The sequence below is a fragment of the Ischnura elegans genome, chromosome 8 (assembly GCF_921293095.1).
Source record: "Ischnura elegans chromosome 8, ioIscEleg1.1, whole genome shotgun sequence".
NCBI classification, from domain to species: Eukaryota; Metazoa; Arthropoda; class Insecta; order Odonata; family Coenagrionidae; genus Ischnura; species Ischnura elegans.
In genome coordinates this window covers 68,405,601-68,466,548 of record NC_060253.1, presented here as the reverse complement: position 1 = coordinate 68,466,548, position 60,948 = coordinate 68,405,601, and the positions used below count along the sequence as shown (strand labels likewise).

Sequence of the window (60,948 nt, the reverse complement as noted above, 5' to 3'; positions counted from 1 at the left end):
TAATAAGGCACCAATTAAATTTCTGAATTTAATGTTTTTGTCACAGATATCCGCCTTCTCAATTTTTAAGTTTACTTCCATTGGTGTATTGTACAATTTACTATTTTCTAAATTATATTTCTTAACCAATGATTCAATATACTTGGTTTGATTTAATTTCAATTCATGCTTGTGGGACTCATATTCAATGGTAATCCCAAGATACTCTTTAACTTTCCCAAGATCTTTCATTTTAAATTTTTCAGATAGTAAGACTTTAACTTTCTGTATGTCTTTCTTATTTGCACCACAAATTAATAAATCATCAACAAAAATTAATAAATAAATAGAATCTTTTCCATTTCTAAGAGAATATAAGCAGGAATCAATATCACTTCTTTTAAAACCTAAATTTGCCAAAAATTCATCAAGGCATTCATACCAAGCTCTTGGACTTTCTCTTAAACCATATAAAGCTTTGAACAATTTACATACTCTTTTTGTACCATCTTCATAGCCTTTTGGTTGTTTAACATAAACTTCAGAAGTGACCTTGCCATTTAAAAAAGCAGTTTCCACATCCATTTGGTCGACTTCTAAACCCATCTGACAACAATATGACAAAAGAATTTTTAATGTCTGCATTTTTGCTACGGGAGAATAAATATCATCAATTTCATCGGTTTGCTGGAAACCTCTCACAACTAATCTGGCCTTATAAGTACCATCAGTTTTTTTTGTATACACCCATTTAACATCTAAGACTTTATTTTTAATATTTTTGACCAATTTCCAAGTGTTATTTTTAATTAAACAATCAATCTCTTTATTCATTGCCTTTTTCCATAATTTACTCTCGTTGGACTCAATCGCCTCCTCAAATGTATTTGGTACATCCGTTCTGCACATATTTACAAATATACCGCTATTGTACACATAATAATCATCAAGTTTCTTAGGAGGATTCCTGTCTCGTTGAGATCTACGAATTTCAGCTTCCCTCTTAGTGTCTGACTCTAATGATTCATTTTCAGAACTATCGTTAATTTCATCTTTCAAATTACTGTTTTCATTGTCCTCATGATCAGATTCATTCTCATTTAATCCAATACATACAACATTTTCTTCTACAATATCTACATGCCGTGCTACTATGACTGTACCATTTATTAGTACCCTGTATCCAACATTACTATAACCAATTAAAATACCCATATCTGCCTTTTTATCCCATTTTGAAGATCTTTTCTGTTCTGGAACTCTAACAAAAACAGTACTTCCGTACAAACGTAAATTGGAAACATCTGGTTTCTTACCGAAAAATATCTCATAGGGAGTTTTTCTTTCAATAGTATTGGCTAATGTACGATTTTTCAAATACGTTGCAGTAAATATAATTTCTGGCCAATACCTTTTGTGCACATTTGCTTCTGCTAACAAACAACGTGCCATATTCATTATGGTCCTGTTAAACCGTTCCGCTGTTCCATTCAGTTCATGTACATATGATGGACAATTGTTAATTACAATACCTCTCTCTCTGGTAAAATTATAAATGTCACCATTCAAATACTCCTTCCCATTATCACATCTCAAAAATTTTACCCTTTTACCTGTAAGATTTTCACATTCATTCACAAATTCAACAAGACAATCAAACACTTCAGTTTTAGATTTCATCGTATAAACTTTAGCAATCTTACTATAATCATCAATGAAAGAAACAAAATATTTTTCACCTTTAAGACCTGTGGTTTGGAAAGGTCCACAAACATCAGTATGAACAATTTCTAAAATATCTTTTGCTCTGTTCCTATTATTCTTAAATGTAACATTACTCATTTTGTTTTCAATACATAATTTACATTTCAAAAAGTCTGATTCAAGTTCACTCGGAATACCGTCCAGCAACTGATTTTTCACCAAAGTATTTAAATATTTAAAATTTACATGTCCCAATAAACGATGCCATTTTTCCTTTAGAGTCATAGAATCAACACTTTTATTTGCAACATTTACCAAAGTTCCTGATTTTACTTTGCTTTTCATAATGTATAAACCATTCACTTCCAAAGCTACTGCTGTAACATTACCTTTAAAATCAATAATTTTGGTCATTTTGCCTTTAGAAACAATTGTATTACCCACAGTTATTTTGCTGTAGCTAATCAGGTTTGATTGCATATCTTTAACATACAATACATTCTTCATATTAACTAAATTCTTCTTGCCAAATGCATCAAAATAACTTAACACATTTCCGATTTTTGTGGCTTTTAGAATTTCATTATTACCCAAATGAACATTTATGGGTTGCTTCAGAACAATACATTTATCAAAATATCTATCATCATTAATGATGTGGTCTGTACAGCCACTATCAAGAAGCCACTTTATTTCATTACGATCTACATTACTTATCTCAGTGTTATGCACCGCACGATGAGCAACCGTTGTAAGCCATGCGCTGTATTCTTCATTCTTCTGTCCTTGGTCTGCGCATGCTCCGTGCCATACTCCGCGCTGCCCGCGATGAAAGCTGCCACGCCCCCTTACGAAGCCTCTTCCTCCGGATCCTTGTCTGCATCGTGATGAACGCCATGTGCCTCTGCTTCTTGTCATTTGTCCACTACTTCTGCAATCTCTTCGTATATGTCCCACTTCACCACATTGGAAGCATGTTCGCTCTTGCCTATTTCTATCCGCCGCGAATACGTTGCTTTTCCTAGCCGAAGTCTCGCATCTTTGATTTTTCAACTCGGCCATTTGAATTTTATTCCTCACATAGTCAGCTGTTTGATCCTCTTCTTTTAACGTGTCAATTAAATCACCAATGTAACTGTACGAGTCAGGCAACGTGTTCAACATATAATTTAATTTTTCCTTCTCTGAAACACTCGCGCCAGCGGTTTTCAACTCATTTACCAATTTTTCAAAGTCACTGAAAAATTTCGCCGAGTCACTGTAATCTCTAAGTCTCAGTCTTTCCAATTTATTTCTACACACAATCTGCAGTGCTGTTGACTCTTTCAGATATAAACTATCGAACTTCTTAATTATATCGTACGCCGTCGTTTTATCACATACAAATTCCAATTGCTTATTTGAAATAGCGCCGTATATATAGTTCATTGCCTTTAAATCATTTTCATCCCAATCCTCTTTGTCCGATGAAACTTTTCCTCTCATTATGACATTGTCACACTTTTTAAGTTTCAAAAATAATGTCACACGTTTCTTCCACATACCGTATTCTTCTCCGTCAAACACCGGTATAACCAAATCACCGTACTTCGCCATTTTACCGTCACTCGTACAATAACCAAGAAACCACCACGTGAACCACGGACTTCTGCTACCATGTTCAGGTTTCTCGGGTTAACAGATTTGAGTAAAACTTAATTGATTAAGTAATTGGGCTTTATTGCCAACAAAGAAAATACATTCCCTTGCTACACACCATGGCCCCCTGGGCCCATGGTAACACACCAGGCTCACATACCAACACATACAGAGCGACTGCGAGAGACTGACCAGTAGTGATGGGTCGATCATGAACGATTCGATCAAAAAGATTGAATCACTAGGTGAATCAAATGACTCATGATTCATTTCGTTAAACAAGTCGATCATCAATCATCAATCACTCCGACTTCCGGTTTCATATCAATCATCTCGGTTTCCGGTTTGATTCAAAATTTGGAACGACCGATGCTTAATCTCTTTTCGTCAGGGCAGAAATAGTTGTGATAAAATTAAATACTATGTTATGAAGAACTGAATACTTGTGTAATCTTTTTCTTAAATGTTTTCCAGCAGTTATCAGTATTAATAACACCAATACACGTAAAAGGAAAATATTAAGATGACTCCTGTAGGAGAACGTTAGGAAGTAGAAGTTAAAGCTGGTTATATTTTATTGTGCCGTTCATAAAATTATCCTGCAGATCAGATTCATGCATAGTGTGTGGTGTATTTTGTGTTATATTTTGATCAACTATAGTTAGAAATTATTTTATTAGTGTTAAGAAACTGTGGCAGTTTCGCCTTCCCAAATATTTTCATGACACTGCTTCCTTCATTTTTGCAATCTAATTTACTCATCTAGGTATTCACAATAGGGTTGTTCAAGCCTATCAGAACGGTCTAAAAAAACGAATGTTTATCACTTCTGATTTAATTTCATTTTGATTGGGATGAATGACAGATGCGTTAAAAAAGTAATGATGGAGTTAATAGCAATCAAAATTCGAACAATTTTAAACGCCGCCAAAAACGGTCGGCCATCTTGAAATAGAGGTGATGACGAAACAAGCCTGTACGGCTGGCCTGTACCATGACCACCTAGATACTCAAGGCCTCCGCACTGAGTTGTGACGTCACAGCTTTGGGGCTGACGGACGGCCGGAGAACGACCACGGAACCCTGATCCCGTACCAGAGGACTGGGAGGGTAGGCGCCGGTGGAAAACATTGCGAAACGCTTCAAGAATAAACACGGAATGAATCTTTTGGCAAATGCACGGTACAATGCCTTCACTTATCTATTGGATTATTTGTTTGAGTTATCCTCCAATATCATATTCGCCTCAAAATAATTATCAATACGCTGAATAATTGTCAATGATCATTATTAATGTATTGGAAGACTATATTTCTGTACCTGACGGCTCTAAACTAGATACTAAAGAAGTGATTTAAGTACTTCAACTGCACTATTAGCGCTACAGTCATTCACCAAAACGAAACTTACGAATGAAGACGATAGCGGAATTCTTGCCAAATTACGAGAAGAATGAAGTTCTAGATATTGTTTATGAAGTTAATATCCATGACCATACCGTTAACGAAAAACATTAGAAAAGGGAAAATAAAGCATTAATCCCGGTATCAAGGCTAGCACTAAGAAACCGTAAGATTTTTTATGGATATGAAAATATCATTTTAAATTTTCCCAACCTCGAAAACGGATGAAAATCTGTTGATTAAGGGTACGGAAGAATCGCGACGGAGAAAATCAATGAGGTCTGTTTAACGAAACCAAAAGAGATAATATATAGACTACTTCCTGCGCTAATGATTTTAAAATGGGTCAAAAAATACCTCGTTTAATCACATTGTTCAGTATCGAAGGAATTATTGAACAGGTTCTACGTAAAGGATACACAGAACACAACTGTCACAGGCTTGTGAAATTTTCAGAATAAGAACCCCTAAACTCATTACATTCAGACGCACTCTGGAAGGGGTTAGGAATATCTATCAGAGTGAAACCAATCATTAATCAGATTTAACATCCCACAGAGCCAGACAACACTAGACCATTTGCTACCCAAATCATTTAAAAATGTGTGAAACATTTACCTCCATTTCTCACCACCAGCAGAGAGGACACCAATAAACCAAATGTCACTTGCTTGTCTGTGAAATATTCAGAGTGAATACCCCTAAACTCAGCCCATTCACAAGCACTCGAGAAGGGTTTGGGAAATTGCCTGATATCTATCAGGGTGAAAACAATCATTGATCAGATTTAACAGCACCTAAGTTGTATCTCAGTGCCTCTTTCTTCTTATGAAGTAATTGCAGTTGGATAGAAAAAAGTCATTAAATGTTTTTATTGTTTTTAGCATTTATTTTAATGTCATCAAGAAGCTTACAAATCTTTGAACAGTAGTTTATGTGATCAGTTTTGTCTGCCAAAGTTAACACTTTATCGAATGAGTTAAGTTCCTGTCGTGCCTCCCAAAGGATTTCATCTTAATGGCAACCCTGGAAAAAAGATTATCTTGTTAGTTTTTGACACTTATGAGCACTGTAAGAATAACAAATTTCTAAGCTTTCTGGCTGAGCAATGGATATCAGAGAAATAAATTGAAAGATTCGTGATGCTGTCATAAAATAAGGTAAATATTCTGAACAAATTACTAACTTATTGGACCGGCAAGTATCCATCCTAGTTACTAGGGGTCACAATAGACAGTCATCATGACTACCAAAAAAGTAAAAGCACCCTCTTTCTCATTTTTGACTATTTATGCAGCTTCTTAAAAATAGGGAGAACAAAGAGCATACATCAATTAAGTCATTGGAAACGACAGTTTTGAGAAAATGGAATTTTGATACCATTCGCCGCTCAATGCAACCCTATGTAGTGATGGGTCGATCATGAACGATTCGATCAAAAAGATTGAATCACTAGGTGAATCAAATGACTCATGATTCATTTCGTTAAACAAGTCGATCATCAATCATCAATCACTCCGACTTCCGGTTTCATATCAATCATCTCGGTTTCCGGTTTGTTTCAAAATTTGGAACGATCGATGCTTGATCTCTTTTCGTCAGGGCAGAAATAGTTGTGAGAAAATTAAATACTATGTTATGAAGAACTGAATACTTGTGTAATCTTTTTCTTAAATGTTTTCCAGCAGTTATCAGTATTAATAACACCAATACACGTAAAAGGAAAATATTAAGATGACTCCTGTAGGAGAACGTTAAGAAGTAGAAGTTAAAGCTGGTTACATTTTATTGTGTCGTTCATAAAATTATCCTGCAGATCAGATTCATGCAAAAGTGTGGTTTATTTTGTGTTATATTTTAAGATATGTAGTTAGAAATTATTTTATTAGTGTTAAGACACTGTGGCAGTTTAGCCTTCCCAAATATTTTCATGACCCTACTTCCTTCATTTTTGCAATCTAATTTACTCATATAGGAATTCACAATCAAAATAGTATATGAAATGATAATATGAATAGCAATCAGCGTTACCAATGCTCTTCGCAGATGAGGCAGTATTTATTCGATTATTCAAAGTGATTTATTACATCCATTGATTGAGTCTTATCGATCATGATTCCTTTTGAGTCTTTTCGATCATGATTCCTTTTGAGTCTTTTCAATCATGACTCCTTTGAGTCTTTTCGATCTTGATTCCTTTGAGTCTTTTCGATCTTGATTCATTTGAGTCTTTTCGATCATAATGATTGAATCAATTGATTGAATCACTTATGTGACTCGAGTCAAAATGATTGAATCACTAAAATGATCGACTTTGCCCATCACTAACCCTATGGCGAGCAATCACCGAAGGACTCACACTAATGAATGAAATAAAACATTAATTGGTGAGGGAAGAAAATTGCTGATAAAATGGAGGTTGGAATGAAAAAAATTCTGATGATATGCTTGGTTGCGCATATTTTACGAGCACAAGTCCCAATATAGGCAAAGATAAGAAAACCCAATAAATGAAATCGGATGTGAGAAAACAGAAATGAAGCCAGATGTGAAAGATGCAAGAGTATGTGGATGTGGGGCATACATCCAAATTCGAGAGACATTAATTGGACAAAGGAAAAATGACGATTTTAAGTAATGTGAAAGGATAAATGCTTTGGGATCCTAAAACCTGAAAATCTGTGAATGAGAGGAATTGGATTTCTAATAGAAATAAGAAAATGGATGGCAAGATGTCATTTGAGGATCACGATAGCGAAGAAAAAAATGTGAAGCCACAAATTTAAAATTTAAAAAATAGTAGCAAATTGATCACGATATGTATTTTGATGACATATTTAATTACTATTGACAATTCTTCAGGGTAGCATTTAGTAATGAATGAACACCAGTCATCATACGCAGGATCGAGATGATAATGGAATGTGGTTAGAACAGATTAAATACCCTTTAATACATAATATAACTTTATCAGTAAATAGCGCAAAGCCAACCACTTGCTAATGAACGGGATTACGAATACGGGACAAGAATAAGGAAATTTTATATAATTTTGATGATAATTTAATATGAATAGTATTTCCGAAGCTTTTTTTTACTTTGAGATACAAGAAATTGACGTACACATAGCTGAAACAGTAGATTCTGATAGAGGGAGAGAGAGAGCGAATAATTCCAAGCCATTGAAATAAAGAAGTGTATGACAAAGTTAGATGATTCACATTTGAGGATCCATATGATGAAGAAAAAAAGAAGCGAAGACTAAATAAAAAGCAAACAAATAACCTATACACCCGCCTTATAGAGTAGCAGCTTACTTCACGGATTGCTTTCGCAGCTATTTTTCTGGAAAATATCGGTTAATAAATTGAAAATACATTAACACCTATCAATGCGATCAAATAAATAACCTTACCTTAATCACAACGGTACTTTTATGATGCTGGAAATATTTCTCGGCGTATAGTAATGATTTTAATCCATGATTTTGAACGACTAAAATTTATTAAAATTCACAACTTTTAAAATCCTTCTCTTGCAAATAGAACAGTTAGCAACAAATGCAATGAGTGCATGGCCAATATGTGACTATCGTTTTGACGATCAATGTAAAAATTAATCTTTGAATTCACGAAGGATAAGTCCAGGAAGCTGCAATAATTAATTGAGACCAACAGATGACCATTTCCTAACTCAAACGTTTCACTGCTTTCTATTCGTACAATCCCTGATGCTACATAGTTGATATTATTACTTTATTCGGTGCACATGCAACAATATAAGATCAAGCCAAGAAAGAATTTAACCCCAAAAAGTTTATGAGAAGAGAATGCATGTATCGATATGGCAGCAATTACCTCACGTTTAACTCCTCTAGTATAAAATATTTAATTCAATTATTAGAAAATATTCACTTTACTATGCTTAATTTTAATAGGGAAAAATAAATACTTACTCTTGAGTGCTTTGAAGGTTGATAATCCTTCCTTGGGATTGCATTCATCCACCTCCTTCTCAGTCCTTCCTTGGGAAACTGGAAAACACTCACTATCTCTCTCCCGTCGTAACTACAACTATATTGATGTACACAACACTTGCCTACTATACTGAAAACTTTTTAAACACAGCAAATCGATAACTTCACCACAATAAAAGCTTGAAAACTCAAATCGCTTGCTCACACTACAACAACAAGGATCGCAACTGACGCTACTCACATGTGCTCTGTCGCCTATGTGCCTATGATTCCGGTTTTTTCGCCAGCCGCAATCCTGTGACGTCAGAGAAAAGAGAAAGTTCAGTGCGAAGGCCTTGAGTATTTAGGTGGTCATGCCTGTACCCTCGATCGCTCGATGCCAAGCTGAGCACTCTGCATGCCGACTGGACATTTGCCAAGGTTATTCCTTATTTTGAAATGGCCTATGTTGTGCATGAAGCTTCCGGATGGATCAAGGCGACATAAAATCCATTCTTCAAGTTAGGCAGGCAACGTATGTAGTGTAATTGTTGACAGGAATTGAAAGTTTTGTATATCTGCATTTGCAAGGAAACTACCTACGTGCAGTGAACTTTCATTTTGCCGCTAGTGCAAGTGAACAAAATTTGTGCCCTTAATGTACCCCTGAGTGAATTGATTGCATATAGACGATGAAGTAAAGAGTGAAGCGACAAGTGAAGTGAGTTGTGAATGTAACATCTTCGACGAAATTATTTATTTCTTCCATGCTGGTTCAATCAACCCTATACATTTCGATCTAAGGTATCTAACTATTGCGAAGGATATGTTTCATATTTGAGCTAGTTGTACTTAGAGGATACATCGAACGTATATTAATTTTCATTCATTTGTTCGCCTCTAAGTTCTGTTTGATTTTATTATCTATTGCCAATTCATTTGGAGCATTCGTCAGTGTTTACATTTCACGAATTTCGTTGCGCTGTTGTTTGCTTTGGTCATATTTTGGTTACGGTAATAGTGAAAGTGAAATTCGAAGTTTTTTGATGTTACAATAACTGGTTTAGCTAGTTTAATAATTTGTTTCAGCCTATTAATTTCATTGTCTTCGTAATGTCAATGTAAAATAACGTAAACTGATTCTAAGTCGTTAGTGATGAGTGGTAAGTGAGGTGTGGAGAATCCTTACGAACTTCAAGGAGTGCAAATTCTTTTGTGTGTGCAGAGTGATTGGAAAACCGATTGTCATGTTTTATTAGTGTTACATAATAGTGTTTTATATTTATTGTGAGCCAAGTTTTTTATTGAATCAGTTGATTTGGAATATACTGATTATACGTATCAAAAAGACAGCTCGTGAAATGTGTGCGTTGTAGTGCTATTTGTGATATGATGAGCAATAAATATGTACAAGTAAGGGTAATTTTGCTTATTATTACTCTTATTAAAGGATAAATTTGGATTTTCTTTAAACACTGATCTGGCGGCAGACGCTGGAGATCTTTTAAAAAAAGTGGAATAACCCTACTGAGCCACTTCAAACACTGCAGTAGGGCATCTACAGGCTTGTGACGTCACACACCAATTCAAGATGGAAGTAGGGCTTTTTGGCGTAACGTAAAATTTGTCACTGTTTAAAGCCTTCTCTAAACATGTACAATGAAGAAAATAGCATAATATTATTGTCATTGCTCCTTCTGAAGCACGATCTTTCGATTTCTTAAATAAAAAAAATATGGTGAACAACCCTATTAAAATAGTATATGAAATGATAATATGGATAGCAATCAGCGTTACCAATGCTCTTCGCAGATGAGGCAGTATTTATTCGATTATTCGAAGTGATTTATTACATCCATTGATTGAGTCTTTTCGATCTTGATTCCTTTTGAGTCTTTTCGATCATGATTCCTTTTGAGTCTTTTCAATCATGACTCCTTTGAGTCTTTTCGATCATAGTGATTGAATCTTGATTTGAGTCTTTTCGATCATAGTGATTGAATCAATTGATTGAATCACTTATGTGACTCGAGTCAAAATGATTGAATCACTAAAATGATCGACTTTGCCCATCACTACTGACCAGACTGGCTCTCCCGCCAACTAACGTGCGTAACCAACGTGCGCTCACCAACGTGCGCATGCGCATCAACAGTATTGCGCAATATAGATGTACCACACATATATCCAACAGAATATTTTCTTACCGAAGAAAGAAGTTATCCTTGAAGTATGATAGTCTTCTCCCGCTTCAAGGCATGGATCTATTAAAAAAAATTAGATGCAAGCATTTGTCTGAAGTTAAATTTCAAGTAATTGATATTCTAATATTCTTCTTCATGGCCATGGCCGAAATTCTGTTACTAATTCCCGCCTACAATTATATTCGTGTTCCCGCCTATACAAGTGAAATTTGATATTTGTACCCTCTCGCGGGAAGAATTGAAGTTACTTACCGGAAGTCGTAGCCGCTGCCGCCGCGGCGCGGCGGAAGTGGAGTCGAAGTAATCTAGCTAAAGTGACCATGTTGAAAGGTCATTAGTGGCGTCGTTTACTGTTGGGGGAAATAGAGTTTTCTCGTTAGGTTTGTTCAATTTAGATATATATATCTGTATAAACATTCAGGAATTGTATCAGGTAATTATTTATGTGGTGTCTTTTTTGTTTAGAGAAGCACGCTGTTCTTTTTTTAGCTGTAGTTGGCGTTTTGCAAATGTCGGCCGTGTAGCCTCATGCTAGCCTCGATATTTTCTAAATAGTTATTGTGTGTTACATATACTTGTCACTAATGATGCTAACAATACTTAGTCATGATAAGTTGATGCTGGAGTGAAATTGCGTATTTAAAACCCATTATTAAGCAAAAGAAATGTTTGGCTTTCATGTGATTCTCCCGCAGTATTACCTCATGGATATAGACATGTCCCAGTTAAGCCGAAATAGAGACAGCCGGAGGCCTATGGAAGGTAAAGTATTCCCCTTTATGTTGCTTACAAAGAGCCTCATCATAAGGGCTGCTCTTTCATTTGATAATTTTTATACTTTCAGAACCTAGTAAATGGGTCGAAGTTCAAGGAGAGGAATATTTGGACTATTCGAATGAGCAGTACAATGAACGGCAGACTTCAAAAGACTGGTAAGCTCATGCTAATTTTCTATCCGGCTGGAAATTATGCTATGTACGAAGGACATTGCTAGCGACCACGTTTTGGTCTAAACTGTATCTCGGACTCGATCAAGTTTTTCATTCTCTCAATGATGTAGGTGGGAAGACTTCCGCTTTTCATTTTTATTGTAGAGGATAGCGCTTATTTTGGAGCAACAACTCATAACATAACTAGAAATGGTGATTGAGATTCACCTTTGTCTTTCATTGGATTGGTAGGCATCTGTTTTCACATTAAAATCTCGAAATAACTCACTGCCAGTACAGATCATGCTTGAATAGGCTTTTCTTCAATTTTGCATAATATTATAATTACGGTTTCCAGTAGTTGCTTTCAGCCACTCCATTGTCATGGGAATATTAGTTGCTGAATCACTTCAATAGACGGGATAATTTCGGCGATTTTACTAAAGACATTAAATAGTGAACCCAAAGTTCATGCTATCGAATTTTAATCTTATGGCAAATTCTTCGTATTAATGTTGAATGAAATCAGTGAAGGTATCTTCAGTGAATATGCATCTAATTTAATGGAAATGCTATTTATGTTTTGATCATGGTGAATTGCATGTGAAAAATGCTATCCAGTGTACCTTGGTGCGCACAGTGTAGGTGAAGTCTTTACACTCTCAATATATTTTACTTGCTGAAAATAAGTGGAAAAACAGGATTGTGAGCACATCATGATACCTGATGCTTTCAACGTGCGTATGTGATTTGTGTAGTTTTTTTTGTGTAAGTACTGACTCATTGTCATTCATTCATCCGTCTAAGGCCTAATGTCATTCGCCTGAAAGCACTTTGGTTTGGCCGTGTGGTAATGTTTTTATCTTGTTTGTCCTTCCTACTCCTTGCAGTGGGATTTGAGGACTGAAATGTTCATGCTTTAAAAGAAAAATGTGCCCTTACCATAGGAATTCATAATTGGCTGTACCTGAAACATTTTTCTTCACAAGAAACTAGTGTCATTTATTGATACAACGGCATTCTTACTCAAAAGAACTAAAGTCTGCTAAATCTTATGAAGTGGGAGGTGACAGCAACCTTGTTTGTAAACTCATATGCATGCTGCACCCATCGCAACCAAGCTAATGAAGTTTTGTCTCTCCTCTTTTAAACCTTTAATTACCAGCCTATTTTGCCCGGTATGCTGAAGAATGCCATGGCTTTTATTGGCAAATTTGTAGTTTTGCGCTTAAAATTTACATAAAGCCTAATATGAATTTTCAGAAACTTTTTTAATTTGGGTTCAAAACTTATGGGTATGTTAAAGCATGACAGATACTATACCATTTTCCCGAATTGAAGGCGGCTGGGTGGAAAATAAAAAGTAGCCAATGGGAAACGCTGCCCCTTCCACCTCTCCGTTCCCCTCTATTCCCTTCCCTTTTCCCCTCCGCTCCCGTCCATCCGGTCGACCGGTGTTGCCAGCCTTGGGAGTAACGGTACTTTCGGGGGCAGCAGAACAAGCGCTCTGCGATCTCCAAAGATTCGGCTTGGCAACACTGCCAGCTGGAGAGCGATGTGCACTCAACGGAGTTCGGAGAGAGACTGCGGGCTCTAGCATACTTTCTCCTGTCGCTCTTCTGTGATTGGCTAGAAGAGTGGGTGGGTTGCGAGCACGCTCAAGGTCAGCGGCCTTCAGTTCAGGAAAATGGTATAAAAATAGTTACTAAAGCTACATTAAAAACTAAAAAAAAAACAAGGCGTGAGTGTGAAAAAACCTGGCTGACAGATCGGCCCATGGCACTGTAGGGTTAAGTCCCTCTACTTGCCCCTTCTTCCTGACTCTATCACTATAGATTTATGGTTAACTAAAATTATTGGCAAAGTTTTTATGAACCAACAACGCACATGTAGATGATTATATGAATTATCAAACAGACCGATGTGGTTTACACTTAACAACTTTCAATTGAAATTCCAGCATTAAAACCAATGTTATCCTGTGTAGAAGAATGAAGTACACTATATCAATAGAAAATTTTTTATCACATAATATTAATGCTAGGCATTGATTCTAAAGTACCTATTGTTCAGACAAACACAAGGTTACTCCTTGTTAACTAAAATCAATGAAACATACAAGCATTTTTGTGTAAATGAAAGGTTTAATCCAGTAGATTTGCCACCTACAAACTGTACGTAAAAAGCTGCTTGTCCTTTGAAGGGGTTTAATGGTGGGAAAAGGGCTTGTCATTGTGCTGAGTTGGGTCCGGAGGACAGGCAATGAGTATACCCGTACAATTCTTCTCATCCTGAGTGCTCTGTGTAGAACAGTAAAATTTTTCCTTAGCTGCACTCGCTTCACTTAGCATATTTCTTGGTAGGGAGATAACCTGGTGCAAACAGATTTACTCCACTGCTGCCGATGCCAGTTCAAGTTCTCAGTGCAATAATCCAATGTACTTAGCCTTAGGTTAAGAAAAGTATAGGGGTCTATCTTAGGTGAGTGTGTCCCTAGAAAAGAGGTTATGAATGGTATGAGAAGAGGGGAATTTGACGTTATTTCAAGACAACTGGTGATCTATGGAGGGTAAAATATTGCTCATAATGGATTTAGTGAAACTGATATAACTGATTTTAGAGAAAGAAGAGATCATTCAACTTAAGGATGGACTCTAGATAGTCATGCTTTGCCTTTTCCATGATGTTGGTCATGGAGTGTTTATTTGAATGGTATTAGTTTTCATTTGGAAAAATAATTAATGCCACAGGCGTGAGGTGTGGTGCATTGGGTTCTAGGCCATTGACTTTTTGGCTTCATGTTTGTAATTTTTTATTTTTGCTGAATCAGTCTAGCATTTAGTATTGAAAATGTGGCAATAGGATTAAGGCATGTGCAATCTTATTTTCTTGGGATTAACTGCCTAGCTTATTGCTTATAGGTAGTGAAAAAATGTCAACGGTTGTACGTATTTGATACACCTTTGCTTGAAATATGCTAGCATTGGAAGACTGTTGCTTAGGAATCTTTCTTAAATATCTGTGCCTATAACAGGAGCAAGAATGGGTTAAGCTTGCTTCCTATTGATTGATTGATTTCAAGAGAGAAGTTCTTTGAATTTTATTTTGTAGTCAAATAGCTTTCATCAAGTAGCCCTGCAATTTTTACGTGTTGCAGATGGACAATTTAGGAATTGAAGACTCATACTCATGCAACTCAAAAAGTTCGTAGTAGTTGATAAATGCTCTGGCCACTATGTGATGATATAACCATGTTGACTTGAGTCAAAGGATTGGTTTTCTTTCTTTGGCTCTGTCTGTGATGAAACATGAGGCATTTGTCTGATGGTGGCCGTGAATTTTTGCAATTTAATTCATGCTTTGAAAACTCAAACTAGAAATTTTATCCTGAAAGGGCAACTTGAGATGCAGGCCACCACATTTAAAGTGAAAGTAAGTTTGGGGTGCGAGTTTGTTGTTCTTAAGACTTTGTTAGATACACTGGAATTTCACTATAATTCCCTTATTGCTCTTAAAGTTGCTGGTTTGGAGACTGAGAAAAGTTAAGGGCACTTTAATTTTTGACGTGTTTGTCTTTTCAATGGATCAAGTATATCAATTTTTTTTCACTGAAGATTTGCAAGGTTTTGTAATCTTCTAATCTACCTGTGAAAATTAATGTGCCATCTGAAAATCCTAAAACTTCAGTGGAACCACTGCATAATGAACCCCCTTCAAGTGAAATTAAAAAGAAACCTCCATTTATAGAAGTCATATCCACGGTTTCAGTCCCTTTCCATGACTGAAAACCTCCAGTAATGAAACTAGAAAAATTACAAAACCTCTGTACAATGAAGAAGTCTGCATGTGTGCCCTTGATTAGAAAATGACCTCTCTACATGGAAAATTTTCCCTTGGCGTATTTATATTTTAGCATAGCATGTGTTTTGTAAGAAAATTACTCGCAAATCCCTAGAAGATAATGTGTTTTGTTGTCACTATAACGCGGCGCGAAAATTCAAATGACTGTTGGAAACGCAGTCATATTTAAATTTGTGGTTTGAAATACTACTGGAATCGGAATCGATTTTTCACATTGGCAAGTACTCATTTTCGATTCCGATTCTTGGCCGAGAATCGAGGAATCGAACCGACCCATCACTACAGTGAACACATCTTGCTGATTAGGAGTTACACAAGAACAATCTTTATCATCATCCAAGTAAAATGAGAGTACAATGTTGATTGAGCACTATGAGGAAGAGGCTGCCAACACTATACATCAGCATTGCCCCATATTCAGAGTTGTTTTTAAGCTCTGCATGACATGTCAATCGTATGTTTGGTTGAAACTGGAAAATATTATGTTGTTTAGATTAACTTTTGGAAAAGAATGATAAAATTTGAACATGGTCACTCATAGACATTTCAATCTCGCTTCTTCAAAAGCTGATGAGACATTATTTTACCATGAAGTACATATTCGACATTTATCACTTTCATTAAGTAAGTAAATTCTTACCTAATATGAAACTTGCATTTTCCACATGTTAACAAGCTCAATTTAGACAAAAAAATAATTAGGTGATACAGTGGAACTTGGTTAGTACGTTCCTCCTTAGTACGTTTTCCTCCTTAGTACGACGATTTCTCTCGGTCCCGGTGCCAACGGAACAAAATACAGGTAAAAGTATTTGGTTAGTACGTTTGAAAAAATTGCGCTTTCCTGGTTAGTACGCTCAATTGCTAGCCGTGACGCAACCCGCAATTCGTTCTCCAGTATTTTCTTAAGGGTCGTAAAGCTCCGAATTCATGATTTAATTTACTATAACTAGCTATTCAAATTCTTGCATCCATTCCACATATCTTTCTTCGACCGTGATTTATCCTAATGCATTTCTCAATTGTTATGACGCGATGAATTATAAAATATGGCCATTTATCAGGAATGTCTGACTATGCAAAACTGCAGCCAATGAGAAGCCCCAATTTTCCCCACCCCGAGCTCCTCACCTTCTGTTGCCTCTTGGAGTGCCCACTGCGCACAAATTTCACGAGTGGGCAATTATTGCTATTACACGAGTTATCATGATGAAGAAATGAGTCTTATCCAATTCCCACTTTATCTAAAGCAGTACTGCATGACGTCAATGCTACGTAGTACGTGCGTTTTTGACTACTGCTGCGGGAGCAGACGATGCTCTGGATCTCCACGCGAAGCTTAGCTTAAAAATACTCGATCTCGGCACGAAAGCAGACGGCATTAAACAAATTTTAAAAGTAAATTTCAACTGTATAATATAAAATCTTCTTGTAATTACGTCGTAATCTAATAATCTTGCGTGTTATTATTCGATATATCGATCGCTATAACAATCGATATGGCTTTATTCCTGAAGCGCGAATGTGTACGGCTGTTGCCGTAATTTAAGGTTAATATAATTTTGTCCAATTTTTATGATGTTTAAAAATAACCCGTTGACATACTCAGGGTTGTTTTTATATTCTCCGAGAATGCTGTGACAAAAAAGAAATGACTTAGCTATACTTGTCCTCTTTCTATAAATACATATAGGATAAATCACGGGAGAAAGACGCCGTTTTCATGTAATTGTCTTCGTGAAATCTATGAAACATTGTGATTTTTTATTCACATGGTATTATTTTTGCGCCCATTTTCTTTATTTTAAAGGTGAAAAGAGTTCAGGAAGGCGATCCTACGAGAACTACCGATAGTAATTGTAATTGTGACGACTTTTCCACAGATTGCAATTACCCCGACTGCAATTTTTTACTTTCCTCGTTAGCACGTTTTCCTGGTTAGTACGTTCATTTTTTGCGGTCCCTTAAGAAACGTACTAAACAGGTTCCACTGTATTTGTATCCCTCTGTGATGGAATCAGTCAGTGAATCAAGGAGCTTTATATGTAATAGACATGCTTCATTTGTTAATGTGGTTAGAAGTGCCCATTCCTTCAAAAACACTCCCAACAGGTTTACAGCAGCTTCCATATTTAGGATCTTTAGGCTTATTAATAAGTGTTCAACAAAGCGTCATTAATATTTAAAAAGTTTGATACAAATATAACAGGACTCTTCCAATGAACTACGGACCCGGATGTGAATTTCTGTGGAGCTCAAAAAGGCAATCCCTCCAATAAACGCTGTAACATAGATATGCAATGATAAGGAATGGCAAGTTCCTAAAAAAACAATTACTTTATGGGACTTAATATCAAGGTCTCCAAAAGAAAATTTTCCAATGTCAAGGTAATATACATATCTCAAATTTTCTTTACAAATAAGCCTACAGTTCCATTGGCTAATTTTTTTTGAGGAATTTGACGGATAATACCAATGCTGGGTTTGTATATGCCCTGTACCACCAGCTTATCCACTTTTCCGAATCCCTATTCACTGTTCAAATTATTTGTTATTAAGTATTAGGATACACCAACTTCCTTTTTTAAGGAATAACTCTTTTCTTGTTGGCTTGTATGAAACCTGTCTTTTGATCTTACAATTAGATAATTATATTTCCTTATCATTCAATCAAATCGCTAATTAATTAGTCTTATTTCTTTTCTTGGTAAAGGTACCACTACAGCTTCATGCCAATCCACTGTCATTTCTGCATTCAATATAATTTCCATCAGTTAATCTGCTTTAACATCATCTCATATCTTCTCTTCTTCTGTGCTGGGTTAGTGTGCCCGATGCATACCTGTATTCAAGGATTTTGCTGCTTTCTTTACTTCCCTTGATGGAGGTTCTGCGCTAGGTTGTAATTTTGTGTAAATAAGGTGGATGGATATCTTGGTTTGGTGTTGAACCTTCTTCAGTATTTCCTTTCAGAGATCTCTCTTAAATTTGTCTATTATCTACTTCATGTAAGAAACCTCTCCTCTTTGCACTGTTTTCTGCTTCTTCCTTGTTTAGCAGAGCCATAGTTTCCCAGAATCATGCATTTGTGGCTGTGTGATATGCAACATTAGGCAGCTGTAATGTATTGAATTGCAGTATTTAAATGGTCTGCCCTTGTTCCCTGTTCGAAACTATGTTAAAATACCTTACAGTCTACATTCTTATAAAGTTTGGCCATTGGTATGCTACCATGTGATGATAAGATCATCTTGATTTTTGTCATAAGATTGGTTTTCTCTCTTTGACACTTCATGATGAAACATGAGGCATTTGTCTGATGGTGGCTTCCATTTTATTTATGAAAAATTAAGATCTCGTTCACTAAAATATTGTTATTGGCAAACATGATTTAGCTTGAATATTCTCTCCTCATCCTTTTCTTGAATGTATTTCTCAGCATAAATTTCATTGAAACTAAATAATGTTCACCCCATACATTGAGCCCCTTAAATATTTTGGAATCAATTATGTGACTTTTGCTACTCTGGTAAAATAAAACATCCACAAAAGTCTTGACTTGGGCGATCTGGCAGTGATGTCCATGTGTATATATAGACATCCTCTCATGGTAATGTAGTGCTTGTATTTGTTACTTCTGTCAGTTATTGATCAGAAATTATTGTTAATCTGCTATTAATATTTCTACTAATTATTGCTTTAGTGTCTGACCTCTGGTTTCTAAATTTTCATAAGTTTTTGTAGCTATCCTCACAACATTTTTTATTGTCGATGTTCAAATTTTTTTAGCCAATCTCTCTTCCATTATCTTGGGAACTGCCAAAACTTTTATTTTATACTCTAAGCACCAAAAAATTATATTTAGTTTCAACAGGGTTTCTAAGTTTTCTCCTATTGCAGCTCTTCAGCTCCTCATTATAAACACATACAGCATGCCTATGATACAAGCACAACACACTCCCGAATATCTGGGGTAATGATGGGGAGAGGCGGCACGAATAATTGGAAAACATGAGTAATCCAAACTTTCACTTTAATTTCTTGTAACTTTCGTAATTCACTTAAATCAAGAAATGTATTACTGTATTTCTCCGAGTATAGTCCCCCTCTGAATATAGTCCCCCCCCTAATTTAGAGTCTTCAGTTTTGGGAAAAGTTAAAGAAATGCGTTTGAATATAGTCCCCCCCTTTACTTTTACCACAGGCATTTTTGGAAAAAATGGGGTGACTATATGTGGACATATACGGTATTATTTTTGGACTTATTGTGTTATTTTAGAGTGCTTCCGGACTCATTGAGAGCTTTCTTCGCCTTACCGCGATCTTTTTGGTGATAAAATGATTAATCTTTTATTCCTACTTATCAGTAGAAGACCTAGTTTCAAAATAAACTTTAAACATTCCTTGTCAGCAAGTAAATAATAATAAGCTGGATAATCGGGAGTCTGCTGGATATGAATTTACTCATAGTTGCAGACTATCTTGTATTTAGACTTAAAGCTTCAATGGATGTCATTAATGCTACAAATAATAGAGGTATGAATCAAAGATTTGCGTCAGATACTGGATTAGATAACAAGATAAACAGGAAACTGTTTTGAAGGGCTAAGATTTGGTGCATGGAATATACATTGACCATGCAATAGGCAGCGTTGAAAGAGGAATTATATGAAGGTTAATGTAGACTGCGCATAACCATGTAAACCTCACTTTTAGTTGAAATACCTGCTAGTCAAGGTTAATGTACATCTTTTGTTAGAAGGCAAGCCACTGTATGATGATAAAAACATGTTGATTTTTGTCAAAAGATTGGATATCTTTCTTTGACACACCATGATGAAACATGAGGCATTTGTCTGATGGTGGCTTCTATTGATTATTTTTTCGATAAACTTTTATATTGTGTTTGGCTATGAAAAATATTATTTTGAATTTATGTTCATCCCCTCAGAAACAGTATTTATAGGCCTAAACATTGGGGTGCAGCAAATAACAAAAGAAAAACTCAAACATCTATGTACTGGTTAAGGTTAACAATATCTGGCAGGACTTGAACTGGCAACCTTCAGTTTGACGGGTGAAGACTCGCCCACTGTTACAGACTACAATGGGGAACATGCACAATTTTTTTAAAGTACTAGAATAAAATGGTCACTACCTTAATTCTACTCGCGGAAAATTTTGTGGATGAATAATGTTTTTTAGCTGAGTAATGAGTCTTTAAAAATTAATCTTCATCAGCTGCTTGAAAACACGATGTCATCAGAGCGTGGTGTCACGGCAAAGTATACACTGATGATAGACTGAGGAAGTGGATAGAAAATCGGTCTATGAAGGGTTCAACTGCAAGTTTGGTGAAAATAATTACTGTTTTAACATCAAACTGCAGATTGTGAATATGTTGGGTTGTCAAGGCGTTGCTGAAACAAAGGGGATTGCTTGGGGAGATTTGGAAAGATTAAATGAAAATAAGTTAATTGCAGATTGTGATCTACGTTACTCTTTGTTTGCAATGTGGTCTAGAAAGCTGGCAGTACATGTTTTTACTGCTTGTCCGCTGTCAATTCTACCAATGCAATTCCTTAATGTGAGTTTCACAGCGGATCTCACAAAGTATGTACAGGATACATAATTATTTTTTTTTACTAAATAGTCAGACCTGATCAACGGTTGTCCTTTTATCAGGGTGGCTTCTCTAAGGGAGATCCTGTTCAGAGAATATGTCTGGAAGGTATATATAGTGCCAGGGAGAATGGGAACAAACGAGAAGAGAAATTCTTTCCTGCAAATGAAAATTTTTCTTCATTTTTAACAGCATAGGTGTATCTTTGATGTTTTAACTTTGTATTCCTAACATATCTTTCTGGTGGTGTTTCAAAATTTGAGCTTAGAAATTAATTTTCATCATATTTAAGGTTTAATAAGATATACATGGATCATGAAGAAGACTGCAAAATTGCTTAACACATTGAGTGTGGAGCACGTCAGTTGACGTGGTCCCATCCAAGCCGAGGTACGGAGCACGTCAATTGACGTGCCATGTCGGTCTGGACGGAAGCCCTCTCTCCGCCTCCACACGTTACTAATAACCACTTCCGAGTCTTCCGATTGTGTGCATTGCCTTCAGCAAGCTTCCTTCTTTTGACCCGTGTGCACAATTTGCAAATAGCAGTATTTGAATGCAAGTTATGGTGTGAAAACCTCTATTTTTATTTATTTTATCGGCTGATTCAGACGACTTTCATGAAAATAGGGCCCACATTAAATGTGTTAAATTGTCTCGGAAAAGGCTTGAGAATGTTTTGTGTATGGTCTCTTTGACTGATGCAATAATGTAGTTTGGTATTCCTTTTGTTCTAGGGACCGAAGAGAAGAGCGGGACCGTGAAAGAGGCTCAGGTGATCGTCATGACGATGAATCTGAAAGTAGTAGTCGCAGCAGCAGCAGAAGGGATGATGACTGGAGGAGAAGTAGCCGTGATAGAGAAGGAAGGAGCCGAGAGAGTGGAAGCAGTAGAAGGGACAGAGATCGAGACAGAGACAGGGACCGCGATAGGGACAGGGATCGGGACAGGGACAGAGGGAGGGACCGGGACAGGGATCGCGACCGAGATCGTGACAGAGACCGAAGTTGGAGAAGAAGAGATGATGATGGGGGAAGAAGTCCTGACAGCTATGGTCGGTCAAGGTGAGAGACTGAATCATTTTCCTGGGTTTCTTTTCCATTGTAGTTAATTTGAATTATGCCTTTATTGGTATGTATTGGTTTCGAATTTGAGATATCAACTCTGTGGTGGTGCTATGTTTCATGCTCTGGGTGTTACCAGGAATGTTGCATATTTAAATAGAGGTGCTGAGTGTGCCAACGGAATGTTGTCAGAAGTGTGAAATGTTTTTAATAATGGTAATCTGTTAGTGCCTATGATTGTGACGTATTTGTAATTTTATTTTGGATATGATTGGGCCTGAAGTAACTTCATAGCAACTTTTTTAGAGAAGTTGATTCAAGTCTTACTGACTTTCATGAACACATTCCAGTAAACTGTGGTGGATTGATTCTCCATGGCAGATGTGTTGAAAGCAAGGAGACTGTGTAGGTACTGTGTGTGTTGCAAATATCATCTATATATTTGAAGCTGTGCTTCATTGATATTGTGTGAATCTCATAATCCGGGATATTTATGACCCTATCCTATTTCCATGTACTTTCGTTGTTCCACCTTTTGAAAATTGTTTTGCCTTAGTCTTTGTTATAAGACTTGGAAAAAAATTGTCAATGGAATTAAGGACTGAGTGAACAAAATTGGATTTATTAAGAACAAAGATACCTGGAGAATTCTGTGATCCTCATGAACACGTCACCATTTAGGAACATACCTTCAGTCATTATTGCGACAGAAAAAATTGCATCCTTTATTAACCACTTTTGATTGCCTTGGTCCAGTGACTATGATGGGCGAAGGAGTAGCAGCAGAGGGCCTGGATCTAGGTCCTCGAATTATGATGGAGAGCCTCACACCAACCAAATACCAAACAACACCATCATGGTGCGTGGGCTGGCACAGCACATGACTGAGAATGACGTAAGTAATGTTATGTTGCAGTTGCTGATTTCCTTTTCTCTCTTTATCCATTATCTTAAGGTGAAATTGACCGTGATAGGTTTTTAAAGCTATTTGGCATAAATAAATGGAAGGTTTGCCAAGACAGGTTTTGTGGTCTGGGTAATACAAATCTATACTGGAAATCGGGGAAATATCTGAGGAATTAGATACTTGTCAAGCAAAATCTTGAAGAGGTGAGGTGAAAAGGTGAATGTCCAGTGGTTGAATGTTACAAGCATTGCTGAGTTTGATTGGTGTAGTGGGCATTTTGTTATGCTTGCATCCAGCAAGAGAGAAGAAGTGAAGATGAGGTTATTGGCACAAAACTGGTTGACCTGAAGGGCCAAGAGGTTTAAGTTAGCTATGGAGTAGGCTGCAGAAATAAGTGCAAAGTATGGCCAAATTGCTGTTATAATGGCAAGTGAGATTGTCTTTTTTGCTGTGATTTGTTTGAATTTAAATAATCTGAGATTTTTAACGGAAAACTTAAGATTATAGTTCGTGTTATTTTGGAATTTCGACTGGAATATGTTCCTGGACTGGAATAAATTTTATTTCAGTATGTACTTTGTTACATTTTTCTACCATGTCCGTATGCACGAGTACTTTGGTATTAATATAGTCAGGAAATTAAAAAAAAATGGACTTGAAATCGGAAATCTAAAATAGAAAGTTCATTTGAACCCTGTGAAAGGTAATGTTGGTGGAAACTTAATTATCCATCTATGAAATTTTGATGAGCTTAGAAAGGAGCAGGCTTGAAGGTTTTAACTCTTTTGACTGGTGATTTTTCAGTACTCTTGCTGATTTAATGGATGAAATACCTATGTTTTAATGAAACAGTTGAATTGTGAAGCTGATGATAGCACTCTTCAGATGCACTGCTTTGTTTTTAGCATCATTAACTTCCTGGGTTGATGGCTACACTTCTTGTGACAAGAGGAGACGTGAACCCAGTGTTACTATCAATTCATTTCCAGTCTGATAGATATCTTATACTGCCCATTTTATTTAAGAGAGTTGTTTTGGAGTAACAAAGGCAGTGACCATATGTACGAATAGCAAATGCAGTGACATTAATATTTTTGGTGGAGTTATTTCTATTGTTACAAGTAAAATAAGAAATAGAAGGATTACTTTAAGTTAATTAGTTGTGCGTAGCTGTTCAGAGGTTCCTTTTATTATACAGCATGGTAGCATGCCAAGGCAACAAGTACTTGATGCTCATAGTAAATCATTATAATTTTCCATATTATGGTAGAGCCTCACACTATGATGGATTTGCTTTACTATCTACCCTGATTTTCAAATTGCATGTGCACAATTTGCCATTCTTTCAGCATTATTGGCCTTTTTTTCTTTTGAGATTCAGGGCCGCAATGATGCAAGTGCACTTTACTATAGTGTGGTCAGTCTAAGGATGCTTTTCATGCAAAGTGGAGAAAAAAAGAAGTGCGAAGTTCTGAAAGTGAATCTCAGCTTTCAAACTGCATTGAGTATCCCAGATTTGCATAAGTTAGTGGTTTATTTTTGGATCATGTCTCTCAAAGTGCATCAATCGTATCACTCCATGCGTTTCACAATGCATACACGGTACCGTATACGGAATGGAGTGGCGCTAGTACTATTGAAACTAATTTCTTACTTGTAATTATGCTGATTCACTGTACAATGAAATTCACAATATGACCAGATTAACATCATAAAGCTACTGGGTCTACTGTCTTCTAAGATGTTCTGAAGGCATTTTGTCAGTATTTCCAGCTGTGATTTCTGCCAATTGTCTTTTTCACTGTGATGGATTTTTACTGTATCTTGATGGTTTTGCAATTTTTTTGCTCTTGTGAAGTTTTTGTAGGAATAATAACGTGATGTAAACAGCCACTCATTGTTAAGTCGTTCATTCCATTAGTTAACTGACAAATCCGTTTGCTGATGGAATTCAACAATTTTGCTGTGTTAAAAAACTTATTTTGATGCTCACCTTTCAGATTTTGCAAGATGTCTTGCAGTGTGGACTAATTCCCAAGGAGATACGGCTCATGAGAAGAAAAGATACAGGTAATGATTGGGAATATTTCATGCTTCGAAGCTTGGCAACTATTTATGATGCTGCTTGTTTCTCTTTGATTGCCCACTACCCAATTCCCCTAAATCTTGAATGCTCACTGGCTTTCTATAAATAGATCTGCCCCTGTGCCGTAGGCCAATCCTTATTTTTAATATAGTTACTCATTGAATTCATGGGTTAGTGTACTTTTCTCTTTTACTTTAATGTCATTGGGGATAATGCTAATCTGTTTGTTAGTAATCTGCCTCTTGTATTAGAGCGGATATTTTTCTATTGCATTATCTTTTAGAATGCAAAGATTTTCTTGATCTATCAGGGGATCATTTGAAAACTAAACTGATGAAGGTATAGGCAGCCAGGAAACGTGCTGAAAAGTTTATTCTAACAAGTGTTGATTGAGCCACTTTAAAAATGAGAAGTTACTTTTTCCAGCCTGCCTAAACCTTATCACCTGATGTAATTTTTTTCTCTATTGCATAATGTTAGTGCATTATTTTTTGACCTAACTGCATTCATACTCAGAACCTCTCAGGATCAAAGAAAGAGCATTATGTGAGACATTTTTGTTGCCATCTGATTTTTGGTTCCTAATTAACCTCCCATCAGTGTGTGGTTTGAAGTCAGTGAGCAATAAAGGGAACTCTCTTATAAAAAAAAGCATTTTGGAGGAGTGGTGTGAAATTTTTTTCTTTGACTTTTGTTGTACTGTGGTTGGTTGGTGACAACAGCTGATGATGATGAGAAAAATGGTGAGTTGGAATGAAGAGGTGTTGGGAGAAGGGTGTGGGAAAAAAATTTGTGTGACAAAAAAAATTGGAACATTGTGGGTGGGAGTGGTGGTGTGTATGTGGTGTAAAGCCACGGCTGGGAGCCGAATGATAATTAACGCACGGTTGTGTTGTTGTTGATCCATCCGTGTAGGTGCGTCGAGAGGCTTTGCTTTCGTCGAGTTTAACGTCCTCCAGGAAGCCACTCAGTGGATGGAGATGAAACAGGTATCACTCAGGTCTATCCTCACTTGGAGACACACACTCGCGGGCGCAAGCAAGCGAGCCGCCTCCACCACCTCCTTCCTCGTGCTTCTTCTGCCCCCTCAGCCCATCCCCCCCAGCTCGGGGGGGAGGGCAATGGGGGGGGCCCTCTGGTGTGGGGTCTCGGCAAGCTCCCCCATCTGCTTGCCCATGGCCCCCCCTCATCCTCAAGGTGTCAAGCTGCGAGTGTGTGTTCAACGTGAGTTGTGTGCACCCCCCAGGGTGCCACACCACGTCGGGTTTGGTTTCCTTCTTCCCCAGTTTAAAAAAAAAATCCCTTCCTACCCGGCAGTCTTTTTATCTCTCTCTGTCTCTCTTCACCAATGCCGCATCGGGATTAATTGGCCTCCACCACCAGTGGCAAGTTATCATTGTAGAATACATATTAGTTTTGAACTAGGAATATTTTTTAAGTTTATTTGCTTGGGATGCCTCTCATTCTTAAATGCGATGCTACATTGCCCGACTACACCTTTAATTCTCTCATTGGAATGTCTTTCCTCTTGTGCAGGTGTCGTTAGTGTGTATAACATGATTTTTGGAAGTCAAATGTATTGCTTGCATGCTCTGCTTTTGGTGAAAGCTAGAATTGAACAATTTTAATCAGGCCCATGCGTATTTAATGAAATGGTATGACTATGATTTTTTTCACTTTCTTTGAGAATGATTTTTCATTATCACAGTTACTTGCTGCGGACATATTTGAGTTATGAAAGGGGTAGGGTTTGGACTCATTGCATAGGGTGAGATGTTTCAGATGAATTAAAGATGCTTAAGGCTATGGTGACTTCCTTTTTCATTGTATACCTAGCCTTTGATGTATACAGGGTGTCCCATTTATCTTGACCACCCGCAATAACTTTGTCTAGATGCAAATTCAAAAATTTGTCAAGTAAATGTTCATTAGCCGTCAGGGGGACATTAATCAGCATGATTGCCTTCCTTGTGGCTTTGTTATTTACGAAGATATGAACAGTGCTATGTCATTTTTAAATAGCACCCTATGATTTTTATTCGGCAATTCATTTCCTATCCTAAAGACTTATTCAAAAATGTAGCAAAGTGGACCATTAACATAAACGCAACGTTAGGAAAACATAAGAAACTTGTCCACTTAATGGAGTTAGCTGTAAACAAATAACAACCAAGTCAAAACATAACACAAAAGTCACATGGACTCTCCTGTACTCCAGTACTGTACAGTACAATACATGACACATTTTTGAATTTGCATCTGGACAAAAAGTTATTTCGGGTGGTCAAGATAAATGGGACCCTGTATGTTTGTAGTACAATTTTGAATTTTTACTGCATGGTTGCTTTCATATTGCCCCCATTTTATCCGTTAAGATTATGCTCCATTTAGAAAGGTCACCCTTCGTTTTTATAATTCCAGCTGTTAAAATAAACTTGCTGCATTATTCATGATTTTTGTATCCTTAAGTTATGCATAGTTTCATTTTTTCCTTCAGTAGAAAGATGGAGCTACCTCCTTTAAAATATGTGATTTTCATGGATGTTACAAATATTACCTCCATATGGTGAATGAAATCTTATCGTAGGTAGTGCCCGAGTTACTGCTATTCTTCTGGATTCTGCTTCTAATATTTATGAAAGTAATTCACTGAGTTAACCTTCTTACTTACCTTATTTGCTCATGCTAGTGTCACCAAACTTAAATATGTATAATGTGACCTTGCAAGTAAACATTTTTTTCTCTAGCTTCTGCTTTCATTCACGTTCTCAGAGGTGATTTTGTCAACTTTTGCTGATAGTAAGCCTAGTATAAGATGAAGTGGGATCTTCTAAAAATGACGTTGTGTAGTATATGATCTTTTGATACAGGTTGGATATTGTGCTGCTAGTTGTGCCTTGGGCATTATCTGGTTGGGCAGTGCCCAAGGGAATTTTTATGAAAGAAGCTATTTCAATGTAGTAGCTTAGTTGATTGAAGTAGTTGCTCAATTCATTGCAGCACCAAAACAAAGCAGTTTGAATGTCCCAAACAATATGCTAGGGTTTACTAAGTGGAGATGAATCAGTCCATATGTTTAGTATAGCACTGCAAGTAAAATAAATCTTTAGTAATATAAATAGCCATTAAAACTTAGTTAAAGAACACCTCAGAATTTTCCGTATAGCTGTAGCCCAATCAAGCATTTTTGTTTGTCTTGGAAATGAACTTCATACTAATGCATTTAAAACAGGTTGTGGGAACACTGTATAGGGGTGAAAGCTTTCATATTCATATTAGGAATTGACTTTCAGTCTTATAGTTTAAACATGCCTCTTTTTCTTATCTTGAAAATATAGTCTTTGCATGTTGTGGCATCATTGCAACTATTTTGTGTGGGTGATCACTACTGCAGGTTACTCCATAGATGTAAATGGGTGCATTAGTTTTCGAAGGTGAAGAAGGCTTAACTCATGACCTCATTACAGTCGACTCTCGTTAATACAAACAATGTTATTACGAAGTTATCATTATTACGAAGCAAATCATTGGTCCTAACAAAATGGCCTATCCAAGCTATAGTATAAGAAACTATTACAAAATTTTGGTTTTTACGGAATTACGAACCTGTCTCGGTCGCCGAGGTTACAAAATGAACTTTATTATGAAGTTCCATGAATAAGCAACGGCATTTAGGTGGATATACGCTATGCTAAGTCTTAATAATTGCACCATGTTTAGTTCTTCTTGTGGACTGTGCCCTAGAGCGTCAATTATGGTTCTTTCTTCAGTGTACACGCAACATCATTAATTAGCTTCATTCCTGTGGAGTCAAGGTGACCCAATCATAACTGCTGGTGAATTGGACGTACAGTTAGTCCTCTTTCTACGGATATTCGATTTACTAATCTTCGGAGATACGAGCATTTCAATTTGGAGCCTTTTAATTTGGCCGATGCTATGCGGTGTGGCATAGAGGAACTCTCACTTAGGGCACAATCTGAACAAAGTATCATACTGAGTTTAGGAACTGTTCAGCGTTTTGCTCGTTCTTCCTTACCGTGGAGAGCTATTTTTTCGGCTCTGGATTTGTTGCACGCCCAGCTAGATCAGGTCGTAACAGTTGTGAGTTAGCACACAATTGCAGTGTTGCATTCTGCAGGATAACCACACTTGGAAAACCCTGCGCCAACATAGTTTGCAGCCTATCGCTGTCCCCCAAATGCACCTCACACCCTCTCCTAGTCATACAACGTTGTCAAATGCATGTGGAGGACCGAAATATGCCTGATCAACCAACACAAGCCCTTTATTCAAATCACCGAAACAAGCAATTCTTCCTTTGGGTCCTTCACGCTCGTCGTCCCTTCCGGCTCCTTTCTTCAGGGAAGCCTTTTGTTTACAAGTGAAGTAGGAGTTTCACTTTCTTACCTGGCAACCTTGCCCCCCTACCCTGACCGAGACCATTCTGCCTGTCATCGGACAACTCTCGGCGGCCAGACTGTAGGGCTATGTATTACGAACAAGGTCTCGGAATGCATCTAGTTCGTATATAGAGGACTTAATGTATTCAGGAAGATATCAACCCTTGATTGAGAAACTGAAATTAATTTTCCTGTTTATATATATATTTGCTGGTAATTCAATCTTGTTTATTTTATACTGCTTTTTTTTTTTTTTTTTTGCCGATTCCTAAAAGAAACTGTCATACGAACTTCTGGTTTTTCGGTCCTGTGAACTTCGTAATAACGAGAGTATACTGTATCTCTGATGGCATGGTTAATTTTGATGGGGAAGAAATAAGTTTTAGATTATTCTTAGGGAAATAGCTCATCATTATAAATTTGAAATGTGTAGTTATTTTCTTATCCCAATCTTGGCTTGCAAAGGTAGCTTTTTTAAACGTAAGGTTTTGCTATACATTGATTGTTCTCCCTGCATCCCGATTGCTGTATGAATCTGATTACCATCTTGCTTGAATTTTCAATGTAATATTATTCATGTACCTGAGATAAGTAAATTTCATAAGTAAATTTTATTAGGTCTGTACAGAACTAAAGAGAAATCATAAGCATTATTTTACATCATACTGTAATGGTTATTATACAAGGGAGTCAGTATTTTTATACATCACTCGATTTGTGATACATTAGAGTTTTGAGGGTGGCTGAACTAAGTTCAATCTTCTAAGAAAACATACTATTGAAATCTTGGTAGTTAAATACATGTTTTTAATGAAAATGCTGTGAATTTCACTTTTGTATCTGTTGCAAAAAAGGTGTTACCATGTATGAAGATTGCAAGCATATCAAAACTGGTGTCTGTGGCAGAGTTGAAATGAGAATTTCCACATTGTTACTGCTACATCCTCTTACATTTTACATCTTCAAAGTCAACTGCTGCATTTTATTTATATAAAAAGATCTGTTTATATAAATGTATGTTCTACATGTCTTTGTTAGAAATACACGTGTGAACATCATGTTTTAAAGTCAATATTTTCAGATGAAGAGCTATACCACTGGCTATCGGGTGACTTGATTCTGGATTTCTAGTCACCGAAGTCAATGCTTCAATTAAACACCCTCAAAAGCTGATACTTCTCCATTGGTTGATTTTTTGCCCAAAGAAATCGTATAACACTACGCACTTCACACGTGGCGGGATTTACTATCTGGCATTCATGTTTGTAGGCTATAATAGTACAATGAGTGAACATACCATGAACGGCTTATTACAGTTGGAAGCACACTGATCTACTGCGTGGGTCAATATCAATAGGACTGTGCTACCCCCTCAATTTCTCGTGCTACACTTAAAACTGCGATTATTTTCTCGATTACCCTTGTGTTTCTATTTATTGCTGTTAACTCTCAGTTCAGCATCTGTGAAAGGCTTGCAGGGTAGTATGTAGATGTAAGTCTATCTGACTAGTCTTAATGAGGCACATCTTAGACAGCCTTAAGACATCGGCATACTCTAGCAGCTAAGTAGAGCAATGGTGAATTAACTTCTTGGAGTAGTTATACATGTTGAATGTAGTTCTGATTTTGCTTTTTTTATTTTATCAGAGCACAGTTTATACTATCATTTTGCATCCAAATATCTTCCTGAAAATTATTTCGTTAACCGAAACAGGTTTTAAATGAAGTCAGACAACTTATTAGGACCAGTTCGTTTGTGGTGTGAGGGGAAATGCATTGCTTGAATCTTAAATTTCTTGTCATCTCACCCAGATGCCTTAAGCATGTATTCCTTGCTCCTTTTATAAATACATTCTTAGCTGTGTAATTTCCTTCATTTGATGAGCTGAGCTAAATTTAGGCTTCACCTCTCAAATTCACTGTAGGTGTCCCTGAAAATCATGATTATGGGCAAATTTTACATATTTAAGGTATATTTTGTATGCATTAGTCATTATTAACGTAACAATTGAAGCTATTGATGGGTAAATGGAGTGATTGATATAATTATTTTTTAGATAGAATTAGAAGTCATATGTAAAATGAATCTTAGGCCCTTTGCTTGTGTTGGTGATTTAGTCATAAGTTTTAGGGTGATATATCTAATTTACTTCAATATTATTACCTTTTATGGTAATTGAGGCTTTCATGATTGATAAATTTATTGAGGCTAATAAAGGTGTTTTGTAAGAGTTAAATTCTGTGAAGAATCTTGAATCAGGGAAATTTAAATTAATATTATTTTGCTAGGCAGATTGATTTTTTAAATGATAAACTTAGTAGTAATCTCAGTGAGGAGATTGAAGTTACTCTCTAGCTTCAAGTTTTCCTTTTCTTTATTTACAAATTTTTGGAGGTATTGTTGTACTTATTTTGTCTAGATTTTTAGGATTTGCTATTGGTGGTGGAAGGTTTGTGTTAAAAATTCCTGTTGCTTGTGGCATAGGTGTACCCATTTTGAATTTCTCTTAGTAATTATTTTAATTTGAAGTAAAATTACCATTCGCATAAGTGACAGTTTGCTGGTAGAACCCCCTCTTGCATTTTGTTTTAGCTCATTTAAATATCTTGTCACATATACTTTGGATAGGTTTATATGCTAAGCAGCTGAGATAGTTACCTTGGCATAGTTAGCCTATGTTTCTTTATTGCCTTATAAATGGGGCTACTATATTGTGTTTTTACTAAATTCAAATATTTGATGTAATTCAATCAACCCCTGCCATTGTTGAACAACTTAATATTATCTTGGCCTAAATTGTATCTTGACGTTGAATTACTTGTGATGGCATTAGAAATGTTTTGTTCGTTGTTCAAGGCCTTTAAATTTAAATGGAAGTAAATTAAAATTGCTTTTCTTGCTTCTACATATGCATGCCTTTATTGTATGTAACTTCAATTTCCTGTATCAATGGGGAAGAAACTGGTGATTTTAAATGAAAAATAGCAGCTGCATAAAGTAATCTTAGCCTGCTGGCATTCATTTCTCCAGTAAAATTTTCATTATTAATCTTCATGAGAATTCCCTCTGGGCTTTCATTAACAATTTAGCGTCAATTGGTTTTTTTGGGGTTGATTTGTACATATATATCTAAATGGGCTGATTAAGGGGTGGAAAATTCAATTTTTATGAAAACTCTTGATGGAAGACTTTATTTCCTGTCCAAAGAACTGATTTGCGTGTCTTGCGGAAGGAGAACAATGTGAAGTTAATGCCGGGTTCTTTGTAAAGCCCCTATTCTCAAGTAGTTCCATTTATTTGTGTGTATTAAACTCTTGGGACTCACATTTCCCCTTCTGTGGGGATTTGCTACTTGGCTTTTGCCCCTCTGAAAATCCTCAAGAACCTTAGGTTTCCCCCCTCCCTTTCCCCGAGCAAAGTGGGGCAGAAGGGGGGGAAAGGGTGGAGATAGTCATAAATTTATGGATGTGAACGTGGAGGAACAACCTTGGTCATTCTAACCAAGCCCTCAGCAGGAGAGAGAAATTCTAAGTGTACTCCAATCTGCAAGCTTCGACGATCTTCCTTCCTTGCCAGTTCCTCCTGCCTGGAGTCTTGTTCACCTTCGTTGGAACAGCATTTCTAATTCGTAATTTTTTGCTTGTTGTTTTTTAGGGTGTGTTGATGCTGCAGGACAAATACCGGGCAATAATGCAATATTGTATACCCAGGGAAGGTATGGGTGACAGAGGTTCTTCTAGTGCTAATCAGGACTGGTATTGTGTGAAGGTAATGCAGGATTGTCTTTCATACATATATCTTAGTTCTTGGAATCCTATCTATGTCTACCAATTTTTTGTTCCTCCTAAGTGACGCTGTATTTTTTCTGATGAGAATGTTGGTTGTTGTTGATATTTTCATAGTCTGAAGTATTTATTTTCTGACATTGGCACATTCTTTTGGCACATACTCATGCACACGCAATTCTGATGTTGGTATCTCAGATTCGACTTGGTAGTAGCTTTAAATTGTTTTTCCAGCTGTGGATAGCATTACTTCTCTATTTACATTTTGTCTAAATTGCAACTAAAGCTTTTATTACGATTTTCTGTTATCATGGTGTTCAGAGCTATATATTAGCATGAATTGACGATTACATAAAGGTTATTCGTATTATATTTAGCTGTTCTGGTCTCACTGATCAGTTCCTGGATAGGAGTAGCAAAATGATTTTTTTTTTTTAATTTGTAATATCCAATTATTAACAGGTATAGTCACCATATTTTTATGTACACAATATTTTTCAAAGCAATTGATTAGGTCTCCTAAATTTTGTAGTTGATTTCAAATGTACTACCATGATTGTGCTGGATATTTACCTTATTGAATGTTGAATGTTCTCATAAATCCACAGTGTGTCGCTCATAACTTCAAGAGGAGGGATACTTGCTTTCGTTGCCAGGCATCAAGGCAGGAGTCTGAGCATGGTGGTGAAGGTAGCGATGAAGTTAGTCCTCATCCTACTCATAGTAAGTTACATTTCTCATGCAAGGAGTGTATTCTTTTCTGTATAATTCTCAAACTTGGAAATGGCTTTCATCTAAATGAATTGTTTTAATAGGTTTTATTTATTTTTTTAGTAGTGATACAGTTTTCTTGTTAACGATAAATTCTCTATAAAATTTGTACTGTTAGCTTTGTTTTCACCATTAGATAGTATGTTCGTGGAAATAAGTGTATCATGTGGCAAAGTTGTAGGTGTTTTTTTTGTATTTCTAGTCATTGTAGATTTATTATGAGTGCGGAATGGATGTATGATAAATTGAAGGCTGTTTGGATTCTTAGGGATTTACTTGTAATTTTAGCATTATATCTGGCTGCTATGTGCATTAATATTTCCTGGTAATCTTTCCTTTTGGGAAAGAAATAGGAAGGAAGGAATTATGGCCATATCTATTGAGCCTATCCTGTGTCCCAATTAGATGAGTATTACAGGCCATTTCTTGTGGTTTTCAGCTTTGGAATAGGAAGTCAAATTGCTTTTGAATCATGTGGGAATGAATGCATTTAAGGCTTACTGGTCAGTGGATAATGGTATCCTTATATCTAAATTCTGATAAGGGTACCTGTACCTCTTTAAATTTTTGTATTATTTATCAAGATCATTTATGCTTGTATGGTGCACAATAGTATTCCTACCAGCTCAGATTTACTGTCAAGGTGTTGAATGCTTAACATGTAATTCAGTTTTTTATATTTTCCTGTTAAAATCTCTATCTTAGTTCGGAGTAGTAAGAGGTCTACTTTGCCTCATGAATTTGGCTTTATTGCTATGGATATTTCATTGAAGTAAAGACACAGAGTAAAGTGAAGACACATCCTTAAATTATCCGCCCCTATTTTCTATCATTCTACCGCTAGGATTGTGTTCGTATGCAGAAAGAAAGAGCACAAGTTGTACACAAAAATTTGATGTTTAGAAAGAATAATCAATAGCTGTATATATGTTATCTAATTTTATATGCTCACATGTGATGAACAGGATCATGCACCACGCTGAGTTCATCTACATCTACATAATACCCCGCAAGCCGCCTAAAAGGCGTGTGGCAGGGGGTGTTAGGACACCAGCCGTTTACAGCTATTAAAAAAAAAAAAAAAGAAGAAGTGCTCTAACGAGGTTGGGACAAGCGTTTATTAAAGTCCTTTATTGTTCGGGGGAAAAACGAATTCTTATATCTATCCGTTCGGCTAAAAATCTCTCTTAATTTATCGCTTCTGTCGGACCTGGAAATATAGTGTGGCTCTAAGATTATGTTCTCTGTGTCGCTCTTAAATATATCCATTCTCAATTGCTCAAGCAATCTAAGCCTAGCGCGCAGCCTCCGAGTCTCCAACGGCTCCCAGCCTAATTCGCTTAACATCTGGGTAACACTGTCTGTACGCCCGTAGCGGTTTTTGACGAAACGCGCAGCCTTCCTTTGTATCTTATTCAGCTCGCGGATTAAGTCTTTCTGCACTGGATCCCATACACTCGCTGCATATTCAAGGTGCGGTCGGACGAGAGCGAAATAGCACCTTTCTTTTACTTTCTCATCCGAAAATCTTCCCACAATACGCTTGACGAATCCTAATTTCTTCAGGGCTATGCCGCAAATATTCTTTATATGAGTTCCCCACGTGAGGTTCGAGGTTATCGTAACTCCCAGGTACTTCACTTCGTCTGTTGCCTTTATGTTAATGCCATCCACTGCATAAACATTGTTAGTGTTGGACGAATTCCGCAAAAAATGTACCGCCATGCATTTGCTCAGATTAAGTTCGAGTCCCCACTCTTGACTCCACAAATGAACGTTGTTTAAGTCCGATGATAGATTTTCATAGTCAGAGTGATCACTAATTTCGCGGTAGATGACAGCGTCGTCAGCAAATAAACGTATTTTACTGCTAATGCGGGAGCAGAGATCGTTAATGTATATAATGAACAACAGGGGGCCGATTACGCTTCCTTGTGGAACACCTGATGTAACTTTTACAACATCAGAGCTAATTCCGTCAAGAACTACTTTTTGTTTACGATCTCTGAGGAAGTCGCGTATCCAGTTTACAACTGTTTCGTTTAATCCGCATGACTGTAATTTGTATAAAAGTTTGTTGTGAGGTACAGTGTCGAAAGCTTTCTTAAAATCTAGAAATAGTGCGTCAACTTGTCTTTTCGATTCACCAGATTTTATAACGTCGTGAAGAAAGAGCGCGAGCTGTGTTTCGCAGGATCTATTTTTTCGGAATCCGTGCTGACAGTCATGGAGGAAGTTACGTCTGTCCAAGAAAGTCATGATATTACTAACAACGATATGTTCAAGTATCTTGCCTATAATTGATGTTAGGGAAATTGGACGGTAGTTGCCTGGGTCATTTCTGTTTCCCTTTTTGAAAATGGGTGTAACACTTGCAATTTTCCAGTCGGGCGGTAACTTCCCTTCGGAGAGTGACTTCTTGAATATGATCTCTAAGTAAGGCGCGATCTGTGGAGCTAACTCTTTGAGGACACGCGCGGGTATTCCCTCCGGACCCGGAGATTTACTATTCTTAATCGATTGTAGTTGTTTAGTTATCCCATCACGTTTTATAGATATTTCTTCCATCAAATCCTCAGTATATGGGATGTCTAAATTGAATTGAGTATCGTCAGTAGTGTATACACTTTCGAAGTGGGCATTTAAAGTGTTAGCTTTGTCTATATTTTCGGTGACAAGTTTACCATCTTTATCAAATAACGAATCTACGGTTGAATGTTTTCCCTGAAGCTCTTTCGCGTACGACCAAAAGGATTTCGGATTTTCTTCGAGTAATTCACCAAGTACTTTTTTCTTAAATTTTCGCATTGCAGTTCGCATTGATTTCTTGGTTATTGAGCGTTGAGCAGCGTAACTTTCTTTAGCTTCAAGTTCCTTCGATTTATTACGAGACGTGATGGACTTTCTGTACAAGTTGTATAGTTTTCTCTGTTTCCTAAGTTCTCTTCTGACATCGTTGTTGTACCAGCGAGGTTCCTTATTATCACATTTCAGTTTTTGCGGAATATGTTCGTTGATTCCTTGGCGCAGAATTTCTAAGAAACGTGTCCATATTTCATCTGTGCTTTGGTCCTTTGATGTAACAACGAATTTTTTGTAGGAGTCATTAAGCATCTCGCCAAATTTAGTGAAGTTACATTTATCGAATAGGTAAATATTGCGTTTTGGTTTTACGGCTGACACCACATCAACTTTTAACGTTGCAAATATTACTCTGTGGTCGCTTATACCGTCAATAATATCGACTTGTTTTATCAACTTAGGATCGCTTACTGCTAAAAGGTCTAATAGCTTGTTTCCTCTCGTAGGTTTGTCAACTACTTGGGCGAGAGAGTGATTTGCAAGTATGTTGAGTAATACCTCGCTGATTTCTTTATTCCTTGAATTCGGTTTTACAGTGTAAGTATCCCAGTTTATGGATGGAAGATTAAAATCTCCCCCGATTACTATTACACCTTTACTGTCTCTCTTAGTAAATGCGGATATTTGATTTTCTAGAAGGTACATAATATCGACTTCGGAGTTCGGCGGTCTATAAAAAGAGCAAACATGAATACTCCTTTTGTTTCGTTGTTTAATTGTACACCATACGCTTTCAATTTCGTTGTCAATTATTTCGTGAGCGGCGCTTTGTAAATGGGATTTAACGGCAATAAAAACTCCGCCACCTGTTCTATTGCGTCGATCGCATCTGTAAATTTTATATTCTGGAGGAAAAACTTCGCTGTCGCTTATATCTTCCGTAAGCCAGCTCTCTGTCCCCATGACCACGTCTGCGTCCTGAAAAATATGCTCGATTTCGGCGCGCTTGTTTTTTACGCTACGGCAATTAACTACAACAAGGTTAATGTCATATTTTGTAGTTAGAGTTTCGGTTGGTTCTTTTCTAGGCTTTTGTAAACTCAGCGGGAGAATTTTATTGGCAGTACTAATAATATTTGATATTTTTTCTTTCCCTGGAGCACGCGTTTTGGGAATAATGACGCTATTGTCCGGCGTTAACGCTTCTAAGCTTACTTTCTTGTTTATTTCGCATTGCGGATTTCCTCGGAGGCTACGTTCAATTAAATCTTTGATAACCCCGCTAGATGACCTACCCTCTAGTCTAAAAAATACCTACAGTGCTCAAAAATCCTACGAGCCACCCGTTCCGACGCCTCTTTGGAATAATGCACCCCAGACGAATTGAGGGGAGCCCGGCACGATCTAAGCACCGGCCGAAGATCCACGAACTCTGCCCCAATGCTCACACAGAGTTCCCACAGCCTCTTGTTGATCCAGGAAATCCTGTCCCAAACTCGAGGGCCGCAGTCCGTCCGTGGAACAATGCTACAGATGGACAGTCGCATATCAACACCAGTGCCCCTCCGAACGCGTTCCACTTCCGAGCTTAGATCCCTGAAGGAATTTAAGATCTCATCAGCTCTGCGTACGGAGGCATCATTAGTGCCGACATGGGCCACCACCCGCAGTCTAGAACAGCCCGTGTCCTTCACCGCTGCTTTTACCGCCGCCGTAGTGTGGGATACAAGACCTCCTGGGATACACCAGGAAGAGACCCGTTGGTCCGCTCCGTCTCTCCTTGCCCTCTTCTCCAACTGGGGGAAAATCCGCCGGACGTTGGAACTCCCTAACAGAACAATCCCCGCCCTCCCTCCCCGGCTGCCTCTCGAAGCTGCATCCCTCGCGACAGGGGGTTCCTTCACGACCTCGCCAATTAGCTCCCCGGAATTGTCCTCCGACAAGACCTCGAAGCTGTTGTGAACGGGGATGGGGTTAGCCTTCGCTTCCCCCACTCCCCGATTTGGCCGTGCCACCGCCCCCCGCCCTTGGGGTACAACCACCCACTCGGGCCTCAGGTTATGAGTAATCCCCCGACCCGAAGACTGCACCGTCCTCTCCAAGGTCTCCGCGCAGGCTACCGCCCCCGAGCTTGCTCGAGACTCCACCTTGGAATTGCGAGGACCCTTAGAGGGGACGCTACGATCCCCGGACCGTGGGATTTCCACAAAACCCGTTACCCGGGCGTGTATTTCTGCCACCAATTTCTCGAGTTCGGTGACGCGTGCCTCAAGAAGGTCGCTTTTCGCCTTACTCTTGATCTTGGTGACGGAAGATCGGCCAGCCATACTACTCTAGCGGCTTTATCGGCTTAATAAAAACGCTATGAAATTACAGAAATCGATAATAATGATACAAATATTGCGTAAGAGGAAGTTAGTTTTCTAAACGAGTTAGTTAAGACAGGTAATAATGATGAAGAACAAGGGTGAATGATAGAGCTCGCACACAAATGAAGGATCAAGTAACTTTTAGGAATTAACACTAATACCTTAAATCTATCAATAAGTTCTAATAGTATTATAACTAGGCAATCTTTACAACAATTAAGGCAACTTGAAATAAGGAAGAGAGAAGAGAAATTAGAAGCAAGTAAGTTGGTCAGCGACTACTTATCCGTTTCCCCGTCGCGTGGCAGGCACAGCAGCAGCTACAGGACCAGGCGGCTTCACAACACTACTTCACTATTACACTTTTACTACTCTTACTACTTCGCAAAATATGATTAGTAGAAGTACACACTAAAATCACTACACTAAGAAAAACGGAAGCAACGGCGTGAAAGCCCAAATTGATCGCTGTCGGTCAGTGAAGAACCGGTTTCAGGAGCGCACGGCAAACACAACCTCACTCTACGAGAGCTGGTCAGAGAAAAAGATGAGAGTTGTGATGATAATATTCCTACCATTTTTCTGAAGTGAACTGGAATCAGTAAAATACATGCATTTTTATTTACTAACTAGATAAAAGCTATTTTACTAACCTATTTCTGTCCTATTTTTCAACTTCAGCTGTATTGTTAAGGCGACTTGATGTACTTTCTACTGAAGACTCGGTGCTGGGTGCACTACAGACATTCTCCTCAAGACCGATAAGAAGCATAAGAATTGGAAGGGACTCTCTCACAAACACATCTCGTGGTGTCTGCTACGTGGAAATGAACAGTGTCACAGATGCCATGTATTTGCACAATGCCCTTGCTGCCAACCCTCCTGTAATTGATGGAAAGAAAGGTACATATTGTGGTCATTTTATGGCAATGGATTTTTTTCTTGTCTTTTTCCTTTTAACACATAATATTCTACTAAATTATGTATGTTATAGGTATTGTTTAAATATCATTGGTCTGGCTCCTATTGTTGTGTTTTTAAGAGTATAAGAAGCAGTGACATTATAATAAATTCTATCTGGAAATGTGTATTTTTCAGTTATTCCTGAATAAGGAAGGATCAATCAATATGAATTAATCACATGGATGACCATCAGAATAAATGTTTTACTCAAGCATTTCGATGGCCTGTTATGCCATTAATATCAAAATTAAGCATGCTATTGAAGTGATAATGAAATTGTTAATTTATTGTTTTATATTTTTGGCAGGTTTCTTGTAAAATCAGTTAAATATCTTATATACTTGGGTCATGTAAAATCTAAAGAATTTTCAAGTTAAGTGTGGAATATAGTTTTGCAATCTTGGTATGTCCCAGCTAGTGAAATGTAAATGCAAGCAGTAGGTTGCAGCTACATTGTAAAAGTTCATTATTTAAGTATTCATGGACTTGATTATGTCAGGTGGAGTTCCTGGTAATGGCTGTAAAAGCTCTCCAGCATAAAAAAGTGGATGAGTTGTTGTCTACAATTTTCATATGTTTTCCAAGAAAAATCTAAAGTTTGCCGTAAATTTCTGTTGTCTGATTTCAAATGCTCACATGTGATGAACAGGATCATGCACCACGCTGAGTTGTGATGATAATATTCCTACCGTTTTTCTGAAGTGAACTGGAATCAGTGAAATACATGTATTTTTATCTGCTTACTAGATAAAGGCTAGATGTGACACAATCCGGTATGCAGTAAAGTCATGTAGTTTTATCAATCTTTTGCAGTGTTCGTATCTTATTGTAAATTGCCCCAAGTTTCGTCATCGTCATCATCAGCCGTGGCTGCTAGCACTGCCTTGGCAGCAGCTCAGTGGAGTCATCAGGGAACAGGAACAGCTTCAGTAGCTGGTGCAGCAGGTGGTGCTGGAGGTGACAACCAGGTCACGGAGTATGGTCCAGAGGATGTCCCAAGATTGGCAGAGTACAGTGCAACTCTTTACGCTAAGACTCCTGAGGAGCACGCCGCATACCTTCAGTATTATCAGGCTTATTATGCCAGCAAAATTGCAGAGGTAAACTTTAGTGGAATGGAATTTTTTATTATCTGGATCAGAACAGTAGAAGTTATATGGTTTCTTTGTTACACTGTCCAAGTTTCTTTCTAAACTTTGGCTAACAGTTGTTTTATTGCTTCCTCTTTTTTAATTAATTTCGAAGAATGAATGAATTGAAGAGATAACCAAACTTATGCTTCCTAGATTAGTCTATCTCGAGTTCCCTTCAGGACAAAGTTGAATATGAATGGGCTATTATCTTTGATTCGTCCATCTCTTTGCTGTAGTATTTCTTGTTCTCTACCCTAAGTAGAGTCAACTCATTCAAAATCATGGTTAAGACTTAAGCGCTGGTAGTATATACACATGCCGTAATATTTTTTGTGCTTCACTGATGATGATTGGGCTCATGCACCACGCTGAGAACTGATGATATCATACCCTACCACACACTGAAGTAAGCACAGTTGCAGCGATAGGTATTTTGACTATGGGAATGGCTACTGAATTGGTTAAATCAATTTTTCAAGTTATGTAATGGGAAAATTAAAAGTGCCACTTAAATGAAAAATCTTCAATCTTTTATTGTAACCTGTATTGTGTTTATTTGTGTATGGTCAATTTAAAAGTCTTACTTTTCTCCTATGAATTGTAAATTCTTCTCACTCACAATATTCAAATTTAAAACTTGTAATTTGATGTGGTATTCAGTATTCAAATTGATCATTTTTCTGTCAAATCTGTCTACTTAGATGGGTACGTCAAATAATTTTCAGGGTGGCTCCATTGTCCTTCCAACCCAAGCCACTCCAGTTTCAAGTGGTGCTGCTGCAGCAGCTCAATCTGCGATTGCTCAGTCTGCTATCCTTCAAGCACAGGCAGCTAAGGAGTTCAATAAACAGCCGGTATGCTTATTTATGAATTCATTTTAAGTTTATTTTTCAACCAAGTTTCTTTTACTCACATTAATCAATAGTTTACTGTAAATTTCTGTTATCCGATTTCTTATGTTCACATGTGATGAACAGGATCATGCACCACGCTGAGTTGTGATGATATTATTCCTACCATTTTTCTGAAGTGAACTGGAATCTGTATAAAATACATGTATTTTTATTTACTAACTAGATAAAAGCTGTATGTGAGACATAATTATCCGTGTATCTAGTGAAGTCATGTAATTTTATCTGTCATCCTTTGTATGATTGTATACAGAAGATGTATTGCAAGATATATAAGAAACACTAATTATAACTGATATGTTTGTTAGATACAGAAATGTTTCTTTTAACAAGGTGGGGATGGGAAGATGAATACAACAGAAATGATGGAAAATGTGGTGTGGGCTCATATTTCTGCTTTCATTATTATTTTATTATTATTTATTATTATATTTGCATTAATTTTGTCACCTGGGTACTCACCTTTCAATGAAATTTAGTCTGACAATTTTCAAAGCTATGGTAAACTGTCATTATTATCTCCTCGAAGTGCGTTCTTGTGTGTTTTACATTATTTTAATGTGGCTTTCATCATTAAATCCAGTTGCGTGAGTCTGTTCAAGTGTGTGAATATTTCTTCCTGAAAACTGTCTTAGCTAGTGCTTCTTGTTGCAGGCGAAGTTGGAGACAGATGTAGGAATTGCAGCAGCAGCCCTTACATCTGGCAATGGAACTATAGCTGCACATGGCACTGTACCATACATCAACACTCAAGCTCATGGACATGAATATCCTAAATACCGTAAGTCATTGTATTTAACACCTTCTGGTAATGTAGTGATTAAGCATTTGGCATGTTCTGAGAAACATGACTTTGACATGATTTTGGGAGAATAGATCATTTGAAATGTGAAGTAAAAGCTTGTTTTACTGGGCCAAGTAAGTAACTTTGAAGTAATTTCTCCTGATCTAATTAAATGTGCCACTACCAAGGATGACTTTACATTAACTAGTAGAAAGGGTGGCATGAGACAAAACTCCACTTCTAATTGCATGAAAAGTGTTTTTATTCATTTATTAGTGCTATCTTGTATGTAATTTCTCATAGTAGCTAGGTGGCCTACTCTTAACGATTGATGAAGTGCTACTTTGAGTTACGCAGGTTGGAATTAACAAGGTTTTACTAATTTATTTTTTAGCTGTTCCTGATGTCAGCACCTACCAGTATGACAAGTCATCAGGGTATTACTATGACCCACAAACTGGCCTATATTATGATGCCACATCTCAATATTATTACAATGCCCACGCACAACAATTTCTTTATTGGGACCACATCAGGCAAACATACTTGCCTGCTCCTGCGGGTGCTGATGAGCAGATGCAAAGGAGTGGTGAAGAGCACCAAGCTGGTGGGAAAGATCTGGATGGGAAAGGCAAGGGGAAAGACAAGCCAGATAAAGTGAAAGTTGCCAAGAAAATTGCAAAGGTTGGTATTGAATTTTAACTACATGATGTAAAAAACATGGAATTCATCATGAAAGGATTTCTCAAATGAGGATATTGTCACTTTCTGAATTCTGGTTTATTAAAATGTTAGTCTATCAATTTATAAACATAATAATATACTAAGGGCAGTTTGTCAAGTTTTCATGTCAAATTGACTAGTGGGACTTGCGATTTTATGTACCCATTTTTTTGTGGGGCAGATATATTTCTAATCACGGTGAAAGTTGCTTTGTTTTGTTTAGGATATTGATGATGAATGGTATCATGCACCACTCTGAGTTCTGAGGAAAGCTTACCCTAAGTACCACTTTCTGAATTAGCAGTTATTAAAATATAAAATTAGCCTTCAGAATGCTAAAGCTGGAATAATTTCGATGCTCCAATTTATTTTCAGGACATGGAAAGGTGGGCCAAGACTTTGAACCAGAGGAAGGAGAATGCAAGGCAGGCACAAGCGGCATTGGCTTCTGCATCCATGCCACGTTCAAGTGGAGCTGCTGATGCTGGGTATGCAGTACTTGAGAGGCGGGACAGAGGTGGAGAGGAACCTGGGCGCTCTGCACCCCCTGCTGCTCCTATTCTACAGTTTCTTCAGAGGCAAAGGGATGGGGGTGCTGGTGATGACGATAGAGTTGCCTCCTCTCCTCTTTCGATGGTGAGAAATTGAGGGAAACTGTTCTCAAAATTTCAGTAATATGCATTGGAAACTTAAATTTTATGTAGCGATTGCCGATTGCAGTTAATAACGATATTTTGCTGATATACGTAAGAGCCTTGATAAATGTTTGAAGGAACCAAGATTTGAAAATGCAGGAAAACTTTTTATGAGGGGAAAATAGTATATGGCATATTCAAGGTTAAATTAAATCTTTGGAAATAATTGTGAAAAATCTTCCAGAACTTTTTATGCAGGTAGAATGTCGTAGAAAGCGGCTGAAAATGATACGGTAGTTATGAGGGGCATTCGAGTGAATCACAAGTGATGAATGGGCATGCACCACTCTGAATTAATGAGGAACTGCCACCCAACCCTCTCCTGATGTGATTACTCATTACAGTGGAACCTCGTTAAAGCGAGTACGGGCTATAGCGACATCCCCGCTATTACGAGAGATAGCCGATGCACCGTCAATTGACCCTATAAAAGCGTGTTAAAAAATTCGTTTTTACGAGACCCTTTCGGTGTTGGCTCTCGCCATAGCGAGGGTTTCACCGCCGGAAGACTTTCATCAAGACTCCTTAACCTCTGTAACCTCTAGCGATCTGTTAGAAATGAAGTTAATGGAGTGCTCAGTCTCAAATTCATGTGGTAAACTGTCGTTCGATAAATATAATGATTGACGAAACAGTGCTTTGCATGATTTTTATTCCGTGCGGCGCTTATAAATTGTTTGAATAGTTAGTCGTTATTTGAGTAAGGAAATTTAGTGATGCAAAAAAACATCGCCTTTCGTCTGGATTTATGCTTACGTTTATCGGATAGATGTTTATCTGTCGCCGCACCACTCCTGTTCCTGTATATCTGTTCGCAACAGGTGTATTGGCTATTATTTGTTCCACCTCCGGTAAAGCGACAATTCGCTATAGCGAGTGTTTATTAGTGAACCGTGGGATGTCGTTATATCGAGGTTGCACTGTATATTTTATTCTTGAGGAGTATCATTGTATCTGTATATCTTGTATTGGTTTGAATATGAATTAATATCGAAAAATTAGGTGTGGGGTTAACCAAATGTTTAACTTAACTGCAGATAATTTTTTTTACAAAACTTTACCCGAAGTCAAAATTACCATATTTATCTGAGTCCCCCCTTTTTTTTCCAAAAGTGCCCGTGATAAAAGTAAAGGGGGGTTATATTCAAGCTCATTTTTCTTTCATTTTCCCCGTAACACAGGCCTCTAAATTAGAGGGGGACTATATTCGGAGAAATACAGTAACCCGATGAAATGTGATCATAGTTAATGTCATAACTCCTACTTTGAACTTGAACATCCCACGGTTGCATGTTAGGTTTGGGCTCTAGTGCCACTATAGCAGGAAAAAATGTTAAATGTTTATTCTGGCAATAAGTTGAATTCATTTGCTGGTTTTCTTTTATTTGATTCTATAAATGAAGTCATTTTTAAAATTTTGTGTGCATTTTTTTCAGTCTGCGCAGTTGGGTAGTAAAGGAGGCCTCGTAGCAGCATATGGTGAAGGGAGTGAAGGAGAAGATGATGGTGATGATGGTGGCTCTGGTGGTGTTGATGACAGGCATACAGACTGGACCAAGTTAGCCTGTCTTCTCTGTAAAAGACAATTTCCAAGCAAGGAGGCTCTCATGAGGTATATATAATGTTATCTGTGAGCTGCAGATCTTGTTATTCCTTGCTAAATGTACTGAAGGAATTTACATCATTATTGTGTATTAATTATGGTATTAAATCATAATTAGGCAAAAAATTATTTTCTGTAGTATTACATTAAAAATGGAGAGGGAAATATGTACTAAAATGTCATGTAAAGAAAATAGTAATATTTCTATCATCCACTGCTCATGCAAGCATATGAGGGGGGACTGGACAGAAATCACTGTGCACATAACCTTATATTTTGGGCTTCTTACATAGATAGGTGTTATTTCAGCATTTCTGTCAGTATGCGAAATGGCGTGGCTTTTGATGGTTGTATCGAGCCCCAGAGACAGTTAACTTTCGAAGAGTTTTTTCATCTCTTCCATTTTTGAAATGGCTGAGAACATAGAGAACAGTGTGCAGGGTTGAAAATTTGTTCTCTGCTCGGTAAAATTTAGTCGCACACGGTTAATCTTTTTTCTACAGCTTATAAAGAACACGCCTTAAAAAGAACTGAAGTGCGCAATAGTTATTCAGAATTCAAACACTGCAACATGTGGATCGAAGATATTAAAGCCCAGGCCGGCCTTCCTGGTCCAGAACTGATGAAAATGTTGACAAAAAATCGTGCCCTTGTGCACGAGGATAAGAGGCATACTAGTAACGAACTAGCTGAACAATCTGGTCTTTCGTAGAGTTCATGGCAGGAGTCGCGGCAAAATTTATCCCCCATTTGCTGACTCGTGATCAAAATGCGGCACGTGTTGCTGCTTGCCGCGACTCGAGTTTTTGGTAAAAAATTGCATGACACTTGTTTCTCACCCACCCACTCACTAGATCTAGCACCTTGTGATTTCCTTTTGTTCCCCCCGCTTGAAAATGGAAATGTTTACATGAAAGGGAAATGTTTTCATCACATTATGTAGGTGAAAATGGAATCGAAGGCGGTCCTGCAAGGTATTGGGAAAGAGTACCAAAGGTGTTTCGTGCAGTGAAAAAATATGTTTTAGTCAATGTATCGTTTTAAATGGAGAGTGCTTCGAAGGTGACAAGCGTTAGTTGCACAAAAAATTATACAGGCGGTCCTTGACTTTCGTACAATTCGCACTTTCGTACGTTCAAAATTGACACCTTTTACTTGACTTTCGTACGCCAAATTCGGACTTTCGGACGTTGGTCTGTAATTTTTTTAAAATTCCCGCGATGTTTATTGCGCATCCCAACATTCAATTGTTTCAAATGGCAGTATATGCGAACAATACGAACGTATATAATAAAGGGATTGTTAGTAGTTGACTCTAATTTAGGTGATTTATTTGGAGAGAAACTGCCTGCTATAGGCTCCTTTATCAAGAGAAGAAGAAAGCCTTCATTGAAGATATTTTTCAAAAGAAGTTGACTAGACATCATCAAATTGCTTTCAATAAAACTAGTAAGATCTTCTCTCTAATAGTGTTTTTTCGTTTGAGTGCTGTTTATGTGTAGACCTTCAGCAACGATATTGCACGAAATATCACCCGAATTCAGTTTGTCTTTTGTCTTTTTTGAATAACATGCGGAATATACGCGATCACGAATATGTCACCTGCCAAATGTCGAATTTTGGTGTAAAAATTAAAAGGTATCCAGAGTGCGGGTTCAACAACTACATTTTATTATGCTTCTTGATATGTCTTATTTATAGTAATCCTAAATTTGGTGAAGATCTGTGGAAAAATGAGGAATCGATAAAACCGTACCATAGCCGACGTAATAAGTGGAATGTCAAACTAAACGCCGAGAGGAAGTTTCACTCGATGGCCTACAGAGATCTTGTTTTTTAAACTTTTATTTGCATTTTCTGCGTATTTTCGAAAGAAAATAGATGATTTGAGGAGTTCTATTAACATATTATTAAAATTAAGCCAATTGAAATGAATTCCGTGAAAAAAAAGGTTTTAGTACGTATTTTCCGCTCTTTGGGAACGTAACTCCCTAATTAGTATGGAAGTCAATGGTTCGACTTTCGTACACGTTTTCGGGAACGCATTGTGTACGACAGTCGGGGACCGCCTGTATTTGAAATTTTTTAAAATTTGTGTCCGGTATTTTTGGGTTCCCCCGCGTAAAAATAGCTTAGTAAATGCATTCTTAGTCATAAGGACATCCCAGTGACCTGCAAGTGATGAATGGGCATGCACCACTCTGAATCAGTGTGGAAAACCTTCCCTACCCTCTTCTGATGTGGCCACTCTTCCTTTTCACCATTTTGTTTTATTCTGAGGGTATGAATTAACATCAAAGGGAAATCGAAAGTATTAGAACTAATTGTTGTTTCCTTCATTTTCATGATAGGCATCAGCAGCTGTCAGATCTGCACAAGCAAAATCTCAGGATGTTTCAAGGTGGTGTTGGTGGCAGCGATGACAGGGCACTGAACTACCGGGATCGGGCCAAGGAAAGAAGGCTCAAGTTCGGGGAGCCAGATCAGCCCCACCCCAACAGCCTGAAGGTGGGCTGAGCAAAATGGTCGTCTTCAAGATATAGATTCTATGTGATGAGACATTAGTGAAATCTTTATGAATCTTTGCAATGCATTTTCTTTTAGATTGATCTGGCTTGCTGAACTGTCGAGTACATTTAGTCAGTAGCTTAAGGAATTAAACTTCTTAGAATTTCGACCTCGTTAATTTTCAGTCATATGGGGACTTTAATTTTTGATGGACTTGTATATAATGAAAGAAAAGTTTTGAGGCATTGAAATGGAATTTTCAGTTTTGTAAAATGTCTCACATTGGGAGGTCACATTGTTCATTCAGGAGAAGTACCTGAAAGCACGAGAAGAGGCAGCTGCTACGTCATATGAGGAGCCTACAAAAGAAGGGATTGGATCGGACAATGTTGGGAACAAACTGCTCCAGAAGATGGGCTGGCAGGAGGGAATGGGGCTTGGAAAGTCCAATCAAGGAAGGACTAAGATAGTTGAGGTAAGCACATGGGTGAAGAATAGTGATTTAAAAAAAAACAAATTTTGGTGTATGATCTAAAGGAATCTTTCTTAGAAAAGGGTGTTTGGAGAATAACTATGTTACAATTAGGTAAAGTTCTATTACGACCTGTTATTTATGGGTCAAAAAATAATGAATTAACTCCCTACTACCCCTTATAACCAGCAAGCGTCGCTGCGCTCTCTTTCAATGAGTGTTCATTTTTTTATTTACTATTCTGGGGAACCTGTTGTTATTCAAACTCAATTTTTCATGATGGTGCCATTTTATACACTTTAAACAGCCTCCTTTGTAGTGGTCTCCTGTTGGGATATTTCATTTCAGGCTGATTTTCGTGATGTTTTGGTAATTTGAGAGAGTAGTTAATTGGTATTGAGTAATAGTTACGGAATGCCATAAATTGTTAACATATTTTCTTGCTAGTGATGCTGTACTTCATAGAGTAAATTCTGCTAGGATAGACTGCAAGGTAGAAAAGTGATCATATTTCATGTTGTCAAAGTCTCCCTTTTTCGTAGACAATTTTTTTGAAGCTTAGCCACCATGTGATGATACAAGAATGTTGATTTTCGTCAAAGGATTGGTTTTCTTTCCTTGACATTCCATGATGAAACATGAGGCATTTGTCTGACGGTGGCTAGAATTTCAATTTTTGACCCAGTGTAAGTTTATGGTATTAAAATATTCCTTATCTACCTATGCGAAACAAATATAACTTTGTACAGCCATTTACGTTTTGTGATTTTACATTAGAATGGTTCCTGATAAAATCTTGCTCTTTTGTTTGTGATGAGGCGTAATTAAGAGAAGGTATTGTTAAAAATTCTGTTGATATAATGAATTTGCATCAGTTTTATTTGAATGTAGTGTCACACAATTCTGCTTGACCTAATCTTACTCGAATAGAATGATGGTAAGTTATTGCCATAACGGGTTTGTGTAGCTTAAATTGCATTTCACTGAGTACTCAAAATTTTGTTATTTGAGTTAAATTCTAACTTGTTTCATTTATGCAAATTTTCTTTCTGATACTCAGGCCGAAGGTAGAGGGTCTACTGCTGGTTTAGGTCTTAAAGGATCAACATTCACAGTTCGACCTGGTGAAACCTACAAGGACAGTGTCAAGAAGCTGATGTTTGCTCGATACAAGGAGGTTGCTGACGAGGAAAAGTGATCTGCCCAATATGACAATTTTGTCTCTCTTATTCCAGTGCTTTTATGAAATGTTAAACTTATCTTCCCTTTTCTGTGAATTAGCTGTTATAATGAATTGGTGACGTTAATTAAAAATTAATTGTGGTTTAGGAAGTGACAGCATTCAGGGACTTAGACATTGTGAACTGCTGCTATTAGTTTCCTATTAATTTCAAATATTGACTATCATGAAAATTTACGATTGAATGAATGTGCAATAGTGTGTGAAGGATGTTTTTTTATTTACTGTCTGAGTGAATGGGTGTTTGTGGTTAATTAAAATGGACTCCTTTTTCATTAAGTTGTCATTAATTAAATATCCCCAAAATTAATCCTCCGTGGAAGAAAGATGTGCATTTAAATGGAAGATCATCATTGAATTACTGAAGGAGCCTAAGTTAATGGTAGTGCCTTCTAAGCAAATGGGAATCACGAAGAAAAGAAATTAGAAATCACAGTTTAAATGTTAAACTTGATCTAGTAGGCAGAGGGAACTTGCTATTAACCCTTTGAGTGCGGATGGCATAGCATTGATGCCCAGCATAGGTCCTGCCAACGGGCGGGTGGCATCACATTGATGCCATGGCGGCCTATGTCCTTCAATCGCTCCCTACGCTCCTCCGCTCTGTTCTTTCTACTCTCAAGATGGTTTCCCGCACGCACATTGGATTAGGCTACCTTGATATGCCTTCCGTTTTTGAAAAAAAGTTTATATTTTTTTATTACATTTTTTTACATTTATGGAGTACTTTTTAATTTGTAAGATTTTTCGCCATTACAAAAAAATTAAAATGTGATATTTTCTTTACTCTTCTGAATATTTGTACTAAATGTTGCCATATTTGAAGGTTATTATCCCCGTTTTAGTCGTATTAAAATTTTTGTAAACAATATTTAGTCATAATCTTCCTTTCATCTCACCGACGAAAAATATTTTCGTATATCAAAATACGGTCACAATACACAAGCTAAACACAGTTGAATAATATGTTTCTCTTTTTATTATTTTTTAAACTTAATATTTACATAATGCCGTTTTAACTCATAACATTCTTCCATAACATATTTGCAACTCATTTTCTGAACGATCCTATCAATAGGGGTTTGATTATATTGGTTTCGGAAAAAGAAATAGATTTTTTCGACTTTTTCTCATTTATTTCGTTTGAGTTTGTTAAAGTTACTAGGCTCGAATAATTACGTCCACCACTTCGTTATTCACGGGAAATATTGAAGGTTCTAGGAAAACTTTTATATTTATTTCATTTTGAATGAGAAATTAGAATTGGGGAAATCTTTGGGGAAAAAATGATCAAATTTCGGGGCTCAAAAAAAAAAAGAGTCGTTTTATGTCACCGCGGAATAGACTACAAGTCACTCTTGTGTCTCCTATTATCTCTATTTTTAGAAGTATTTTTGCCATTCTTATGAGAAATGCATGCAAATGCAAAGTAGGTATTCTGTTATGTGCATGTGGTGGAGAAGGTGAGCTATTCCTGCTCAGTTTTTTCGACTCTCGCCATTAGTACAGTCTCTACTTCGGACATCTTTCGATTGCGTGCATTTTCACTCCCCTACAGAGATTTTATTTTTTTATAATATTACCGTATAGCCTTTTTCTTTTGGAAATTTCAGTGTTTTACATATATTTAGCCACTTACGTGGAATATGGGAGAAACCTTTATTTTTAATTTTATTCCTATTCTCAAACCCCAAGGACCGTTTATGTATCAGCCTTTGGTGATCTAGGCTTAGAATATCTCCTCGCAATAAAACTACCTCTGGCACAATTTACTCAAGTTTATGCATGGAACACTGCATTGAGTCTTCTCCGCGAAGGGTTTTTTTTTAACTTTGAAGCAATTTACATATTTTACTTCAACCAAATAGAGCTATTATAATTAGAAAAGACCGAGCATAGGGATATTACTCGTGGGGAATGGGGGATATTTTTAATCTGGTATACCTAATGTATGATTGCATTAAGTATTACAAGATGGCCATCCATTCCAGATTATTGGAAAATGAAGGAAAATAACTTCGATGTTTCTTGTCTTCACACCACATTTTCCCGAGACCGATTTCAACTAATTTTTCGTTGCATGCATTTTGGCAAGGACCCTGGAGTAGATGATCCGATACCAAGAGACCCCTTGCATAAAATTCGACCCCTTTTGAATTTATTCACTCAAAGAATGAAATAAATTTACTATCCGGGTAAAGAACTCTGCTTCATGAGTCCATGTTGCTTTGGCGCCACAAACACGGCATAACATTATATATGCTTTCAGGGCCTAATGGCGTCGTGCATGATGCTATAATTTACAGTGGGGCGAAGGATCCTGATGTTGGAGGCAGGGGACATGCAAATAAAGTCGTGCGAAAATTAATCGATAGACTTCATCTCTGTGGACACAGTTTATACAGTCGCGAAGCCACGATTTTGAAATGAGGGGTTTTTGCAGGAGATTTTAGGGCCCTTCCGGAGGGTGCGGGGGCCATCTTACCCGTTTTTGGCGCCTCAATGGGGGTTGTAACCCATTACCCCCCCTTATGTGGCAACACTGCTGAGTTTACGCATGGAAAATTATAATAATCTCTTGAAATATCTATTGAGTTACTCAAAAAAGACACACCTCTGAAACTCTAAGGACAAACAGAAAAATAATACTCCTCACGTTCTAAGAACGACTAAAAAGTGGCTTTGATGATATATGATGTGCAGAAGCTCCAGGGCTGTGTTTGAAGCCTTTTTTCAAAGAATTCCACAATTATTAGTTAGTTTTTATAGCATTAACGCAAAATAAAATGTCAAAAAGATAAAATAACTTTCATATGTTTGCATGCAAATCTAAGTTACTGGTAAATTTAAAAATTTATAAATGTGAAAAAAAAAACTTCAAAAACTTTTATTTGCCCAAAATATGATGCATGGAAAGTGGATGATAAATGAGAATATATTTATCTTCTTTTATAATTCAATTCCGCTATCATTTCAGAAATTATTTTAAGCTTCTTAGTTGCTACGCAAAGATTAGTTGCCCGTCGTCACCTAATGTTAGTGTAACGGGTTGCATAAATACCCGGAGCATTGTTTCACATGGGTGCGGATGGCATCACTGTGATGCCATTAACAAATTGTTTAATAAATAGTGAAATGAATATAAAAATCTTTTTTGTATTAAAATTGTTTACATATTTTCGAAAAATAAAGTGAATGCAGTGAAAAAAAATTCTCCGCCAATGTGAAACAACTCTGAGAAAATTTTACGCAATGAAAGGGTTAATGATGAGTATGAATGTTGAATTATGAAAGACTTCAATGAGACTAAGAATGAGGAAATAGTAAATTATGTATAATTTAAGTAATAGAGTCTGCGATGGAACAGTTTCAAACGGGTTTACTGCAATGTTAATGAACACACGTCAATGACACATTCAGCATGAATGGTGCTGCTCACATTGTGTAAAGTGAGGCAGAGTGAGTGAATATATTAGTGGCGACATAGTACAGTAGTTTTTTTTTCTGAGCGAAGTAATTGACAATAATTATGAATAGGGAACTTATCACTGTTGTATTATACGGGTACTCACTCATTCTTAAGACCCCTGTCTGAATATCTTTGTGATTAAGGGGTTGGAGCTAAAGCAAGTGGGGGTGAGTGTAGGGTAAGTTTTTGGCATGTGACTTGCGTATCCAATCAGATGATAGGAGTGATTAAGAACCTTTTAATGGCTCCATTGTATAAACTTAATGTATATGCCATCATTGTTGCCAAACATCATGCACGTAGTCTCAGAATTGGTATTTATTTGGAACTTACCCCTATGTCGAACTAACAAGAAGAACTTAGTACATTTTCACAGGAGGATTTATTTCACAACCATTGTTTCACCTAACTGGAATTCATCTGATTAGATCTGGTTTGGAAAAGGAGAAAAATCATACGCAACGTGGCAATTATTTGTCTTGAGCTAGTCTTTTTCTTGAGTATGTGTTCATGTCTTGACCCTGGGAAGAACTGGCCAATTATTTCAAACTGATGTATGAAACCTGTCTTGATTGCTTTTCTGTAATAGCAGGAAAGTCGTGCTCTGTGGGTGCAGGCTTTGTGGGTGTAATTATACTACCCATCTTGAAAAAATTGCACTGCATTTCGTGTTGTGCTAATTCCCTAATTTGAGGGATTTTCTGAAGGCGATGTGAAATAGTAGAAATGCAAGTGTTGTGGCTAGAAGTGACTCATAATACATAGTTGTAAGTGTACAATTTAAGACATGATGCATATGTCAATAATATCTGCCATGAAAGCTACACATTCTCCAAGAGCAGGTGATCAGATTTGAATATGAAGTAGGAGCCACAAAATACATGGAAGCTACGTGATAGGCTTAGATTGCTTGGGAAATTATGCTCTAATAACTTCATGAAGGACACGAAGAGCATCATCTTAGAACAACAATGTTTTGTAATGTGTACAGGTTTTGCAGAGACGACAGGATATGAGAAATTTAGTGGAACACAAATATAGGAATTTTTTTCTCCCTGAGCAGCACAGAACATTAATAAAAGGTTGGTCAAGCTCAGACTGTCCCAAATCAAACAAACGCAATCGTAATTTTTTGAAATATTCCTGTTCAGGTTGACGGCTGGTACTAACTACCACACGTCCGCTGCAGCTAGCTATTTGTTGAGGTAAACTCACTTTTGCTCGTAAGTTTTGCCAGTGACCAAAAAAGACCTGCGGTAGGGTACTACTGCGGTCTTTTTTGGTCACTGCCAGTTATTACAACTTGTCTGCCGTTTGTACCTTAAAGACCTTTTTTTTCCTGGTGATATCTATCCTACTCAAGGGCGTACCCAGGATCAAAACTAGGGGGACGGGCAAGCCGTGGTTGTTCAAGTTGTTGGTTAGTTTTAAGTATGGAAAAGGTGAGTGAAATCAACATTTTAAGGAGATTGAAACAGCTCTTTATTAGTTTCTAAAATTATTTGCTTGAAAAAATATTATTTTCCTTAAAGACATTTGCGATTTTTGCTTGTGGGGGGGGGCAGATGCCCCCCCCTCGCCCCCTCCTGCCTCTCGCTGGGCACGCCCATGATCCTACTTATATTGGAATCCTAGGTTTCCTGGCTTTGTGACTGTTAATGGCTACCACAATGACTGGTGCCGTTAATAAGCTTCTCCGCGATGTTTAATTCCTCATTGCCATCGATATTTTTACCCCCATAAAATAGAGGCAGTTGGCAACACCGTAATAGATAGAAAATTGAAAATTCAGTGTTTTGACAATTTTTACTAGGGTTTCAGACGATTTAGAGGGGTCGGAATTATGACTCTTTGTTGTACCGCGTCTCATTTACCCCAAGCATTTGTATGAATGTGTAAAAAGTGGTCGGAAGTGGATTCTATTGTAGGTATTGTAGTAACACACGCACTAATACACGGAAAAAATTGTCCTCATGGACCTCGAAAGTCTGAGAAAAGGCTTAGAGCAAGGTTTCTTTCACAGGAATTAGTGTCTTAGTAAATTTCCTCGCACCTTATGCTAGAAATCCGAAGCCTATACAGTTTTGTCCTGTAATCGTTTGTAGCCTTGTAAACGAACTTAATAAACTGGAACCAAATCATTTCTTAATGGAGGAACTAACGGGAAAGAGCTCAGCGTTATGCCGTGAAACAGCGCTTCGGGCGAAAAATTAATATTCAGCCTGCGGAGTGGAATATAATGGGGTAATTATATTTCAAAATAAAAGAGTTAAATTTCGCTTCCCCCTCTGAAAAGTTCTCCGCCAATTTTTTTCCTTTATAGTCTCCACAAGGTAGAGCCTTTTCATCAATGAAATGTCACTGGAAACAGGAAACTAGTGGAGGTTTTCCAGTTACCTGATCTCAGGTTTTCTTTTTCAACCCAGCGAAATCCATGTTTCAAATTCAGAAAGAAAATTATATCTCCATATGCTGCGGATCCATTAATTTTTCCTCGGATATGGGAAAATATTAGAGACGGTAACCCGAAATAGGGTAATTTTCTTTCCTTCCATTTTTTTTTTAAATTTTTACCATGCATATCAATTTTCCTGCTATTAAAAAAATGAATGTCAACTTCATTCTTAATAGGTAAATTAAAGTCACAATTAAGAGTTCGGCCTTAAGCTGAGTTAAAGGTGGTTGGCGTGATTTTCTTGTAACGCAAGTAATTATCTAAAACTTCATGCAAGCGCTTGAAATATTTCATGCAATTTCAATGCTTCGCACATTGGAATATGAATTAAAGTTTCTGTATAAATACATTAAAAAAAAAACAAAAATAAAATTCTTCCAGGTAAGGAGAAGCACGTAAGATATTATAATTCTGGGAAAAAATGTTTCAACGCATTTGTATTTTCGTAACGGACTAGTATTTAGTCATTACATGTTTTAAAGAGCGCAAAAATATTCACAGATATTCGGAGGGAGTGAGGAAGTTTTCCAGAAAATGAACCGTTGCAAATACATAAATTAGAAGTAAAATTGTCCCAGGATTGAGCATCGAGGCCCACCACATGTGTGGGACAAAGCCTCACAAATGTATTCGTTAATATTTACCCTTGAAGTCCGTCCCGACAGGTAGCTATCGAACCAGTCGTTTGAATACTCCTAATTCCAACCTCCGACAGTCCAGATAACAAAATAGTGTGTTTGACCGAAACAAAGGATTTGGTTGTATGAATAAATAAACCACCGCTCTCATCATTTCTGTTCAAGCTCTTATATAGATTCGCACAAAATTGCGACATGTCAATTTCGGTACATTGGAATTTTTTAAGAACTAAATTGTGAATTACTGAAGTAATTTATAGTTTTATCAAAAGACCTTAACAGCCTAGTGTTCAATATTTTTACAAAATTTTTAGAAAAAATCGGAAGAAGAGAGATAATGATTATTAAGGAAAATTGCCCTGATCCAAGCTTAAAGTAAGAGTAAATGCTAAGATCGGAGACATTTCCGTAAGTAGCCTTAAAATGCGTGCACGAAGACCTTTAGCTAACCGTGGTGCGACCCTTAGGTAGTTCAAATGTGACTCTTTTGCAGTCCAAATGTTAGAGTGGAAGTATCAGTATGTGAACTGAGTTGACTTTGAAATTCCTCTTAAGCTAATAACACATCTTTATGACGATATACCGCCGTCCAATCCGTTTCTCTAAGAAGATTATTAGGAGTGAGAGAAACGTATTCTCGTTGCGTTGTGTAAAATGGAAATGTTATGTTGCGTAGGTTTTTGTATGATGGAAAAAGCGGGAAAAACGGCAATTTATACTATACACTTATGCATCCGATAATTTATCGTTAAAACAGTAGAACTGAAAGTTAAACAAAAGCAAAATCACATCGCTGATATCACATATGTCTGAAAAATCCGATGGATGGAAATGTGCGTTGAATCGAATAGCAGGGGTAACGAATATTCATGATTAGAAAAAGCCAAGCATGCTCTTATGCAGCCGATAATTTTTCGTTAAAAAATAGTTGAACTTAAATAGAGAAAAAAGCAAAATCACATCGCTGATAAAGTTAGGTAGCGAGGAATTTCGTTTGGGGGGAGGGGTCAAAAACCAGGGTGGAAAACATTTTTAAAAGAGATGTGATGTCAATGCAGTGGCGAAGCGAGGGAGAGCCATTAAACACAATCACTTTACTTCATAAAAGGAAAACAAAATATTGAAAAAATCATGAATATACATAATATTTCTTTAAGAAATGAAGTTTTTTTCGATAGTGAAAAGTGTTAAAATAAGTTTAAAACCCTCTACTTAGTATCAGTGGCGGATAAAGGATAGGTACAAGGGAGGGGGCTAAGTTGGGGTAAAAAATTCCAGCTGTAGCGGGGGTCGGAAAAAATTACCATTCTATCTAGTGTAAATTGGATACCCATGGGGGGGGGGGCTACAGCCCCCTTAGCCCCCCCATAGATCCGCCACTGCTTATAGTACCCTATAGTTTAAAACCCTCTTCTCAGGGTACTAACGTAAAAACATAGTAGAATGTATGAGGGACACCGCCCCACTTTTCATAATCGAGAAAAACTTCATTTTTTAAAGAAGTCTTCTGTAAACAAATGTTTTTCAACATTTTGTTTTCTTTTACGAAGAAAAGTAAATGTGTTTTTATATTTCGGGGAGCGGTCCCAACCCACGCACCTATCCCTCGCTTCGCCACTGCACTGATATCACATCTATCTTAAAAACCCGTTAGAAGGAAATTAGTATCGAAGCAAATTGCGGGAAAAACTTTTCCACTGGCGGTCAAATGCCTCCACGTCGGACGGCACACGCGGCATGTCCTTCATCCCCGCAAAGCTTAGCGATTTCACCGAAACTGATGTGCGGCCCTGCAGTCGACCCGCAAGCGTCGGTTCCCGTCTCCCTTCCTAACTCCATCCGGCTCGCCTTCATCTAATTTCCTCTCTCCCTGCTCGCCACTCCTCCTGCATCATTCCGACACTGCCATCGCTCCACGGCACCCTTTTGTCTGCCAGCCGGGGCTCGACTGGGGGGAGGGGGGAGCACACTAATTGGATCCTCACTATTTGGATTCGCAAGGCGTCAAGGTGACGCGCGGTCGGAGCCGGCTGAAAACCTCTTTCTCGCCTTTCTCAGCTGATCTCCATGTCTTCCATCGTCGCATTCCTACCTCTCACTCGCAGCCACTCAATATTCCACTCCACTAGACTCCATCATTCCCCAAACATTCCAGATCGTTGGCAGAAAAAGTCGTTTTCCGTGACGCCAGGAAAAAAGGAAGAGTGAGTCTTTAAACAGGTCAAAGAGGGGAATAAATGAATGTCTACCTTCCCAATATTGGCAAAATTTTATGCTAACGTTTGCCAACCCTTCACGTATTAGCACAATTAATCGATAGATTTCATTAATTGCATTTAATTCTATGCAATTAAATATGCATTAATTATATGCAATTAATTGAGTTATTGATAATTCCATGCTATCAATCTGAAATTTAGCTGTTAATTATAGTTAAGTTATTAATGTACTTAAGTATGATTTTAGTGTATGTGAGCTTTACAAAATATAAAGAATAAAGAATAAAGAAATATTTATTGTTCTTGGACCTTTATGGTCCACTAAGAACATACAAGGGCTTGCATTCATATTAGAGCTCAGTGCACAGAAGAATAAGATACATGCAAAAAAATAGAAAATAAATTGTTACAGAATATAGTGGCATATTGGTACAATTACATTTTTTCTTGTAATAGCATTTTAGTGAACATTAGATTTTTAAAAGACATCAGTGATTTTGCGGTTTTGATTGGTTCAGGAATACCATTCCATAGCCTTGACCCAACAACTGAAAATGAATTATCAAATGCAGTGGTTCGATGTTGAGGAACAATTAAAAAATCAGCTGATAATCTAGTTACAACATTGCGATATTTCTCTTTACTCTGAAAAAATTGCATAATGTATTCTGGCTGTTTGCAATTAAAAAGTTTGTATAAAAAAGAGGCAAGCATGTATTGCCTCCTTGTTTTTGCTTTAAGCCATTCTAATTTAGAGAAATAAGGGGATATATGTTCATCTTTTTTAAGATCATAAATGAACCTAACACACATATTTAATTGCCGTTGAATCAGGGTGTTAATCTTTTCGGTTAGGTCATTATATACAAGGCAACAGTAATCAATATGGGGGAATATTAACGAGGATACAAGTTGCTTGCGTGTATGAGAGGGCATAAGGTTTTTATGAATTTTTAGCTGAAACAAGATCATGTTGATCTTATTGCTGATGGCTTTAACATGGTTTTGCCAAGACAAATTAGGCATCAATAAGACTCCAAGATTTTTAACGGAGTTTGCATATGATATTTCGGCATCACCAACAAAAATCTTGGGCAGAACATCAAAGTCGACATGTTTGAGTAGTTTTGAGGTACCAAATAACATAGATTTTGTTTTCCTAGGGTTAAGCACAAAGTTATTGTCTGCAGCCCATGAAGTGATGGCCTGAACGTCCTGATTTACTTTGGAAATTGCATCATTCAGCTCATACAAATGACAGTGAAAATAAATCTGTAGGTCGTCGGCATATAAGAGATATTCACAGTTTAGAATACACCTGGGCAGATCAAGGACATACAGGGAAAATAGGAGAGGACCAAGAACTGACCCTTGGGGGACCCCGCAATGGACAGTAGTCCATTGCGATGTATTCCCATTCGCGTCCTTGACTGCCTGTTGACGATCTTTTAGATAGGAGTAAAACCAGTTAAGTGAGGAACAGGAAAAATTAAGGTTTTTCAACTTGTGGAGAAGTTTGGCGTGATTAACAAGACCAAAAGCATTGGTGAAATCAAATAGTACCAGAATTGTAACCATCCGTTTATCAATTCCTTGTAGTAGTAATATAGTAGATATACTTTTGGTACTTTTCTAAGAATTTATTTATTCA

The 60,948-nt window shown here is 37.3% G+C and overlaps 1 protein-coding gene and 1 long non-coding RNA gene across 5 annotated transcripts; one reads left to right on the top strand and one right to left on the bottom strand.

The window, feature by feature from the left end:
• Positions 1-5,592: 5,592 nt before the first annotated feature.
• Positions 5,593-9,048, bottom strand: LOC124163897. The gene is made up of 2 exons (XR_006865869.1): positions 8,680-9,048; positions 5,593-5,750 (listed from the first exon to the last, which is right to left on the bottom strand). It is a non-coding gene; the product is annotated as an uncharacterized LOC124163897 (long non-coding RNA).
• Positions 9,049-11,179: 2,131 nt separating this feature from the next.
• LOC124164370 (RNA-binding protein 5-A-like) lies at positions 11,180-50,791 on the top strand. 4 transcript variants are annotated; one of them, XM_046541666.1, is made up of 19 exons: positions 11,181-11,316; positions 11,579-11,645; positions 11,728-11,815; positions 22,034-22,360; positions 23,117-23,255; positions 25,268-25,337; positions 26,269-26,342; positions 33,412-33,525; positions 34,151-34,265; positions 40,166-40,387; positions 41,261-41,547; positions 42,306-42,434; positions 43,146-43,272; positions 43,670-43,959; positions 44,374-44,634; positions 46,130-46,305; positions 48,648-48,804; positions 49,112-49,279; positions 50,337-50,791. In XM_046541666.1, exons 2-19 carry the CDS (start codon positions 11,588-11,590, stop codon positions 50,472-50,474), a joined length of 2,940 nt encoding a protein of 979 aa, XP_046397622.1. In that variant the 5' UTR covers positions 11,181-11,316; positions 11,579-11,587; the 3' UTR covers positions 50,475-50,791. The 4 variants fall into 4 exon arrangements, with proteins under 4 accessions (XP_046397624.1, XP_046397622.1, XP_046397620.1 ...); XM_046541664.1 differs by having other exon boundaries at positions 42,282-42,434; XM_046541665.1 differs by having other exon boundaries at positions 11,194-11,263; positions 42,282-42,434.
• The last annotated feature ends 10,157 nt before the right edge of the window (positions 50,792-60,948 follow it).

Excerpts from the sequence above, each read along its gene's own strand:
- LOC124164370 (XM_046541664.1), top strand. The coding sequence starts at position 11,588 with ATGGATATAGACATGTCCCAGTTAAGCCGAAATAGAGACAGCCGGAGG. Across the intron at positions 33,526-34,150 it reads AGGACTGGTATTGTGTGAAG|TGTGTCGCTCATAACTTCAA; the intron begins GTAATGCAGGAT and ends ATAAATCCACAG. Across the intron at positions 42,435-43,145 it reads AGGAGTTCAATAAACAGCCG|GCGAAGTTGGAGACAGATGT; the intron begins GTATGCTTATTT and ends TTCTTGTTGCAG.